Source organism: Chaetodon trifascialis, chromosome 14 (assembly GCF_039877785.1).
Source record: "Chaetodon trifascialis isolate fChaTrf1 chromosome 14, fChaTrf1.hap1, whole genome shotgun sequence".
NCBI lineage: Eukaryota > Metazoa > Chordata > Actinopteri > Chaetodontiformes > Chaetodontidae > Chaetodon > Chaetodon trifascialis.
Genome location: NC_092069.1, coordinates 10,009,100 through 10,081,188, shown reverse-complemented (window position 1 = coordinate 10,081,188; position 72,089 = coordinate 10,009,100). Strand labels below are relative to the sequence as shown.

General features: G+C 43.7%; 2 protein-coding genes across 2 annotated transcripts; both read left to right on the top strand.

Annotated features, from left to right (window-relative positions):
- The first annotated feature begins 8,144 nt into the window (after positions 1–8,144).
- olig4 (oligodendrocyte transcription factor 4) lies at positions 8,145–8,912 on the top strand. Its single transcript, XM_070979851.1, has one exon. It carries the CDS (start codon positions 8,145–8,147, stop codon positions 8,910–8,912), a length of 768 nt encoding a protein of 255 aa, XP_070835952.1.
- A 3,921-nt stretch (positions 8,913–12,833) lies between these two features.
- Positions 12,834–19,369, top strand: bsdc1 (BSD domain containing 1). Its single transcript, XM_070979439.1, has 11 exons — positions 12,834–13,062; positions 13,644–13,698; positions 14,610–14,726; positions 14,867–15,034; positions 15,248–15,302; positions 15,977–16,092; positions 16,310–16,378; positions 16,747–16,831; positions 16,916–17,401; positions 17,577–17,680; positions 17,771–19,369. Exons 1-11 carry the CDS (start codon positions 13,052–13,054, stop codon positions 17,798–17,800), a joined length of 1,296 nt encoding a protein of 431 aa, XP_070835540.1. The 5' UTR covers positions 12,834–13,051; the 3' UTR covers positions 17,801–19,369.
- The last annotated feature ends 52,720 nt before the right edge of the window (positions 19,370–72,089 follow it).

Below are 72,089 nucleotides of genomic sequence, written 5' to 3'. Positions count from 1 at the left end.
GCTTGTCCTCTGTATCGAGTATTTATGGGTCCTCGTAAACATGTATTGATATTTAATGCTGCACTCAGCAGGGCAGGGTCTCTCGGGCAAAACTTAGAGGCCTGTGCCTCTCAGAGACAGGAAAACTGAGACAAAGAATGATATCAATGACAAAGGTGCCGTAAACCTACAGTGGGCCCTCATGCCACTGAGAGGCCACACAGCCATAAGACAGCAGCCTGGTGTGGTACTTGACATACGGGATTATTGTTCTTTGCTCTGAGGGGAGATGTAGAGCACTTTCCCTTTCACTCGCTCTCTCTTTTTATGAAGAACTGGTTATATGTCTTTATATCATAATATGTTGATGAAGACCGCTGATCGGGTCCCTATCAGTCGTCAGAGCAGCACACCACCTCATTCAGACGTTGTGATGTACTGTATATACTTAAGGAGTGAAGTAAAACCATGATTATGTTTATTAGTTATGAAGAGAATAATCTAATATGTTGCTCTGATTAAGCATATAACTGCACTATAACTCTTTTTTTCTGTTAAAAAAAAAAGCTGTTTTAGTAGGTCATTTCATTTTAATACACTTTTTCATCTTATTCAAAGCACTTTGAATTACCTCTGTGTTTGAAGGGTGCTATGCAAATAAACTAGCATTAAGTTCCAGTCCTTAGTTCTAATTGGCTGAGGCATCTATAAGACAGATGTGCCTTAGGGAGATTAGACAAAAATAATAAAAGACTAATAATGACAATTATAGTACTAAACTCTATAACCACATAGCTGTTCTGAAATGATTCACAAAACGCTTTACAGAACATTAGCAAACAAATAAATAACAGCAAAAATAACAAGCAAGCAACAGTGTAATCAAAATGTGTGCAGTGATAAAGAAAAAAGTTAGTAGAACAAGGCGCATTAATTATGCATGACTCCAAGATTTACTGTGCATTAAGAAACCAATTTCTGGTGTGATTCCAATAGGAGACAAATCTCCAGTCCTGTTTCTGTCAACAAATGAATTTTAATGCTGAGCTGAAGCTGATACGAGACACCAACTGCAACTGCGCTGCAAACACAACAACTTTTGAGCATTGTTGGAACTTGGAAAAATGTGAACCTGCACTTTTAAGGGCAACTCCACTGACTTAACACATCTAAGCCTGTGCACACGAGTACTGCATCTGTGAGATGCTGTTTAAATCCAGTTTGTGTGCGAAGTCTGATGAATTGCCTCGTGTGATGTCATCGTTGGTTGGGTCTGAAGAAGAAGTTTTAAAATAAAAAAACATTTGGTGGTGTGGGGTTAGAAACACGTGAGCTTATTGGACGTCTGTCCCCCACCCCTCATATCTGCTTGAGGCTAACAAGATACATTAGCCGCTACTACAATGCTAAATCAGAGGAGCAATAGGTTGTCACTCATTAAGATACAGTGATTCTTCTTTCATGAATGCTTACATATCAACAATGGCTGCATTTGGCTTTACTTCTTCCAAGGTCTGGGTGTTGTGCATGCTAACTCAGTGGCATGAAGAGATATAGTGGCATAAATTTAATGGAAGTGATTGTTGCACTTATTAATCACGGCAGTGCTTTAACTGCCACGTTAAAATAACTGCCATTAATAACGTCTATAGCCTCTTTGCATGGCTTTGAAAGTGACCTTTAGCTTATTTAAAATCCCTGTTGAACAAAGCCTGGCATCTTATATCTTATATCAAGAATGCTGTCCCCCTTCTTCCCCCCACTGGTTAAACAACAGGAGGTCTATAAACTACAGGGTCATGGCCTGGTTTTTGTCAGCAAAGCAGAGAGGAACAACACGGCCACTTTGAGTTTGCGCTTCGTATTGTGCGCTCAGGAGTCACTGTGTGTTTGCTTTGCCTTCATACGTCACACCTATGGGACACAGTTACAGATCTGCAGCAGTATGTTTCAGCCATGTTGGACACTGGATGATAATGTGCCACAGGAGCAGATCCCCTCATCAGTATTCAGATCCAGCTATATGTGAATTAAGGTTTAATGTGCGTCCATAATTGCCCACCTGAGCCCTTTGTGTGATTTTGTGTGTGTGTGTGTGTGTGTGTGTGTGTGTGTGTGTGTGTGTGTGTGTGTGTGTGTGTGTGTGTGTGTGTGTGTGTGTGCCATGAAAAGAACAAGGAGTTAAGGGGTAAAAAAGACAGCAAAAGAGTGAGATAAGATGATGATGAGATGAAAGTGACTGACTGTGATATGGTAGGCTTTTAAGTGGATGATGAAATTCAGCTCTTGAGACACATGACGATGAAAGAAAACACAAGATACAGAGATGAGAGGGGAAAAAAAGGGACTATCAGAACAGTAAAGCTCCATAAACCCTACTTTCACTGTTTTCTAATGTCCAGACAAGGCGTGTGCCCATTGAGCTAAATTGCAGTTATTCATTTCACTGCATCAAGCTAAAAGCCAAAGAAGTCAATTGTGTGTCACTAACTAGTCTGATGCCTTCAAAAGACCGTTACTTAAAAAACAGACACGCTTGATTCAATGGGCCTGCAGAGGCTGCATAGAAACCAAACACATGTGGGCGCACACACACTCACGCTGACCGCTGATCAGCTCGTCAATCACGGGCCAATGAGGATAGCCAGTGGCCACCAACACTCAGGTTATTGTGTGCGGTGACCCCGGGGTCAGCGGTAAGTAGCTGAGGACTGAGCCCCACACAAAAGGACAGCATCATGTACTGTCCACATACAGTGGCGTTGCCGCTGGCACCCCTATGAATAGACACATGGCAGGCCTATCCACAGATGGGACAGGGACGAGGGAGGGTGTGTGTGTGTGTGTGTGTGTGTGTGTGTGTGTGTGTGTGTGTGTGTGTGCGTGCGTGCGTGTGTGTTGCCGTGGTGAAGGAGCACATGCGGAGGTAACAGACTGAAACAATGGTGCTGATGAAAGGCAGGAGTCGTGCCTGGGCTTCGGGGAGGGAGATTATTGGACGAGCAGGTCTCCTGTTTTATCAGACTGGATAACACAGAGATGAGGGGGATGGAGGAGACGGGGGGGGGGGACAGAGCGGCAGAAGTCTGCAGACCGCCGACACAAAGCCACCCCCATGCACCAGTGAGCGCCAACTGTTCAAAAGTGTGACCAGCACAATGCCGAACAGATACACTTTGTGTGTGTGTTGTGTATAAGTGTGTGCATCTGTATACGCTTGAAGGCATGTGTGTGATGTTTTGATTGATTGGGATTTGTAAAGTAACTGTTTTAATCCCATTCCTAATCTACCACAGCTGTACAGACTCATACAGTTAATCTCAGGCGCACATAGGTACCGTTCCTTGTAATTAATGAAATCCATATCATCGCACTCTTGATTTATTACAGAAGCTAGAGAGCAGCAGTTTAATGTGTATCAATATCAATTAAGCAGATGTGTTTGGTTTCAAAAGGTCCATTTTCACAAACCAAATTCCATTTACCTTCATTGAATTGGAGAGGGGGCAGAAATGTCAGACAGCTATCAAAACTATGTGCATGGATGGAAACGCTTCATTGTTGGATTTGCGCAAATCAGCCCTTTAGAGCAGCAGTTACTTGGATGCTGAATAAGGTTTTCAAATCATCATGAAGAGACCTTATATGTTCTTTAAGTCAAATGCACGAGTAGTTGATACTCCTGATATAACCACTTGCTCCTTAATATTTAGTAATTCTTTGTACTATTAATAAAACTCCACGTGTACCTGGCTGTGTTGGATTTCATTCACTTTTAACCATGTAGTAGAAGAAAAGAGCCATAAGGTCAGCAATCTGACTCAGTAATGTGTTTTACAACAATTTCTGCCTAAAGTTTGCTAATGTAAGCTAACATCAGCCACAAGAAGCTACTGCGACAAGGTGCTGTGAATCTTTCTCATTTAGTAGTGACAGTCTTCAGGAGGCCGCCATCATTCGGGTCCCAGCAACCTGAAGGCCAACATCTGGACCTGGGCCCTACACCTCCCTATGACGGTCTGCTTGGCAACCGGTTCTGCTCTTTCGCCTTTCACTCTCTCCCCCTCTGGCCTGTCTTTCCTCCCTCAGCGTCCCCCCAGGGTAATTGTGGGGTAATTTATGAAGTTTTAGCAGCATGGAGCAGGGCAGTGTATGGGACAGCCTGCTGACCGAGCCCCTTTCAGCTCCAGAGGAGAGGGCCTGGACTTCTTTTATCCCAACCATAATCAGCATCTCTCCCTGGACCTGGATCCCCCTCCTGACTGCCCTCGCCCTGCAGCCCTCCACAGCATGCAACCCTCCGTGGTCGCTTAAAGATGAAGGGGAAAGTTATTGGACTCTTTAGTGACTCATAAACATCCTGGGGGATTTTCATAGCACCTTTGTGCCTTTTTGTTGTGACTGAGATAATGCAATTGTTTCAGGCAGTGTAAATTAATAAATCACCAAGCAGTTTGTCCCAGCGGCGAGAGATAACAAAGGGCAGCACTCCCCGTTCTCAGAAACACTTGTCAGCCCAATCAGACACTTTGTGAAACAATTTTATATCTCTCTCCCCAGACATCGGTACTCAGAGGGAAACGTTTAGATCTGTAGATGAAGCAAACCAAACCATTTCCACATATCTGATCTGGATCTCAAAGCCTTGATATCCAGGCGACATTTAGAGAAATGATGGTAAACAAAGGCAGCTGTGCATCCTCTACAGGATCTACCTCTGACCACATGCAAGATTAAAGCCCAGTGTGTGTGTGTGTGTAGAAAATCTAGCCACCGGTCCAGCTAAACAATGACCAGCAGAGAGAGAAGGAAGCCTTATGGTACACAGCATAGGTTTGCTCTTCAGCTTAGCATTATATTGAGCCATGATAGGCTCTAATCTACCCTGATCCTCTGTTGCTACCAGCATATGCCTGTGATAATGCCCTCATTTTCTGGTCACCTGAGCACTTTCATCGGAGTGCACCCAGTGAGACAGCAGAAAGGGGGTCTGTAAAGCTCTCGAATTGGATGAAGGGTCCTGAAGGGTGGCATCCAGAGAAGAAAGTCAAACACTCTAATTCAGGGTTAAAATCTGAGGGATTATGTGGAAACATGGAGGGTGGCTACGCTTTCATTTGTAAAATACAAAGCTCGGAGATCCATGTGTCTCTCTGTGTGGCCCGTTGCCTCTGTAAACACATGAATAAGAATACGAATGAGCAGGAGAATGGGATTTATCAGGCTCATGCATATAATAATGGAGTAAGAGAAGGACTGATTACACTCCTCTTACTCTGCCAGCTTCCCTAACAATGATCTATATACATGCTCTCAGTGCCTGTGCTTTTAACTGCTGCTAGCTGTTTCTTATTGATGTGCTGGAACCTCTTTCAGTTAATATGAGTGACAATCTCCCTAATCTAACATCATGTACAGTTAATGAGCAGCCTTGGCACATTTTCCCTCAATTTATAGATAATTCATTAAGACCATTAAAGAATCATTGTTGATCATTTTCTTCTCTTTGGAGTGTGTAGAACACAATGAAAGCTGTGGCACAGAACCAGCCATTAAAAGGTCTGAAAGACTGGAAAAGAAAGAAACCCGGATCATCGTGTCCAACATAGTTAATTAGGACTTGGCCCAATTAGCAGAGGATAGTCCAGCAGCCATGTTGGCTCCAAGCCTAACGATGGGAAAATCCATATGCTCCAAATAAATGGCGCATGTTGGCTTTCAAGGTTCCCCCAATTACAATATCACTGAATGCTGGCTGAGCCAAAGCACCCTGCGGGGCCCCCTGATGGAGCTGTGGTAGGGGGTCCTGAGTGTCCTCTTGATTCCCACTCCTAACTTTGTGTGGGTCCATGTGTGTCAGTGTTTAAGAAGGCTTTCTTACGTTGAGAACAAGGTGTGGACCACTGTGAGTCTATCTAAAGCCATCAAAATCAAAAAACACTTCAATTATAAGTAAAGAGCTTGTGCACAATGTTGCAACACAACTAGACAAACTTGGCCACATACAGGCCAAAACTGCAAATGACAGGACTGATTTCATACAACACAAAGGGGGTCATTTGTTGATTTATTCATCTATTTACATGTCCACGTCGGGAAAGGATGCGTAAGAAAAAACATCAGGACAACAATCAATAAAAGTACCATAAGATGCAACACGCTTCATGGGATGAATCACCCATCCTCTCTGTACTTGTACAGGAATGAAGAAAGTTTTGTATGCTTGTCAAAGACAGACAGGGCAATTTAAGTTTTAGTTCATGAATGAATGATTTAAGTTTGAAATTAACTCTGATTATTCATAAATACCAAGTGATCTGACTGAACTGTGTTTTGAAAAATGAAAGAATTCACAATTTATTATCCTGTACTGAAAAGTGTGTATTTATGATCATGTAAATTCCTGTTGCAATTTTTTAATCAACTAAGAGTGAGAAATCTATTTTTTAAGTAGGGAATACTGATAATGTTGTTCTGTACACATGGTATCGATGATGATCATTCATGCATGATCAGTGAATGTTCACTAAGGAAACCAGAAACAGCCTCTGACGCCCACAACTGGAGGTCAGTGTCCAAATATCAACCTATTGTGCACCAAGAAGGGAAAAGCAAATGATTTCTTCCCTGAGCTGACACATGAGGGGAACATACACATTCCAGTCATGACAACATTTCTTCCATTTGAACTGGATGAAACCTTGTATAATCAATGTGCAATTCCAGCCCAGAATCAAAGATACATCCCAGCTCCAGTGTTTTTGCAGATCTCTTTTGCTACCCCAGATGGTGTAACACATGAGCAGAGTGTTATTATATTTTCTAAATACTGGCCCTGCCTCAGCGGAGGCTTTCCTTGGCAGAAAGTGGCAGGAAATTCCTGAGCTGAGCGCTGAAATCCAGCCTCTGAACACCACAGAGAGACATGTTGAAAAGTCAGCTTGATCCAGAGAGCAGATCAGATCAACAGATGCATGCTAGACATTAAGACCAGTAGGAAATTAGATGACATAAATGGAAACTTCTCTATCTGAGATAAGTACACAGTTCCCTTAAAGTTAGCCTCATGTTTCTGACAGCTGCCATGTCGTATGAAAAGAAAGAAAAATAATTACTTCAAGCAAGTGTGGAAAGAACCTGAGAAAGTGCTAGTAGCTTTACGGTTGAATTAGGGGAAGACAATGCTGTGCCCACTCTTTAGTATCATTTTAACTACCTCCTCCCAACCGAAGGACCCCCTTCCAGTGATAGTGATGTGATTTCACAGACTGTTTGGGGAGCCAAGTCAAATTTATCTGACCCCTTTTGTCTTGAGCTCCTGGTTGAATTGTACCTAGTCTGCCATTAACGCTGTTCTTTACATGTTTAAGCACCTCATATGGTGCTTCATACCTTTCTCCAAAGTGTCTCATAGATACCGTATGTAAATAAGGCCTGGAAGGCATCATATATCTGGTGTTATGAAACGGGGCAATAAAGATGTGGTCTGTTTTCCTCTTGAGCAGATCTGTGGTTCACACTCTCGCTTTTACCTCACTTTGAATGTCTGCATATGGTGATATATTCGTGCAACTTGAAGGATCAAAATCAAACATATCTGTTGATTTTATATCAGGATGACAGCATTAACTTTGTCTGCATTATCAATTATCAGTTTTTGTCCGTTTTGTCCAGTCTTTAATCTAACTTTCAGCATAGCCCTAGTTAACTCCTGGGTATGCAGCTTAACACAACATGCGAACATAACTGTTTTGGTTAATGTGTAGGGGGGTTCATCAGGGTTGGGGGAGTTAAATGTGGGTGTGGGAAGGTGAAGTGGGGGCTTCAGGAAGGAGGTGTGAGGTGGGGGTGAGAGTGTGTCCCTTCTGCAATTGGCTGTGGCTCTAAGTGGCTCATTATGCGGCTTTTTTGTTCTTTTGTTGAGGCGCCCGTATAAATACACCCCAGTGGGCTCAGAGGGTGACAGTTTAGACGGACCTGCTTGTGACTGATCATCAGTCTGAACGGCATAAACTCTGACAGAAGTGAGACTGTGGTGACACGACAGGGAACTGGAACAGCTAGGAAGCTTCTGTAGAATAAACTCAAGCTCCAAACATTGAGAATAGTATTTTTGGACCATTTTTTTCCCGACTTGTGTCCCACTTTCCTGTGTTTCAACCAAGATGGATTCTGACTCTGGCTCCACCGGCAGCCGCTCCTCATCCCCAGACCTGGTGGTAGACGACTCTGCTGGGAGCTTCTTCTCCAACAAGATGTTCCAGACGTACTGCCGAGAAAACGGAGCAGACAGCGAGGCCGGTAAGGGCAGGATGGAGCACTGCAGCGGGGGCGGTAAGACCAAGACCAGGTCTGAGCTCAGCAAGGACGAGGTGCAAGACCTGAGACTGAAAGTCAACAGCCGGGAGAGGAAAAGGATGCATGATCTGAACCAGGCGATGGACGGCCTGAGAGAGGTCATGCCCTACGCTCAGGGGCCTTCAGTCCGCAAGCTGTCGAAAATCTCCACCCTGCTGTTAGCTCGCAACTACATCCTCATGCTGTCCAGCTCCTTGGAGGAGATGAAGAAGTTAGTGGGGGACGTTTATGGAGGCAGTGCTGCCGTCCAGAACCGCACCGCTGCCCACCCCGCTATTGCCCCTGCAGCCCCCACAGCCCACCTCCCCCTGCATCCTCTGGCCCAGTCTTTGCACTCTCTGGTGGGCAGCACGCCTTCAGCTCTCCATCACACAACTTCTACAGCTACAACCCCACACTCCCCTCCATCCGCCAGCTTCCTGGGTTTTCATGCTCCAGTCCAGGGCCTTTTGAAGGATCCACTCCACCTGACCAGCACCTACAGGCACTTCCCCGGCATGCCCTGCCCCTGCTCACTCTGCCAGCCTTTGCCCACCACTACTTCCACATTGCACAGCCTGTCTATGAGCAAATGAGCAGGACTCTCTTATAACTGATCTCTTCTGTTTGGATCAATGCAATGAACCAAGCAGCTCACAGACGATTGTTAAATGAACTGTTGAAATGATGGCTGATGCCAGAACGTGTACATACTGTATATATCTTCTGCCATGCAAACTGCTGCTATTTTTTTTCTTTATCATTTGTCTCATCTGCATTGTTTATACAGAAATATTCTAAATGCACTAGGGATTTTATAAGAGTAGCAAAAACTGTAATTTATCTGATATCTGTGGAGATGACATTTTTTGTCAGAAATGGAACTGGTGTGTCCAATTGTGCAGGATTTCTATTTTCCTAAATTAAAATTTTGTTAAAATAACAACTCTTGGTCGTCTTCTTTTCATGAACTTTATCTTTCAATTTACTATTATTTGTCCCCTGACTGCAGTTACTATTGAGTTAGTTTTTCTATATTTTTGAAAAACAATGTCTGAGCAGCTGTAGCAAAAAAATATCTTCTTAAACTAAACAGAAAGGGTTGTATTGGTGCTTGGAAGTACAGGAGCAAGTGCAAAAATGGATATTTAGCAAAGGATGTCATTGGTTGCTAACCAGCTTTGGATAGATAAACCTCTAAAGAGCTAAAGAGGGACAGAAGGATGAAACAATACGCCAGCATTGTTGATACGCCAGCTGAATGTGGTGTTCATGAGCCAGGGGACCATCCATCTTCACCTCAACAGGGTGTAGGAGATGAAAGGATGACAGAGGCGCCAGGAGGACCCGTCACTTTTGTCTGACGCAGGCGCGGGACACAGCCCTGTCCTTAGCTTTAGGTCAACGATTTGTCTCTGTCTCATAAGAACATGGATATATGCACACGAAGGGTAAAATTAAAGCAGATGATGTGCTGTGGTCAGTCTAAAGTTTCTATAAAAGCAGACAGGGCTTTCTTCCTTAACTTGTAGATCTCTAGTAAGTATTTCCACAGATCTTCTTCACTCATTTGCAATCAAATTCTATTGCATTTGTGTTAAAAGTCAAGTGTTACAGTAGCTGATTTGTAACAATGATTAATCCACTAAACCGCAAACATTACTATTACACACACTGATTGCCATGAACATGATTTAGTCAAACAACCCTACAATGGCTGGCCTTCACTTAGCAACAAATCAAGCGTGTAAAATACATGCTTATCCTCCCACGGCTGACAGATGAGCTGGAGATCAGGGGAGAAATGAAGAGATGTAACTCATTCTCACCCACCTCCCCGCCTCCTCCTCCTGAGAGCCCTGAATAGGTTTGAACAATAGCCATGCGTGGGACACAAAGGCCGGGGGAGTCCAAGCTCTCGTGCCTGGGACACAGACCCCCTCCATTCAATCTACATTTCATCATGGTAACAAGCGCTGTCGGGCCAAAAGGCCTGACACCCTCTCTCGCCACAAAGGCGGTTAGCTCTAATATATGAGGCTATTGACACTGAAAAGAGCCCCTGTCAGTACTAGGGGATTGTCAGCTGTGGGATGTCTCAGTGGGGGGAGGCAGCTGCCAGCCAAACCAAGCAGTGGAGCTTCTGTCGTTGGGACCGGCGGTGCAGCGTCACCTGGTCCCCGGTCCCTTGACACAGAGACCCCGGGTCCTCCCACAAGGCCCCCCTTTATTTGGGCACAGGTGGGAATGGGAAGCAGAACACATTGTGGAGATTAGTGGGGATCGGCCTCCCTTTGCTCTAGGTAGATGATTAGAGACACTGACTTGTGCAAAGCTGGTGTTTCCTGATCGGCACCAGATGGTGTTAACCCACGGTGTGGCATCAGCAGTCTGGGGTGTGTGTGTGTGTGTGTGTGTGTGTGTGTGTGTGTGTGTGTGTGTGTGTGTGTGTGGGTGGGTGTGATGTGTAATGGATATGCTTCTTAAATCATACAATATGGGCAGGTCCTCTGTGAGCCATTATGGTCAGCCGCTACTGACACCATGGTGCTCTTTAGCATATGCTAACTGGCAGTGGCAGCTCTGGCTTTAGTCGAAATGTTGTGCAGGAGTAACTCTGAAAATTAAACACAGTGATAGAGAAAACGGTCATTTTAGCAGGGGTGGAGGAAGTTCAGATCCTTTATTTAAGTTAAAGTAGTAATACTACGTGTATGTATGTAAATGTAAAAATACTGCATTACGAGTAAAAGTCCTGTATTCCATGTGCAACTTAAGTAACAGAAATATTATCAGTAAAATTTTGCTAAATGGCCCTTTTCATTGTGTCATATATATCACAGGATTATCAGAATTTTTGTTGGAGTTGGTTTCGGTCGCGGTTTACTTAAATTGCTGTGCAGTTAAATCTGCAAAACCCTCAATGTTCTAAAGACATTTCCCATGATAATTAAAACTGAAGGTTTATTTTGCAGTGCAGTGACACTATTTCAACCCGTCTTTAATCAACTTATTTCAATTTTAAAATGCTCTACAAACCAGTGTCTGGATCTTGAAAGAAGAATAAGACAGGTTATTGTCACTAGAATTATAAAAAATGTTGAAAATTCTTGCACTGAAAAATGACTTGGATGAATGTGGATGGAACAAACGTCATATTAAGGAATCTGAAATTAGAGATAAAAGAGTACAAATGATTCTGCTTAACTGCTGATAAGCTGAGGTGATATACATGAATATGAATAGTGAAAATCGAGGACACAAAAGTCTTTCCCATTTTGTGCATTGAATGTCATGCACACACCATCACGCCGTGGCCATGTAGACAGATGGATAAGTTAACCACTTCAGATACTGATCAATAGAGGAGCACTTGTCCCGACTTGGCTAAGCACAACCTGCATTGACAGAGTTAATTAGGGGACTGAAAGACCCAATTAAGAGGATGGAGGGGCTGGACACATGAGACATATTGCAGGGACATAAGCACACATTGTGCAGCGTCTGGATAAAGGGGAACTTCAATTAAGGGAGAACACACTTCCAGAGGCTTGTTGCCTTGTTTTTTTCATTTTCTGCTACAGCCCCCTTTTCACCCAGAATACTGATGAGGGGAAAGCACAGCTGCTGGGGGTCAGCACGCATATGCAATATGGCGTGCGCATACGCTCACATGCACATCCACAGATGTACTGAGAGCAGGAGATTGATGAGGGGATTCAGGTTGGAATTGTTAAACACTGATTAGCCAATATAAAAGCTCAAGATGGAGACGTTTGTTTGGCCTCATATGCGGCTTATAGGCTGAAAGAGTTTCAATTAAAGCACTAGTTTCCACCATGGAAGCATTTTTCCACAGTTTTTCCTCTTTTGTTTTGATGCACTTCTACCAGCTGTGTGACACTAACTTCAATTGCATTTACTTAACTTCTGATGATTTCCTAGTTCTTCTCACACAACTATGACAGAAAGTAGAAAGTAATTCTCTGTAAGGTTTACAGAGAATTACACACAAATAACACAGTACCTACACTGGACTGCAGATTGCAAATGAGTCAGAAACCTATGTCCATACCATAGACGGTTCTTTTCAGAGTTAGATTTCAGAAATGCAACAAACTATAGTTCTTTTATACATAACTCTATATAAAACTGTATATGCTGTTTTATCTTCATTTTATGGGCTCCATATGCATTTAATTTTTTCAGAAAGGGACAAAAAAAAAAAAAGCCCCCTCGGGAATCAATGCAGTATTACTGATTCTGGCTCTTTTGATGTTGAAGTTTGCAGACCCCTGGTCTATGGGGACATCACTTCCATGCACTTTTTTCAATTTGTACTAGGAAACATTAACACTTTTGAATGCAGATCGCCTGTTGTCAAAACTGCCTTGCTGATAATAGTGAATCAAAACAACAGAGAATTAGAAGTTGTCTTCGCAGGTTCATGAATACCGCAGTATTTCCCACACTGCTGTAGCTTTTGCCATTCAGCCTTTAGCGTTGCCGTTAAATTTGATCCGCCGCAGCCACCATATGTAGCCCAAACACTAGAACACATTTGCTGGTTACACACTGTCAAATGACTAATTAAACAGTGAGCTTTCTGTATCTGTGTGAACGTCATTTAAAGTATTTCTCTGAGGGGCAGTCATGTGCGTCACGTGTGTATTTATTCACAGCCACGCCACCGGGGTTAGAGTTCAGTAAATACTGATGATGTCATCGTCTGAAGATGGCTGAAGGGTGAGAGTTAGCTCGCAAATTACTTTTTGGTGTTAAATAATACACAGCAGACAGTACCGACAACGTGCGCATAACTGTGTTGCTCATTGCCTTGTGTATCTAATGTGACTCGGTGTAATTACTTTGTTTAAACGCTTGACTTTACAGCTCACGGAATCTGTTCAGGAAGTGCATTTGTTTACCAAAACACAGCCCTGCTAGCGTTAGCATAGCCTGGTTAGCTGTACGGTAGAGCTGCTCAAATCACGCAGTACTAACTAGAGGGCTGCAATGTGCTTCATTTTTACATCCAGCGTGTGTGTTACGCCTTAACCATCGCACTCGTGGCTTGTTTCGGCCTGTTGGTTTGTTTGGACACTGATAGCTGGCGTTAGCTAGCTAACTCGTTTAGCTTGAGAGGCTCTGTGAGGAAGTTAGCTTGAGGTACCTTGAGGAAGTCATTGAGTCTGAAGTCGAAATTGACAAGATATTTTGAACGTGTGTGCGGTCGTGCAGTTGTTTTGTGATGGTTGGGAGAATCTTGACTCTGTTGGTTTTGGTCTTGAAATTGAGCTAACGTCTAAATGTCTGTGTGATTGCAGAGAAAACTGGTGGGGAGGCTGGCTTCAGCAGAGCTTCCAGGCCGTCAAAGACAAGGTAATCTACATTAAGAAATCATGACATCATGGAGATTAGTTCTTCTTTTCATGTTTATCGCTGCTGTGCACGCACACCCCTCTGTCCAAAGCTGTGTTCAACCAAAGCCAGAAAACAACTTGTTTTCACTGTTGTTACATATATTGTCTGCCCCTACTGCAACTCAACAAAAACATTGTCATGCTATAGATAGATAGATAGATAGATAGATAGATAGATAGATAGATAGATAGATAGATAACAACAGTCCACACAAACTCATTATGCAGGATAAGGATGGAAAGTTGAGCTGAATAAGGGGACACTTATATAAGCTACTGGAGTGCCACCAATAAGAAAAGGTATCACAGAGTGGACTATTTTTTTAACTCATGCCCTGGGTTTGCAGTGCCATGGACCTGTGCAGCAGATGGTGTGCAGATTAATGTCAGCAATGTTTTCCTGCTTGTCGAACTCTGTGTGTGGTAACCAGCGTCATTATGACATCATAATGTCACGTCAGCGTCATAATGTCCACATCTGATGTTGCCCTTTAAATGGTGGCGTGACCGCTGTCAAAAACTGGTTGCACAGCATTATTAAAGTTCAATGCTAGATCAAACTGCCCCATCTATTGTTAGCATGAGCCGACAAACAAGAAAGTTCAGTAATCCAGTTCTCAGGACTTCTCCTTTGTGAAGAAATGTGAGTTTTGATGTTCCAGGAAAACGGTTTAGAACAAATTAATTCATAGTGCCTGAAGGTTGTTGTTATTCAAAGACCTGAGGTAAATCGGGTCTCATTAATAAAAGTTCTTCTCACTGCTTTTCTAAAATTTTTTACATTTCTGTTACATCATGTTATGTGCTGCTGACATGAACTGCATTTGACTGTATTACAGGTGTAATTTGTATGTTTCTGTTTCTCTGCAGTCATCTGAGGCCTTAGAGTTCATAAAGCGAGACCTGACAGAGTTCTCCACTGTGGTGCAACATGACACAACCTGCTCAATTGTGGCTACAGCAACGGCTGTCAGAAACAAGCTTGCGGTAAGTTGCAGCCTTCACGCTCTTCATTGTTTTTGATCCTGGTATCTCCTGACGGCGTGTGTTCAGGTGACCCACGTCAGACGCATGTCTTCCGTATGAATGGGGTATAACTTGCTCAATATCAACCTTGTGTATTCCAGGTGGAAGGTTCCTCTGAGACCACAGAAAAGGTGAAGAAGAGCTTGTCTAGCTTCTTAGGGGTAATATCAGACACGCTTGCTCCACCCCCTGATAAAACCATTGACTGTGATGTCATCACGTTGGTGGCAACGCCAGCAGGAACTACAGAGGTGTACGACAGTTCTAAGGTGGGCTTGTACTTTTAGCTTTAAGATGGGATGTGCAGGGGTTCTTGGGAATAATCAGTTGAACTGAAAACATTGCTTTCTGGTTCATCTCTGTGAAAATACTGAACAAAGTGTTGATTCAGTGCATTTGGTTTTCTTTTGTTTTTGATGGTGAGCACATGATATGCACGTGGAAACAAAGTGAAGGCAGCTAAACATTTGTGTTTCCTGCAGGCACGGCTCTACAGTTTGCAAGCTGACCCCGCTACATACTGCAACGAGCCTGATGGTAAGGCTTACTTAAGTGAATGACAGTAAAATAATTAAGCAGCAAATGATTAGAAGTATTGATTGATCATAGTCAGTGAACAGTAGATGCACATCAGATTTAAAGAAGCAAATATCAAAGTTTCTACTGCAGCTTTGAACTACTGTGGTTGATATGAGCACAAAAAAGCCAAAGAATTAGAGAAAGGGCAGAAGTCCTGGAGGCTCAGTGGCCTTTAGTGTGACAATCCAAAGTGTTTCTCATCAGAGGACTTTTTATCAGCTTTTTTGGAAGTGGGGTTGTAGATATTCACAATGTGTGCAGTGTTCTAGTTTTAAGTATTACTTACTGTCTACTGTCATCTCTTTTTGTACTTCCTTTTGTGACTGTGACAAATACATTTTCCTGTCGGATTATAAATGTTATTTATACTAATGTTATTGTTATCCGCCTTTAAAAACTGCCCTCACAACTTGAGCTCCTGTGCACCGTTCTTAAAGCATTACCAGGATTTGAATGCTAATGAGCCGTGGGACTTTTAATCAGTGCTGAATTATTCGCTTGGTGGGTTTGTGTGGTGACTCGCTATTGAATTCAAAATGGGACAATTGTATGATGGATGGGATAATGCTTGCTCTCTAAATATTTGCTGGTATCTTTGAAGTATATTTTAATGGGAAGTTATTTTTGTCCAGGTCCCCCAGAGCAGTTTGACAACTGGCTGTCCAGCTTCAGTTTGGAAGACAAGAAGGGAGAAATCTCAGAGCTTTTGGTCAACAGCCCGTCTATACGAGCCCTTTACACCAAAATGGTATTTTATTTCTGCTTTTTTCAATACTTGTTCTTACAGAGCACAGCCTCCAGTTATGTTTTGAACAAATACACTTCATTACATTTCATTTGGCAGACACTTCTGTGCAAAGCAACCGACCATAAGTGCTTTCAAATACAAAAAGAACAACTAGATGTCATCAGAATTGCAAGTCAATAAATCACAAAAGGATATTTTAATTTTGTTTTACGCGCAGGTGCCAGCAGCTGTAGCCCATTCTGAATTCTGGCAGAGGTATTTCTACAAAGTCTTCCAGTTGGACCAGGTAATTATGCCACTCTTAGCCTCAGAAGCCTTTCTCATCAGCTCAAATCATTGGCTTGGGTGCCACCTGCTGGTCAATTTTGGAACTACCACGGATTGATGATTTCAGGACATAATCAAAATGCAGGGAACTGTAACCGACTGAATGGTGATTTGTTTAAGCAGGGCTGGTTATCTGTCACATGATCTTGAAACACTTCAATTGAGAAACGATTGTTTGGTCTTAAAGCACATTTTTATGTTTGTTTTTTGTTTTTTTTTACGTAACATTCATTAAGTTGTGATGGTTGCTAACAATTTGATGATACACTCACAGAAATTCTTTCCTCATTGAAAGGATTAACAATTCACTGTGACTGTGCTTTCTAGGAGGAGGCCAGGAGAGTGGCGCTGAAGCAGAGGGCGGAGCAGACCACACACACAGAGACCCTGGGCTGGGAGGAGGAAGAGGAGGGTATGCTATCGTCAGTTTTACATTAAGAAACCGGTTCATTTTCAAACCCGTCACTTACACTGGTTTTCCCGCTGTCACTGTCAGATGACTTCCTCGGCACCACTTCATCATCTCATCTCAACCTTACACCCCAGCCGGACAACAGCTTCACCCAGCTGCCTGCCAGTTTGACGGCAACAGGAATGACTCTGCTGAGCCCCGTGTCTCCCAGCGAAGAGCGTGACGCCACCCTCTCGGTTAGCAGCGACAGCGTCAGCCTGCCGACGCAGGTGGAAATGCAGCCAGAGCCCGTCCCCACAGAGATGACCAAGAAACTGAAAGAAGCTATCTTAGAAGGTGTTGCAGACAAGACGCAAGAAGCGCAGAGGCCTGGAAAGAGTGACTTACCTCCTGAGGCTCAAGGGGAAGCTGCAACCCAGCCAGAGGCGATTGTCGAGGAGGCATCAGTGCGGCCTTCTGCCCCCGCCTCCAAACCAGAAGCAGCAAAAGAGGAGGGGCCGCAGGACCTGAGAGTGTTTGAGCTTAATTCTGACAGCGGGAAATCCACGCCCTCTAACAATGGCAAGAAAGGTACGGTGACCGCTTTTCAGTCGGCAGTGAGATTCTTACTGTTCCGGTTTGGGAGTAGAAATCTAAACAGGATTAAGCTCAGTGATGTGGTTTTGAGTTTTCCACTAAATCGGCTTAGAGGAAGCAGCAGAGGCAAGGTCACAGAAAGTTCCATGTTTGTCTCTCCCCCCTCCAGGATCCAGCACCGATGTGAGCGAGGACTGGGAGAAAGACTTTGACCTGGACATGACAGAAGAAGAAGTCCAGATGGCACTCTCTAAAATCGAAGCTTCTGGAGAGGTTAGTGTTAAGCTACCCACAGTGACGTTTAGCAGAATCTTTGATCAAAAATCCCCCAAATTCCTAACCCCCTTTTGTTTTGTTGACCAGATGGACGAAGACTGGGAGAACTGGGACTGAGAGCCTCTGCAACACTAAGCTCTGTCCCGCCATTAAAGCTCGTTCTCAGCAGACGAACCATGCTTAACGTGTTTTAACTCTTTGTCCACACTGTCACCATGCCATGATTGTCAGTAGGGGATTGTCTGCCAGGTTTGGACCATATTGGTAAACCTGTTGAAAAGAGCAACAGGAAGACCGAGGCAATAAGAATTTGACCGCCCTGTCCGCTGTCAGTTTAGTGCAGATACGCCAATAGCGAGAGTAATGACTCAGGTCTTGGCTATTTCTTGGAGCATCTTCTGACACTAGTAATAGACCGAGGTTGTAATCCTTCTGACCCTCAAACTTAAGGACACACAGTGACGAGTCAGAAAGTGAAAGGTTTCACCGCAGCAGAGGAGCAGCTGTTTTCCCTTTTTCTTTACACTGTTAAATACATCACTTATGTTGCGAGTGTATTTCAAGTTGGGCAATGACTTAACTGCAGGCTGCAAAATAGCCATAAACTCTAATGCTGCTTGTCACCTTTCTAAGATGAAATACTCCACAAGTGATTTTTGGATGGTGGCGATCGATTGATATAATTCTCCCTGTGCCCCTTCCTCTCTCGTCTTTATTATGCAAGTGAATCTTCAGAATGAGGCAAATATTTTGGTCTTCATTCACAGAACACTTTCATTTTGGATTCACTCCCAACTCTAGATATATGGCCTTGTAAAGCACACAGTCGTGCGATAAGTTTTTTTTGTTACAAGTCAGTGATCTGAAACACAACCAGCTCATGCGTCATTATCAGTTTTCCCCCCTCTCGATCATATCATGCGATTCACTCGAATGCATGAGCTCGTTGCAGGCTACATGTTGCTGTTTGTCAGTTTTAAGCATTTCATTTCTTTGACTTGTCTCTCCATTTGTCTTACTCGGGTAGAGGGGATCCATTAAATATCACTCGTTAAAAAAGAAGTCATTTAACTCAATAAAGAGAATTCAAACTGGTCCTGGTGTCATGATACCGGATTCTTTGGCTTGAAGTTGAGGACAGCATCTCTTGTTATTTACTTCTATAGGACACTATGACAAATCTGTGACGTTTGAAGTTTCTCTGCTGGCCCATGTTGGAACAAAATAGCTCAGCAGGCAGTGTGCCAAGTAGACCAAGGAGCAACACGACACGCTCCATGCTTTCCTGATTTTCTTTTCCATCATCTGTAATGTAACTGAGAAAAAATAATCCTAGAGATGTAATATTTATACTAAAATAAATGCTTAATTATTGTATTACGTGCTTTGGATTGCATGTCTGTGCAATAACATGCAAAACATTGTGCAGATGGTTAATGTTGAGTTGTATGTTTTGTTTTGTTTTTGGGTAAAGACATTGGCTGTTCTTCGGTTTTTGTCTTCTGAAAAATGTGTTGCATGTCTACAGTTTCCAGCTGTGTATTCCCTTCAGATTTCCACTTTGAGCGAATCAAAGCTATTCTACACACATCTGTTTTCAAAGCTGTCTAGTTCATTTTTTTTAAGTCAAGTATTTCACTATATTTTTCAAATGATCAATGTCATTAAAGGATTCATGGCTGACGTGCTCAGTGTTGTGCATCATGAAATAATGAAGTGTGGCCACGTCTGCTGCTGAAGAAGAAAAGCCAGTTTAAACCAGACTAGGCTACAAAAACCTTTTAATTAGTGGCATTTCTTCAACCACACAGCTAGCAATGCCCATAAATCACCACTCATACCTAAACACTTTGCTCATATCAGCACCTAACCCAGCTGTTAAGTGACTGTACAAACAACAGGTACTTTTAATAATAAAAATGCTCTTAAAAGATTCAAATATAAATTTAGTCCAAACTTTAAGTGACTGCTGGAGTGGAACACCTGTTTAAGCACTTCCTCCTGGAACATGTCACTACAGAGGAGGTTTTATTGCTGCCTGTGCCCCCATACAGAATTATAGAGCTGTCTGTGGGTGGGGGTTTCACAGAGGAACTGTTTAGTATGAATTTGTCACAGTGTATGAGTGGTGAAACCGTGCGTCTTCTTGTTTGTCTGACTCTAAAACTTTGTCCCTCTTTATATCCAGTACACCACATTTACAGCACATATTGAATATCAGTCACAAATTCTGACCTTTCTAGTTTGCACATTGAGGAATGTGGATTGGCTGTTCAGTTGTAACGGCTGTTATAACAACGCTTCAGCATTGAAAAACATATTTCAAGGTTTAAGGTTGGAAAAATCCTCTTATTTCGCAGTGATATCATACATACAGTATTCTGTGTCGGCTCCTCCAGAGCGAAATGTTCAAAACAAAGATGATACTGTTGAATGGAAATATTAGATGCCTCGTGCATCATTCTATGCATACAGCAAAATTCAGCTTGTCATAGTATGCATCTTTGGAAACTTTGAGAACTCAAAAGTCTGTGGGTTTGAGTTCAGGTCAATAATGGTACATTTATGGAATGAGTGTCTGTGCATGCTAGGATTATGTTAAAAAAAGTTGCCTGCAGTATAAAAAAGATGTCGCCAGATGGCACTGTTGCTCCATTTCAGCAGCCTTACTCACGACCTGCCACTCCTTTTCTTTGAGCTGCAGCATCCTTCTCACAGACATGGATTGGCCACATGTTCTCACACACCATTGTTCATCATTAGTCACATTAATAATAATAATGATCTCAGTTCTGTAAATTTCTGTTTACATTTGTCATTTTTCCACTGACGCTTTCAATGTGAACTCAGTGGACAAGTGGAGAAGCAGCAGACAGTCAGTGAAGCGTTGGGTAGGTCTTTGCGGTGGCATCGGCCGGGCTAATGTAGGTCACCGTGGAGGGACACCTGTGCAGCGTGCCGGCTGTGCAACATGGATGCTGCCTGTAAAGATGGCTACTGTCTGTGTCTGTCTGGCTTTTCCTCTGTCCCTCCTGCTAGGTGTCCACACAATACCGAGTGTGCATGGGTGGGTGTGGTCGTAGGGGGGATTGGTGAGTGACTGGATGATGAAACAGGCAAGGGGATAGTCCACTGCACCAATGTCAAGACTAACACAGCATCAGGACAGAGGAAAATTAATATGATGCGTTGATCTCCTTTTCAAATTTGCACAATTTAAGGACAAATAAACAGAAGCTTGTACCTTGATCTCTTGCAAGTATGTTAATGAAATGAGTGTTAATATACTGATAAGAGACATGCATGGGCAGCGCAGGTGAATCACTCAACAATAAGGGCAATAAAGACTGACTCTTGAGGTGTGTTTTTGTGGCTGCAAGCACAGTACAGTAAGACCTTGCCTTAATTGTGTCCCTGCTGTTCAGTTGAATGATATTACTGCTCTTTTATTCTGAAACCAGCGCACACACACACCCATGTGGTAATGGCTTGCGCATATGCTGCTCTAACCGGACCCCAAATAACACAGACACCATATACATTACATTCTTTCTTACTCTGTTCTCACTTGGAGGCCTTACTCAGCAGAAAGGCTGTAAAGGAATTTCCTGTTGAAGCCCACCGCTCCCTGGGCCTGTGTGTTTTTGTGTGTGTGTAAATGTGCTTTACATTGCCACCAGTTCTCACCAATGTCGTCTACAGATCATTTCACCATAGACAGACAATGAGGGAGGTGGACACCAGTCAGACAGGGCAGAGAAATGCTTCCCCCCTGAGGATCTTTTCAGCAGCCCCCTTCCCCTCAACACTTCCTGCTTCTCTTTCCATCCTCTCTGACTTTCTCTCTCCGCTGTCCCGGTCCACGCATATGTGCTGTCACACTCACTTCTAGTGGCACACACATAGAAATGCATGCACACACATAGAGTCAGGATGAGGTCATTGTCTTGAGAGCGAGTATTATTCACAGCACCCTAAAGGGAGAAACCCTGTCACCCCACTGCCTTTCAATGAGCACAAAAGACTCCCTTTGAGGGAGGAGGCAGACTCCTATGGAATGTGTTACCAGGGTTTTCTATAACGACTCACACCCATTTTGCGTGTGTATGTGTGTGTGCGTGCATCTCGGCATCTTCGGGCTTTTGTGTGGGGTGTGAATTTTCTGTCTGAATTATTTGCATTTCATTCAGATTCTACATTAGCTGTACAGAAAACTGTGTGTGCCTGCAGGTCACTCGTGCTCACGGTTCAGTTCTATCTGATAGGAATTGACATCAAAGTGTGAACTACATGTCCAACATAGTTTCCTCCCTGCCACAAAGAGAGAAAATGCAGCCAGCAAGTGTTGATCCACAGCTGAACCTTGTGGGGGGGGGGAGACAACTTCTAAAGGGCTCTTGAGATGCCTCTGGATTTTTCCATGACAAACCATCGCCTTTCCCAATGTCGAGCGGTGGGAACGGGCCACTTTGTTTGTACGAAGCGGTGTCTGGGAGGAATGCGGGGTTTAGTTGGGGAGGGGATGGCAGGGGAAAGTATGATAACTCCCACTCCATTCAGATTTATGGTCAAGACAGAGGGGCTCCTCTGGATGCATGTCAGGGGACTAGTAGAACACCGCCCCTCTACTCTGGGCCTGCCAAAGCAAATGTTTAGTCGAACAGCCCCTCGCTATTCTTTACATCCTTCTCTGTCTTTCTTTTCTGTGTCTCTCTTATTGTGCTATCACATGGAAAAGTGGGCAGCAGTTCATCTGTGAAGCTTTTACACACAGCACATTGCGTGTTCATATTTCAATGTGTGTTTTGCATGAGCAGGAGCTGCAGACATAGGAGAGAAGTTTGGAGTTTTAAACCTCATTATAAAACAAGGCCAGGTCATGGTGACATGACTTTCAAGACTGTAGAGAGTCTGCACGCTTCCAATTAAACCGTGTCAGGTCAGTAGTGTGAGAGGGTTCTGAAAAGTCTTGCCTTTTGTGATGTACCTCCTAAGTTCCATTGATAGTTTGACATTTTGAGAAATGGACTCTTTGCAGAAGAATGAGACTACTTCTGTTCAGCAGCCAGTTAGCTAAGCTTAGCATAAAGACTGGAAACAGAAACAGCTGACCTGGCTCCATCCAGAGGTAACAAAATCCATCAACCGGCACCTTCCTGAAGTTTCTGCTGGTTGCTGCTGGTGAGACAACTTCAGGAAGTCTCTGCTCTGCAAGAAATAGTGCAGAAACACTGAAAACTAGGGAGCTTTAGAGACACTGGTAAGTGTATTTTGTAGGCTTTGGACAGAGCTAGCAGTTTCCCCTGTTTGTACTTTTCATGCTAAGCTAAGCTAATTGCCTGTTGGCTGTAGTTTCATAATTACTGTACAGATATGAAAGTGGTATTGGTTTCTCATTTGACTCTTGGCAAGAAACCAAATACATCAAAATGTCAAACTATTCCCTGAAGAACAGGGACAGATTTTAACAAAGGATGGTCAAAATCAAAGATGAGGGGGATATCCTGACTTTTGGCCCTTCCTATATTTCCCATACGTCCGCTGGATGCAGGGTTCTATTAGACCCACCCTGGTCAGTATATGTCAGTGTCTTCCCCTAATTTATAATGCAGGCTTTCTTTTATAAATTTAAAGCCCAAAATGAAATGATGGATGTCATCAGGGTTACTTTCTCAGACTTGACATTCCCTCCAGAGATGCAGAACAAAGTCGTTTTTCACAGGCTCAATTGTAATACCCAGAACGAATCTGGTCTTTATGGGTAATTGGTGATGTTAATTGGTGCAGTGTCCCTTTAATTGAGCGTCTGACCAGTCTGAACCATCACGATTATGCCAGTCAAATTGGATTCTTCACCTATAATCTGGACAAATTCGAATACGACCTGGATAAGTGATAAAAGTGTGTCCTTTCCATGTCCTCAGGTTTGTCCCATGCAGACAACAGCTGCTGACAAACCTATAACTTCACTCAATGGGGTAGACTTTAAAACTCCTCTAAAAGTTTTTAAAATTCATAAAAACGCATCTGTTCCGATGAAGCCGATGGGCACAATACAGCCATCAGCTGTGTTCATTTTATCCTCTTTTCCAATTCTTTTAACAGCTAGACCAACCACCCTGAATGTCCTCTTCCCTTCCGTCCCTTCACCCCTCCACCTCCTCCTCCTTTCATTACTGTCCCATTCATTCATTTATTCTCAGTCTTCTGCGGGACACGAATGGGCCCATTCATCTCTTTCCCTCTCTCCGTCTCTCTCTCTCCCCCTCTGGTCTAATCAGGGGACCACACACTCCCTCATCTCATCTGATGTCTGGTAATTGAAGGTGAGATTGTTTTGGTGGTGGAGGAGAGGCGAGGCCGAGGCGGGTTTGACTGTCTGCAGCCATGCAAATTAGGCCGTCGAAACGTCACTGTAGTCTCCATTATTCTATGAATAAAAGCCCACCCCAGCTAGCCTGTTACATAAATCTGCCTTGTAAATTGCAGCATCCAAGAGGGAAACCGCTGCAGAGTGCTCCCTGGAGATGAGGCAAAGGGTCTGATGAGGACGTCTGTTGGACTAAGTTAGGTACTCTCATACTGCTGCCAGTGATGTGTTTTTTCTCCCCATTTTCAACATTTTTAATGTTTTTCAAGGCATATTGTTGTCCTTCATTGGTTTTCAAATACTACTCTCTACTTTTTAGTTTGGGATCAGTAATTTCCTAGAGCGCCTGCTGGTTTATGTGCAACTGGTCCCAAACAAGAAATAGTCCCCCCCAAAAACAGAGGCTTGTGGTGGTTTGGAAAACTTTGGTTTTATTGTGTACTGTGTTGAGGTGTGGGGCTGTGTTTCCTGTGTGTCCTTTTGTGGCAGAGGCTGGGCGTGGTTCTCCAGGTGGCTGGGAGCAGACTCCAACACAGCTGTGACTCATCACAATCAAGCACAGTACAAAGACTGTGGACTGCTGAGGACTCAGTGGTAATGCTGGCTGTTTACCTGTGCTACCTACATCTCCTGTGTCTCTTTTTCTGAGTGCACTGATCTGCAGCTCAGTGTCTCTTGCATCCTCCTGCCTCAAGCCCTCAATCACCACCACCTTGCTTCACCTGTGCCTCCACCATCACGTGCCTTCAATGCAAGTAATCACACCACCTGAGCTCTGTGCGCTCCAGAGTACTGAACTACTCCCCTCCACAGTACCTTGTGCCTCACCTGCTGTTCTCAGGACTTCGCAGCTATGAGTTTCCTGTGTACCTGGAGTCTCCACCCATTGCTCATTCAATAAATTCCTATTTTACCCTTAATCCCGAAACATAACAGACTTGTCATTTTTACTTTTAAGTTCTTGTAAAAAATGAAGCAAAAGAGAACTTGTTAAGGATTTAGATTTAGAGGTGCTGGTGGGTGGAGTCTGTTATCTTCGCAAAGAATCAGGGCTCCAGTCTTTCTCAGTGCTAAGGTATGTTAGCCAACTGCTAGAAGTAGCTTCTCAAGAAGCATACAGAAAGGAAGGTAGTATCAATCTTTCATCTAACTCTCTCAGCAAAAAAAGTGAACAAGCATGTTTCCAAGTATGTTGAACTTTTCCTGTAAAAACTAATGGAAGACTTACAATGAAGTTTGGCAGTCATTGTCCCCTTGGGATGAATTCAAATCACTCTGGCGATCCTTTAAGTTTTCATCTGGTGCCATCATTAGATGAAACTTTCAAGGACGCTATCCATTACCTACAAAACTAATTACATTTCAGCTTCAGCTGTACTTTGTGTTCAGTGCTAATTATCAAATGTTAACATGTTAAACATGCCAAACCAAGGTAGAGAACGTGGTCAGCATTGTACCTGCAAATGTTGGGTGACCCTATTTTCAAACCCCCGAACTTGGAACCTTAAGTGTCCTGCACCTTCATGCACATGCTCATGCACGCACTGATGCACGCACCATATGCATTTTATCAGGACGCAGCATTTTCATTGCCAAACACTTTACGAAAGAAGGAATAAGCCTCCCAGAGCTCTTTAAAAAAAGACCAACTTTTTCTTTTCAAAACAAAATTATACAGTTGTTTATATGGTTGAAATATTTCAGGTCTGAAGTGAGGAAGATCTGTCACTTAAAATAAAAAGGAATAAACAGGTGATTTACCTAATCAGTAGCTAATAACCTCTTGACAGTGGTGGGGAGTGATGAGTTACATGCAATGGCATTACATAATTAAATGGCAATTACTGAGAAAAATTATTCAATTAAATTACAGTTACTAATCAAAATGTTTGTCATTTCAAAGGATCATACATCTGACTATGTCATTTTAGGTAAAAAGCTTGTAAGTAGAATATAACATTCATTCTATAGCAATGTCTTCTTTTGCCATATTTCAAGACAACGCAGGTCAGCAAAAGCGTTGGGACAAATCTGAGTGCAGCACCACCAAGGCTAGCATGGCTGACACAGAGCTGTCTCGTTGAGACAGGCTCCATTCATTGAGCAGAACTGGTTGGTTCTCTTGTGATTTTGCACCACCTATCGTCTGCCAATCATATCCACATTGTTTGGTGAATTGTTTATTTTTTTAATATGTGATTATGTAATAATGAGTAGGAAAGAACATGATAAATGCCAACTTTAGCGCTGAAAATTAGTATAATATTACAATTATTATTTTAATTGTAGTGAAAACTGGGACAATTTTGAAGTGAATGTTGAAAACGGGGACACTTTAGTGTTTTACACATATTTGTCGTGACTCTGGACATCCAGCTTGAAACTGGGGCAATCCTGGACGTCTGGTCACGGTATGGTAATCAGCATCTTAGCATTGATCACGATCGTGTCAGCATGCTGACATTAGCATGTAGCTAAGTACACAGAGCTTCTAGCATTGCTGCAGTTTTAACTAAAAGCATCTTTGTTGCTCTAATTACCTCCCTGCCGCCGTTCTTGTAACAAGTGCTACTTAGTTGTCATCACCTGGACCACATGTCCTCCGCTGTCTGGAGTAAAAACCGCATCAATCATCAAAACATCAGTGTAAATGTGTTTAAGAGATAGGGAGAATCTACGAGGTATGTGTTTGTGGAAGAGGGAGGAAGAGGGAACAAGACTGGGCTTTATAGGCTAATCTTAATCCTAGCCTTCAATTGTGTCCAGTGTTAACTCCTGCACTGAAAGTCATTTCTAGGTCTGGGCTTAGCCTGGAAAGAAGGTGGAGGGACTGTCTGCATCCACGCTGCTGATGCTGCCGCTGGTCAGCCGAACCTGCTGACCCCGGCACAGCGGCGGACCCTGGAGAACTCTCCTCCTCCACCGTCCCAATCCAGGGGATCCGATTGACACTGCGAGTGTGCCATCTGCCCCTCGACAAGATTACACAGTGCACTGGGCCAAGAAATCCTCCAGCACAGCAGATTAAATATGAAATATAGGGCAGGAATAGTTGTGCCGCAGCATGTCTAGATTTAGTTGTGCCATGTCTCGCCTCCATATTGGTGCCACTAAGAGCTTTGTTTCCAGGTGTGTGTCTGGAGCTGGAGTTTTCTCTCTTTGTTTGAGTCAGCCATTCGGTGGTTTTTATGCATCTACACTTCTTGGTTCTGCGAGTGTGTTTGTGTGAGTCCTTCAGTACAACACACCTGATCCTCCTCTCGTCTCTTCCCTTTAAATTTTAATGAATGCAGTCCAATTCCCTCCCTTTCGCTGCTTCTTTACTAATCTCGTCGGTGGTTGATTTACCCCCCAAAAAAAGGAAATGGAGAAAAAGAGAGCAAATCAACAGAAAACTCGAGCGAGCGAAGACAACCACTTAGTCTGAAAATGGTTACTATGGAAACTGTGCCTCTCTTTCCTCTACTCTGGTCCTTTTGGAGTCACACATTTTTGTCTAACAGTGGGTACAAATTAACACCCCCCAACCCCCCTGTATTCTTCCACACCGGCCTGGAGCCATCACTCAGAAATCATGGAATCCTGTCCATGCCGCCTTAAAGTCACTATATGGGTTCAGCCAATGTCAGGACTCCCTCCCTTCACACGTCTCTCTTTGGCCGAGTTTCTAAACCAACAACACTGAACCAATTGAGGACCATTTCAAGCAGCCGAGAGTCATCAACACCAACCTTTTCCACGGGATTCCACAGCCCATTTTTGTATTTCCTGTCACTGTTGTATGAATGAGAGTCCTCGTCAGACTGAATGTGCCTGGAGAAGAACCATGAAGGGAGGGCGGGTGTCGTCTCTTGGCTGCCTCAGAAAGGGTTTTCTTCACTTAGCTTGAAACAATCCAGATCCACACAGCCGTAACCCTCGCAGTTAGAGCTTTACAGTTGTACATACGGCTGCGGTCGACGTGTGCATGCTTTTTGTCAGTTAACATCTCATGCCTGGTCAATGTGTCTCATCGCTCAGATTTTCAGTGCCAATCTGTTGCATCACACCCTTTAAAACACTTGCAAAGTTTCATCACGCAAGTTTTTTATTTGGTTCTTTGTCTTGTTTCGTCCGCTGACCGCTGATGTGGTTTCTTCCTCAGGCCGCATTGATGTGAATCATCTGTTTTATACTTCTTCATTCTTTTCTTCACTCACAGCCTGTGCTGCATCACATTTTCACTCTCTCAGCTCTTCCCCTCGTCCCTCTTTCGCCCCGTCTCTGTCCTCCCCTCCTCCTCAGTACCTCTGCCTCATTAGTCCTGGATGCCAAGCTGTTTTTCGCTGAGTGCCCATTTGTGGATTACTCACCAAGAAATCATGTGGCACAATTGAAATACCAGTGGTTACAGAGGCTTCACTTACTGCTGAGGCATCTGGAGGATGCTCTTGTTAACCAGCCAATCGCAACCAGAGCGTCCATGATCCCAGCACACAAAGAAACCCTTCTCCTTTACCCTTGTTGCCCCCGAGCCCCTGCTGCAAACGCTGGCTTTCTGTCTGTTCCTGGTGATGTTCTTCCCAGACAGAAGAATCTAATACGCTTCAGAGAGCTCTGCAGAGAGCCCAGACAATATGTTATGGCTACTATTATTTTTTACGATAATACATTCTTAGTTTTACGCATTCTGGGATGAATCTCAGGTGTGCTTTATAAGTTTTCCCCATCCCTCTGTTTTCTCTGTCTTTTCCTTTTTTCTCCTCTACAGTTCAGGATGACGTGACTGCTGACTGGCCTCTGAGCAGATGTTCAGTCTAAAGGAATTCTACATAAAGATATCGCATGCAGCTTTGTGTACTGTGTATGTAAAAACTCAGCATTGTTCTCACATGACATGGCTCTTTTATGTCCAGGTGGTTGTATATCATTCAGAAGATTCACTGCGCTCATCGCCAGACCTTTGCTGTGAGTTTACTCATCATCAAACCAAGCAGGGGGCTGTTATCTTATTCTCAGACAGCATCCTGTTAAGTTTTTACTCAACCTTGGCAAACTATGCAGTGTTTTAAAGCTCAAGCCTCACAACTCTGCAGTATCTGTGTCAACCTGGCTGAGGAGTGGATAAAAAACACAACAGTGACATTAAGGCAGATACATAAAAGATGAGAGAATACTTTTTAAGCCATTTTACCACGTCTTTGCCTCGGTAAATTTAGTTAATGAGTGTAATTAACAGAAATTCAACTGAGAAACTGAGAGAATTGAAAGAGAGAGACCTTAGCAGGGTCCTCAGACTTTTTATTACCTGGTCATTTCCCTTTTCAAAATGGCAAATTTATATTCATAGCGCTGCTACTAAAATAAATACCAAGTCCTTTAAAGGTTAATGAAAAAGCTCTGGCACTCTCACGCTACCATCACCGGCACCCGGCCTACTGCTGGCTGCCATGGCAACACACCCACCATTGATTTATGCCGCAGATAATTAGGAGCAAAGATGACAGAGCCCACAGGTGTGAACACAAACACACAAACACATACTGTACATTCACACACACACACACACACACACACACACACACACACACCCACACGCATTCAGACATACACACACACGTGCCTTAATACATGCACGCTCTCACAGACGCAGTGCCACAGAAACTCATTATCAAGTGGTTTTGCTTCCTAGATTTAATATCCCCTCCAATTTGGCAAGTCCAATCATCGTCCTTCATTCTCATTCAGACTGGCAACTTGGCTGGCTCTCCACGCAGCTTCACTTTCTCTCGTTAACACACACACATACAAACACGCACGTGCGCATGCACGTCGTCAGCCTGCCAAGCATGAAGCCCCGCCTCCGTTAGTCTGCAGAAACAAGTAGCGTCCCTTTGTTTTGGAGAGAGGTGGAGCCAGTACACAGAGGTTCTTCTTCCTCTTCATCGCCCCGGCTGTGTGCAGCCCACTACAACTCACTAATCCTGATTGGAGGCTCCCTTCACCTCGGGGTCCCATTGAGAGTGTGAAACTAATCCAGCCAAATGGCTTTCATCAAGTGAAATGGAAAGGTAATGATACCTCAGGCACTTTGGGCCCCTAAATGTCCCCTCCACTCTTTTTCTTCTTTCCCTCTTCTTTCTCCCTGCCATGAGGTTTCAGGTTTCCGCTGAACATCGGTGGAATCTCTCTTTGATAAACGCGTTGTTCTGCAATACAATGTGAACGTGTGAGCGAGCACACACACATAAATGAGAACGGGCAGATGAGAAGCATCATCCTTCCACCTGACAACCCATATCCACCCTCCTTACTTCCCAAAGGCCTTACTGCAGGGTCACCTAATAGACTGAAATTCCACACACCGGCAGACATATGCAGGCGCACACACACACACACTCTCACCAACACACATACTCACAGGTGACATCACCAGATGGATGATGGGGGCCACTGCAAGGCCGAGGGCTCCTCTTTCATCAGACCAGTTTATCTTAAAAGTGCACACTCCCCCAGTGCGCACTGTGACACACACTCCCCTGGCACCTCTCCCGCCCCTTCACCACCCACTCCACACTACTGAATGTGCAAAACCCAAAGTCGGCAACCCCGACAGTAGACATGATGGATGGCGGCGTGAAATGCGACCTTTCCTTTTACTTTTTCCTGTCACTCTCTTTCTCCTCCCCCTTGCAGCCCTCCTGCATGTCTGATTTGGATTCATTTGGTGGAAATGCTCCACCAAGTAGCGAAAAGGCTAGACTGGAGGAAAGTGAATGTCTGTTGTGAGTGCGCTCCAGCATGCATGTACCGTTTGCATGTTCATATACGGGCATAGGGTGGAGACAACAGAAGGAGAAGGGGCACTTTGAAATTAGTTAAATTAGTTGGGAGGGAACTGGTGGCTTACATGCCCACAGCCCTGTCAGCTGTACCAGTGCACCTGGTTGGGAACCACTGGTGCATTGCTGCATTAGAGGGTTGGGTGCAGGTGGATTGAACACACCCCTGTCCCATCTGTACACATGATCTATAATTTCTTTTGGTTACATTTCACGGACGAAGCAAGAATTTCTCTGTGTTCCCCTCAAAGTGGAGAGATTTCATGGGGCCACATAAAGTCAAGGAGAAAATCGATGAGTGATGGGAGTCAGAGCCATGTGAGCTCTCCTCCATACATAAACCTCACATACCAAACGCACATACACACACACACACACACACACACACGCACACACACACACGCACACACACACACACACACACACACACACACACACACACACACACAGGACAGACACATTATCAGTCTCACTTGGACACATGCTCAAACACATGTTCACTCAAACAGACTGAGCATTCTGACTTCCCCCCTCTTCCCTTTTAGAATTAAGCAGATGGTAACTTCACCAGGTCCAACTCAGACTCTCCCTCTTATTGTGAATGTAATCTTGATAAGCCGCATCAGAGAGCCCAAAGGTTTTACTCAAGACCACTGCCTACACCTGCATCCTTCCCTCCACAGCTTCATGTCCACCAAAAGGTGTCAATTCACTTAAAAAACAAACAAAGAAAACATTAAAGCACCACTGCCCACTCCCATTCCACATTTTATAATGGAGGAAGGTCTCAGGAACCAGAGGATTCCTTTGTGAAACCCTTGTAGGCCTTTAATTGCCAGGGCCTCACGTCCCTGACCACTTGACACTCCAGAGTAAAGAGGGAGCGCTGAAGCTCCAGAGTAGAATATCACAAACTTCTCCACCCAGAACTTTGGTCCCTGGCCAAGCCTCAGACTTTTGTCGACAATACAATTTTCATTCCAGCGCTCCCCCCTTTTACTGCACCCCTCTCCTCACTTACAAACTATCCAAGCCTGCATGCGTAATGAAGACTTGGATTATGAATCATCACAGATGTTTTGTTGGACGTCCATGCTTTAGAGAATTGTGGTTGCTTATAAGGTCCACTCCTTAACATGCTCTGCGCACATATGGAAGTTTTTACATCCAGCAAGAAAAAAAAAAAAAAGTTTGAGGGTCTGAGCCACTCGAGGCCACAGGATCGAATGTGGGACGCTGGAAAAAGCTGCATTTTTTTGCACTCACACCAAAAATGATGGAATGATGTGCTCGTAAAGACCGCATCCCACCACTTGCATGTGTTCTGCATTACAGCCCCCCTTAATTTCTGTCCTCCCCTGCTTTTTCACTTGCACTGCTCGCCACCTGGTATGCGCTCACCCATGGCCACCGTGATGACAAACCTGAGAAATGTATCTGCATTTGCCTTTTCCATCACTGTTTTTCATCCCTTTTATATCCCTCCTCCTCATCATCCTTTGTCTCTCCATCATTCCCCCCTCACGTAGTTTACACAAATGGATGACAAGAAGAACACTCTTATCTCCTATCCTGCTCTGTCTCTGAATGAAAGGAGCTGTCCTCATTGTGTTTTATGTGGGCAGCAAACCTGGACTTATCTGGACCCCCCCCCCAGCCTCAAGATGGTTCAAGAGTCCAGGCAGTCACATCGGCTGCACTTACATTAGCCAGCTGTCCAGATGTTTCTAGTTGAACCTGTGTTTCTCCGCCTGCAGAGCACATTCGGCCACGGCAGCCTTGACTGAGCATGGCTTTCTTCATCGGGAATCTCCATGATCTCATAGAGCTGAGCTGAGGTGGCTGGAGTGATGCAACTGATTAGCTCCAGTGACCTTTAGATTGTTTGTGCGTGTGCTGTCCTCTGGTCATATTCAAGGCTCCAAAACACGATTTCTCCATACAAACCGGTTGATCAGTGTGACCTCGCATGTCCACCCACACGAGGCAAAGTATGTTTATTTAACATGATTTTACTTTGGGCTGTTTCGATGAAACAGAGAGAATAATAATGTGTCAGCGAGATTTGAGCCAAACTGTCTCATATTGTTAGCGTTATTGTATTCTCAAAAGGCTCACCACACCCCAGTCCTTTCTTGGCTCGAGGGCCGATGTGCTCAGCTCAGATGAGCGGGTGGGACAGTCCACGGAGAGTGCAGGCTGGCTTGGGTGGCTTTATCAAATGTGAGTAATGAGTCTTCCCCAAAGTGCACAGGAAGACTCCCTCACAGCAGATCAGCCCCACCTTCACTCTCTCCATCCTCCACTCCAACTCCCTCAGTCCCTGATCTCTAAACACCAGCCCCTCACCAACTCTTCCCCTAAACCTCATAAGATCTGATCGCAGCAACGCGCCTCACCCATGAATCTATCTATCTATCTATCTATCTATCTATCTATCTATCTATCTATCTATCTATCTATCTATCTATCTATCTATCTATCTATCTATCTATCTATCTATCTATCTATCTATCTATCTATCTATCTATCCTGCCACAGCTGTCTTGGCCCCGGCTCTCTTTGGGGAGGAGGGGAATAATTACACGATGCAATGAAAAACAAATAACACTTGGTTATAGCTGTCTACTGGGTTGGATTACACTGATTGGCTGGTGGGCGTGCTCCAGGCCAACATTTTGAGGATTTGTTATTAAATTTCTGGCCTGCTCTGTCAGCCAGAGGAGAAGAAATACCATCTGCACCTTCTGCAGAGCTCCCTCTGTGATCTGGCTCCGATGTGGGCCAAAAGCTGCAAATCATCATCTGGGCGGGAAACGATGGACTCACATGAGCCATGTTATGTTTTGAAGACCCAACGATCTGTAAGGTCGTGCCTTTTTTACTGCAATCAAATTACACAGTCTGGAGCTATTTGCAAAACTCTGCTGTTTTTTAACATGAATATCATGACAGAAATATTATACTGAGACAGGCCCATATATCCAACTTCTGTTATACTGGATGAATGCAGGTCGAGTTGGTGGATGGTCGGTGTAGCATGTCAGACTTTCCAACCGTATGGCCAGACAGGAACATTGACACTGGATGACACTGCAGAACCCCGAATTACATTCAAGTGTTTTTGCATCTACTGCCAACGTTTTTATATTTTCTCCTTTTTGCAATATGTGCACATGGCAAGCATGGTGTGGATATGGTCAGGAGAAACTCTGACTCAGCCATCTGTTGACGTGCTTCACAGCGCGACCTCGGACAACTATTCTGGATCGATAACCAAAGATTTTACCACATTTCCCTCATGATCGTCAACTTTTGTTGACACATAGGCCACACTACCTCCTGACTTTGAATGTTGGCATTGGATGTAAATCATGAAGTTGTAAAACTGTCCAAAATACATGTAATCTCTAGGATACTGGGCTGGACTGAGACAGAGATTGCAATCCACTGCACACCTGTAAGTGTTGTAGCTGCTTAGCCCTGACTATTCTTTAAATATCTGCCACAATCTTTCTCTACCCTTAACCGTATCATCAATCAGAAGGTGATTGTCTAATCTATACACAATGGTAACACCTTTGAACACTACATTTACATAAAAGCCACATTTCAGATGTTTGTTACTGTACATCTGTGCCACAGGTGAATATTACATAAAACAAACATGCACTGAATGTGTTGTTATTTACATCTAAAGAAGACTGACACCAGACAGACAGGAGCCTGCGGGACTTAGAGAGTCATTAAAATATTACCACTGAGGCCTCCACGAGTGATTGATGAGTCTGCAATCAGGCCACTTATTGGTTCCTCCTGTCCATACTCCCTTTTGTGTTTACAGACACCTCTGGTTTCACTCTCAATGTGTATGCTGCCTGAGGATAAAGTTGTTCAGATGACGGAGGTCACGTAACCTCCAGGGAGCACTAACAGGTTTTTGTTGTGTCTCCTCCAGGAGATGTCAGACATGCAGGCCTCTCTTGTTTTGCATGTTAATGCTTGGAGGTACTTTCTTTGAACATCAAAAAACATTGATGATCATCAATCAGCCTGACACAACAGAAACTATAACCTCATTAGTTGTTGTTTGGATCTAATTGTATTTTATGCTGAACAGGGGCCGCACAAATGTCCAAGCTCAACAATGTTATGCTGCTGCAGTGTTTTGGCACACTTTCACATTTGAGCTGGAACACATTTTTTAGCAACTGCTTTGCATTGAGACATGTTGTGTCTTCAAAGTGTCTGCATGCATGTAGAGCAGAGACATCGGTCTGCGCCTGGGAAACTGCAAACAACACATTTTTCACTAGCTTCAGTGTGAAAGAGGCCAGGGCAATTTAATCCTTCAGTGCGTAGAATTAATTTAAGTTCCTTGACTCCCTGGCTCTGAGCAAAGTGCCAAATGGCACAGCTGGCCCGCTGTGGGCCCTGGAAGACTCAGCTTCAAGCCAGAGGTGAAGCAGGGAGGAGATCAGATCGGTGAAGTGGCCCTGCAACAATATGAATTACTGAAAAATATTAGCCTGAAAAGCAGGAGTGACACTCTGCATGTCTCTGAGGAACGTCCTGCCCACTTCTCCTGCCATGCTGTGACATTTGTGATTGACACTTATCAATGCTGCCACTTCCCTTGCATCCAACGTATTGTAGTTGTCACCCTTCTCATACCACAGAAATCACTGGCCATCTAGAGATTTGAGGCTTGTTGATGTGTCATCCGTAGTTGCAGTTGTTTGTGCGGGTGCCCTGCTATGACAAGTCCTGCCCCTATTTAACACACTGTGACTCACACGTAAAGAATAGACATTTGACACCTGACCCCAGGGCTGGAGGGAAATGGTAGTGACATGCTGGTGTCTCTGCAGCTCCACTGTGGGCATTACACCGCGCCTTTGCCTGGCACTGCAGAAAACCCAGCTGTCAAAGCATTTCAAGTGGCACTATTGGACTTCACTGTTGGACTTCAGCAGCAATCAGTGCAAATAAGCTGTTTTTGGATTCTATCAACCCAATGTTCTTGTTTTTTTTTTCCACTGTGAAGATTCACTAAGTGCTTGTTGATTTTATCATTACTCTCCAATGCACCAAAGCTGACTGATGAGCCTTCTTGTCGGAGTAAGTGTTATAAATATAGACACATTTCAGTCTGGGATAACAAGTTGAGGTGCTACAGAGACACATCAGAGCATCACTACCGTCCTCCTGCGGTTGCTCCTAGCAACATCATTTTCCTGAATGTCAGGAGAGTGAGAGATGGTGCCGGGTGTCTGATTATGACGGAGTGGAGGGACTACATGCCTAGAAACAATGCAATTATCTCCTGCGTCATATCGCTCGGAGAGGAGGCGTGAGGATGGAAAACGAAGTGTGTTAGTTGCATGTTGTGTGTCATTCATCAATCAGGTTGATAATGGAGGCTTTTTTCGAGAGGCTGTCAGGCTTGCAGATGAATAGGAAGCTGAAATGTGATACGTCATTGCATTTATCAATCTCTGGCTTTCTTTTTCTCCTCATGAATCTCTCTTGGGTCATTTAATAATTTGGTGCATTTTCCTCCGCTGACTTGAGGATCAATGAAGTCTTTTTTTGTTCTCCTGCACAACATAAATCATCTCATTAAGACATCATCTGTTGCAAATGGCATCTCCTCCCTCTATCTGAACCTCATTCTCTCAATTTCTGTCTCCTTATCCCATTCTCCTCTGCAAGCAATCTAAAGCACTCCTCTGGGATGCTGGGTTTGCTGTAATTCAAGAGAAGATTAAGAGAAGATATGGTATCTGAGGACAGCAGACCAGAGAGAGACAGCACTTGAGAAAAGACAAAGAGAGGAGGAGAATGAGAGAGAAAGAAAGAAAAAAGACGGAAACAGAGACAGGCAGAGATGGATTGCTGCAGAACTCCTGGTGTAGTGAGCAAAAGTGGATCAGATACAGACAAAAGAGGGACACAAAGAGAAAGAGACAGACGTCGATACATTCAGACAGACAGTCTTTGTTATTGGTCCACAGGGACAAAGTAAGACCAGAGCCAATCAGTTCCTCTTGGTCTTAAATTCTCTCTGTTAATCAGACATCATACAGTTTGTCCTGGAGGGGCTTCCAGGCACTTGGCCCAAAGCTGCACATCACAAGCTCCACATTGTCACACTGCATATCAGGATGATGACCATAAAAACACCAAACATCATATGATAATGAAATCACAGATAAGACACGGGGGTGTAGGGGGTGCCTTTAGAAAGCTAAATGTCCTGATAGAAACTTCCCAGGCAGTCACAGCTACAGTCAAAGAACTGAGATAGCAGCAGGGTCAAAAAAGCACTGCAGCGGCATCTGACTTTTAGGTTATAATCTAAAACACCCAAAAGTTTTGAACCAATTTTTGTCCACTTTGCTGAAAGATGGACAGCTAGACTGACTGTTCTGTGCTGCTATCAGCTGCTCCAAGTTCAACTTTGGAAAAGACAAAATCAATAAGCCTCTGCTCCATGGAATTAATTTTGTTTTGATTGGTTTCCATTAAATCCTCCCTATTTCAGTCCGAGGTCGGTCTGTTGTTGGTATGCCGACAACAGACCTGGAGTTGAGGTTTTGTTTTGCAGACTAGTGTGCCAGCTGATCTATGTATTATGTATTTATGACAACAGGCTGACCTGGGACAGCCTGTGATGTGCTGCTGGCCTGGCTACAGCTCTGCATCTTGGCATAATTTCACATTTAGAATTTCATGTGCGTCACACTTTTTCACAAATCATGTATTTCATTTGATCACAGTGTGATAAATCATGGATTGCTAGCTTGTAGATTTATAATTAGCTAGAGAGTAAAACTGGCTAAGGTTAGCACAGCACTTTCCAGACTGTTGCTAGATGGAATGACAGCCGTGCTGCACACAGGCCTTGTTCAGACCGCCAGCCCAGATTAGTTTCACATCATATCCAGATTGTATCCAGATTGATTTCAGAAAGCCTGGATAACAAATCAGTCTCTGGAATTCCAGTCATGTTTCTACAGATGCATCTCAGTCTGGAAACTCTGGCGGGATCGGAGACACATAATGATGATGTCAAATCTCGAGTGATGGAAGTGCATCAGAGCGGCTGACGAGTTCTGCGCCGAGGCTTGACACGATGGTTTGGAGGGCAGATAATGGATTTTTCATGCGTTGGAACGTCCACGTCACCAGAGGACGTATATACTGACGCCAACTTTGTTACCACGGCAACCCATGCAGATAGGTTGGTGGTGTCCGGACACACAAATCTGATCTGATCACTTGCAAAAAACATTGCAGAAGGCGTGTCTTAAAGATCTGATTTGAGAAACAAATCTGATTTGCCTGCAGCCTGAGCCTGCACTGATCTGTGAAAGGGTGACAGCAGATCAATCCAAACAATCTGCTTTCGCAAGTGTAGTACATTCAATACACAGCAAATTACATAAATCATCTAGCAGATTAGCCTGCAAAACCTCAACAGAAATCAGCGAATTTCTTTAACTTGCTGCTGATTGGTTATGATGACGTGTCAGACTGGATCATGAAGTGAAACAAATAGAAATTCAGTCTAAATGTCAGGCCACAGTAATGACTGGGATTACCGTGAAATCAGTGAATGCACTCACTGGGTTTGTTCAGGTGCATTCGTTTTGTCAGCAGGCTCCCTCTTCTTGTGCAGCCTCACCAGACCACCATAATCTGTCACCCTGCACAGCTTGTAGTGGCTTGGTCTGGTTATCGTCCCGCTGGCCCATGAAGCACGGTGTCCTACTGAGCGCGCCCGTCGCTCTGTCATAGCTCTGTGTGACTCTGACAGCTGGGACACAGGAACAGTTGGAGAACGGGTCTTCTGGCCACATCCCGTTGCACTGCAGCGCAGCTTGGCTCCGAGATCATCGTCATCTCGAGGCGAAGAGAACAAGCTGACGGATGGTTCAACTGTAGAGCACCAGAAACACCAGTGGGGTGGCTGCTGTGGTCATGGTGACCTTTAACACGTGAGGCTGCAGCACACACGCAAAGAACATGACTTATTATTAGCATTATTGCTGAAATCATGTATGTGAATCTTTGTCCAAGCACCTTTGATACAATGCAGTAAATCCATCTTGTATTGATATGCACAACACATCTGTCAGTGCCACAGTCGGCCAGTATCTGATCTGGATCAATACTGCATGCTGGGGAACACAAAACAAGAAAATGAACTGAAATTCTCTCTGATCTCAGAAATACACAGATGCTCTTTCACCGTGAAATTGTCAGAATTCATGATGAAGTCTGGTAATGTGATTTAGGTCCATGCACCCTAATACTGTGCACCACACTGTCCGAACATCACCATGACACAACAGCACAGTCTGCCCCGGCAGGCAGCACCCTCTCTCCTCCACTCGCTCTCTCTGGTCCTGTTCTTCATGGAGGGGGGGCTCCCACACCCCGGTAACAGGTCTGATTGGAAAGCATCTCACCCCTGGCAACCAATCCCCCGGCAGCACCGCACACACACATACGTGCACACGCAAACACTCACACAGGGTTTCCGTGGCAACTGCGGTGCAGGGGGCAGACAGAATGATTTGGTCTGCGGAGCGAGCCAGACTGTGGCGATGAGGGGACGAGGCCTCCACCAGAGAGTGAGAGGGTGGGGGTGCGGGGGGTCCACTGCTGGTCCATGGTGGAGAGAAAACAGAAGATAGATGGAGAAGTTAGGCTCCATAAGAACGATCTGTAAACAGTTTGGATGTAAGAGTGCATCACAACACCTGCTGAATTCAGTGTTCTTTGGTTTACAAGGTGCAAAATGAGCAATGCAGCTATGCTCGGCACTTTAATACTGATTAAAGGACAAGTGAATAAATAACCCACAAAGCAAATGTATCTGCAAAGTTTTGAACCTCTCCTCTCCCCTTTTGATTCAAGACTCTGTCAGCTGTCGCCTCTTTGTTGCCATTTGTTGAAAACATCGCTCTTCCTCCTCATTTTGAACAGTCGGTTTTAAAAACGGGGCTGTAATGGCCGACGATCTGGCTGTCTGGCTCGCTCTACTTGGAGCCGGATGTCACACGCAGCTTCCAAAAACTGGGCTTTTTGGAGATTACCGACTGTGAACCAGTTCTCTCTGGTTACTGGAACAGGATTAACTGCTGCTGCTGCTGCTGCTGCTGCTGCTGCTCTGTGTGTGTGTGTGTGTGTGTGTGTGTGTGTGTGTGTGTGTGTGTGTGTGTGTGTGTGTGTGTGTGTGTGTGTGTGTCTGTCTGTCTGTCTGTCTGTCTGTCTTTGGTGAGCATGTTTATGTATCCATGCACATATGTTCATAGGTGAGAAAGTAGGAGAGCGAGTTCAAGAGAGAGAGAGAAGTAATGTGTCTGTCTGTGCTTTCCCAGCATCCTTTGTTAAATGTGGCTTAGCCCACAATCGTCTGTTTAATCTTGCCGCCATTTTGTTGTCTAGTGTCCACGGCTCTTCTCTGTCTCTCTCATGGCAGTCAGAGCGGCTTAACGTCCCAGAATGGTTACCATAGCAACACCGGCAGAGGTTTACCAGTGGCCATGGCGACGGCTGATGCACTGAGATGTGGCTTGCCATGGTTTTGGGATACAGGGGAGATGGGGGAGTTGGGGGGGGGGGGGGGGGGGGGTGCAGGGAGGGAGGGCCGGTGATGTCAGCCACACCTCGATGAGGAAGACGTTTGAATGGAGCGTGAGCAGAGATCCAAGTTGTACATTTAAAACTTTCTTTTCGTCATTTATTTCTAATTCACCAGCAAATCTGGTCTGCTTGTGGCTCATTCCCAAACAGCAGCGGGGACATGCATGCATGAGTGGAGGTGAATTTCTGTCTTTCACTGGCTGTGAGTCAGACAAGCTCATTTCTGTGCGAGTGTGTGTGTGTGTGTGTGTGTGTGTGTGTGTGTGTGAGAGAGAGAGAGAGAGAGAGAGAGAGAGCACCAATCGGCACTGTCTGGTCTTAAGAGACTCCAATCTTGCCTCTCCACTGAGGTGAGAATTCTCAAATCAATTTCTCTGCCATTTTCCCTCCACCTCGAATGGATTGGATTTTTTTTCCCCTCTCCTCCACTGCAGCTGAATTGTAATTTAAAAAGCGTTTGGTGTAAATACTGCTATTGTTGGAGGCGTAATCAAACATTCATGAGGGAGAGGGATCTAGGGAGAAGCCGAGAATCTAGGTCACGGACGCGCTGGCAAGTCTCTGAGACTGCTGCTTCACTGAGTGCGCCGCTCTCTCTTTCTAAACCTCCGCTTTGTCTTGTCTCCCTCCTTTCCCTCTCTCCTCCACTCCCACGTCCCTTCGTTCTCTCATCTCATTCTCATCACCTCCCCTTCTCTCATGTCTTCTCTCTGTCCTCCTCACCCCCCTCTTCCTCTCCTCTCATTTGTATTCCTCTACTCCCTCTCTCCTCATCTTCTGCCCTCCATAGCTCCACCCTATTCTATGCCTTATGCTTTCATTTCTTTAAACATTTTTTTCTTATTTCGGTGTGCAGTTTCAATTAAATATAAAAAGACCTGTTTTTGAATCACTCAGGAAATCTCTAAATGCGTATAACCACAGTGTAACCCTGCAGAGAGCAGAGCCTAATGGTAATGACCCTCTTGACCATCATCAGTCAAAGAGAAGGTCATGTTGTCAGTGCTTTTACAACCGTCTCCAAGCTGTGGTGTACTGAGCAACACATTAGCAGAGGCTGACCTTGTGAGTGTGTCCACAGAGTCAGCGAGGACGAGACAGACATCAGGAGACAGAGGAGGAGGAGGAGAGAGGAGGAAGCTGATTCTTTATTTGTCTGCCTTAAAGGATAATTACAGTTTGTTACTATACTATAACATCTTATTTTTGCTATCATTGCCCTCCACTATAACAACACTTTACTCGCCAAAGTAGCCGCCGGGAACACGGTGACATTTCAAGTCTAAAAAAGCTGAAGCTGGATAACTAAAAATCCAGCTTTGGAACATCACTTTGCTCAGTATGTCATGCAGTCCATTAAATTTGTCTAGACAGGAATGATTTTTTTTGGGAAAAAATGATGTAATATTGTAGTTTATTTAGTATATCTATTTTTAACAAACACCCTCACTTAAGCCTCAGACCAGCATCACCAGTTCGTCTTGACAGGATGAGGAAAAAGCATGGGTGAGATGAGCTGCTGCAGACATGAACAGCAGGACAGAGAGGGTGAAACACTGGAGGTACTTCAGAGACAGCAGAGATTACCATTTCCTCGTTGAAATGTTAGAAAAAAGACATTGGAAGGTGGAAATCAGAGACAAGGATTCAAGTGCACGCTGATGCATTTTCATGGCTGATGAAGTAAAAGTGCTTCATTTTGTTAAAATCACACATGCTGCAACTCCAGACAACACGTGCTGGAGAAAAGAAGCACTTGTGAGGTAATGAGGCAATACTTATTCACTTCATTCACTGACAGTCCCGCACCCAGCGGATGATGAGCTTAGCTTTTTTACACTTGTTTATTGTAGAAAGTAATCAAACAAGATGTAAGATGTAAATTAATGAGCTTTAGTTGTGCTGGTAGGCAGTTGTTCCCCTTGAACCCCTATTTTCAGTCTATATGCTAAGCTAAGATGACTGGCCTGATATTTAACAGATGAACACGTAAGAGGTCTCAATCTTCTCACCTAACTCTCATCAAGAAAGCAAACTCTTCCTTTAATGAGACAGCTCGTGGAACAGCGGCTAGACAGGAAGTGGCATCAGGTGGCAATCTCCCCGAGCTGTAATAAGCCAGCATCCTACATCCTCTTCAAGCTTAAGGACGTGTGAGTTTTAAGCCTGTGAGAGTTCGATCACCACTAGCCAGTATATATCATATATTAGCCAGCAGGTTCAGTATGTGTGTTCATATGAATCTTTTCCCCTATGTGCCTCTGTGTGTGCATGTTTTCCTCTGAGCGCTGGTTGATTTTAATACTGGTCCCGCAAGACCCTAAATCCCTCGATCTGTCCATCATCCTCCCCTCCCCCCTATCTCCCCACTCTGCAGTATTAGAGGGTCCGAATCTACTGGCCACTCCAAACCCAACAGACCCACTGGCATTGAACTCCCTCCAGCTAATCCATTTGTATGTTTTCAATTACATACGGGGAGCAAGTGGTCAGTAAGCTCCAGCCTCTGCCTGGAAAACGCTGTCCCCTCGTGACCTAAATATCAAGCTAAAGAAGAGGGGCAGAGGGAGGAGGGAGGGATGTATGTGGGGGGTAAAACAAAACAAAACAGACCAAAAAAAAAAAAAATAGGTCACATATTTCCCAATTCCACGCCACAGGATTGGATTGTTCTGAGGAGAAATAATCACGGCCATGTTTGAATCTGACAGGCAGATTGCCGGACTGCCGTTCCTCTCGGTCATCCAGGACGAGCCAACTGGCTGAAGGGATGACTCAGTTTTCTGTGGCGAGCATCGGTGGAGTCACACACTCCATCCTGGCTTGAATGCAACCCCAGACAGCAGAAAATCAAAGGGATAAAGCCCAGCGGTCTTCAACTGTGCAATGAGTTTGCACATAAAAATAAATGGCATGTATAGGGAAAAAAATCCATAACACATTACACAGTTTAGATGGCCGGGGCATGAAGCCACATTAAAGAATATGACCAGTAGCTGCCGCCTCAGTTTTTATCTCATTTTTAAAATCCCTCAACACGATTATTATTTTCTCATTTTAATCTCTCTCCTCCTCTCCCTCCATCTTTTAGTCTGGCTTCCACTCCTCCGTCTCTGCTCATTATTCACCACCGTTGGGGAAGGCGGCTTTAGGCTCAGCAGACCTCGAGCCGAACCCGTCCTCTCACCTCACCCCTCCCTCTTTCATACTGTTCTCCCCCTGATCCTCCACCCTCTTGCATCCCACAACCTGATGAAGAGTGGCCTTGACAGGCTCATCAATAACGCAAGGAGGCTTAAACACACCTCCAGCTTCAGCCCAGAGCTTTTTATATTTAAGAATTAGATGCTGATGTCTTGTTTTCCTCTTCTTCCACATTATTTCAGTCTTATTGGCTTAAAGCACCGCTCTTCCTCCTCTTATCTGACACCAGTGCTGCTCCTTTTTCCTTCCTCATCCTCTTCCTCACCTTTCTGTGGAAACACAAGAAACAACTCCCTTCTTACCTGCTTCTCTTCCTCCTCTTCCTCTCCCTGCTTCATCTCCCCATCTTTCCTTCCATCAACCAGTCCTGAAGGCTGGACTTTAATAAATGTCACATCACATCAAGCGGAGCAGCATCTGTGGAGCAGACAGACGCGAAAGAAAAGGGAGAAAGAGAGAGCAGAGGGGGGCCGGCAGAGTGTCCCCTGCCTCGATACAAAGCAACATGAGAGGGGTGGAAATCAGCGGAGAGCAGGATGACAGTGCAATTAAGTTGTTTTCATCTTTGGCTTTTCTCATGTTTGCCTCCTTCTGTCTCCAGTGACCTTTTAACCTCTGCGCCTAATTCAAAAGTTTAGTCTCCCTCCTGTGTTTTCCTTCTCTCTAGAAGAGGCGAGTGATGATGCAAAGCAAAGGACTGCGGAGGAGGTGAGACTCTGAATGTCCCCAAGAAGTCACAGAGTGAGACTTTCTTTTTCCAGTGTGTGATTGTAAGAGGGTGATGAATGAGGGAGGATAAGAGGAAGAGTAAAAACAAGGAGACGATATATGCAGGTCTTGAGGGAGTGTGTGTTTGTGTACATTAAGCTCACACATGAATGCTTCATGTGCATCAGCATAATAAGTCTGTTTTCATGTTTGCATTCCTTCCAGCACTGGAATGCATGTTTGACTGCAGGCGTTTAAGCGCATGTTGCAGCGTTTACACAAAGCTGACTCGGTGCCAGAGCCAACCCCGACTTCCTGTGTCTCATCCAGCCAACCCAAAAACAGAGACAAGTTTACCCCCACATGCATCAGTGCCTCTGTATCGAGTGCGCTCCACCGGGCAGGGGAAAGTTTTTCATGTTTGGCATTATTTCAAAGTGCTCCTCTAGAAATGACTCATGCATCAGTAATCGTCAGTCCTCGGAGTGCAGCTCTACGGCAGGAGCTAGGTTGACCGTCCGTGCCCCATATAATGTAGAGTCTGCCGTCAGGGAACCAAAGCTAGACGAGGTTCAGGCTTTTAAAAAACAATGCTGTGATGCAAAATAGAGTCGAGTCTGCTGCGCCGCTGCTGTGTCTGACTTCGTGTTCAGAGGGGGACTCGTCTGCACTGCTCTTCACCTCACATGACTGCATCAAAGTTTTACACCAAAGTTTAGTCTGCATTAAAACAATAGATACGACTTTCTCAAGGCGTGCCTCATGAGATCGAACTCATAGCTTCATTATTGGTTAACTGATCATTTACAGTGCTTTAGTGAGAAGACATTTCTTTTTGGTAGGTCATGTTTGGGTTGCCAGGTTGGGACCTGTCTTCAGAGGACAATTTTGAATAGTTGGCAAAACAATCTCACCATTTGGAGCTGCTCTGGAGCCTCTGATCCTACTATATGATCTTCATTAGAAGATGACCCTCGATCTCAACTTCAGTCACTATTGTGATCACAGGAGAAGAATTAATACTACAATAAATTAAATTTCTGTTTGATTGAAGATTATTAAATCTTAGATGTGAATTCTTTGGGGGGAGTCTAAGGATGGAGGATGTCATATGCTGTAAAGATTATGAAGGCCCTTGAGGTAAATTTGTGATTTGTGATACTGACTTTATAAGTAAATAAAACTGACTTGATTGATTATCACTGTGGATGTATCAATTATTACTCATTTACTATCATTTAAACTGTATGTGTGGTGGCTTATGAACTGAGAAAATGACCATTTAGAGGCTGTTCTTGCTTTCTTTATAGATTAATCTGCCTTTTTATTTTCTCAATTGATCAATTAATTCTTTAAGGTGAAAGGTGAAAAAAGCAGTCTAACAACCAAAGATATTCAGTTTACAATGACAGAAAACAGATTAAAGCAGCAAATCCAGTGAACAAAGCAGTGAATTATTGGCATTTTTACTTGGAAAAACTGAAATGATTAAGTGATTGCAGATTAATGTTCCCTTCTCTAAAGTTTCAGCTCTAGTCCTGCAATTAATCACATACACTTTATAATAATCTGCATTTAGAATGAAGCTATATAAACAACAGAACAAGTTATGCAACCGTCATACAAAAGTTCTTCTTATTAATGATTTATTACTCTTTTATAAAGCATTAAAATCATTTATAAACATTATTAAATGATTAAATATAGCTGATAAAGCATTTATAAGGCATGATTTATTAAAAAGGGGTATCAAATATGTCAGAACTGCATCAGTAAGAATCCATGAATCAGATCTGGATCATGCTGAATATCAATAAGAGAGACAGAAGATCCTTTAAGAGCTGTTCACCCTCCATGAGGCATCCACAGGGAACAGGTGGGTCTGAGCTCTGCCTCTCAGGTGGTGTCAGGGGGGTCAGGCGCTGGACTGCTGCTTCTAATTAGGCTGTCTCAGTGACAAGTGTATCCAACAGGCTTCCCATGCCACGCCACACCACGCGGTGCCGGGCTTAACTGAGCGAGTAATGGGCGCCCAGAGAGAGCAGCGTGACCTCACAGCCCCTCCCCTCCAGTTACGCAGCCAATTAGATGAACACTGGGTAATAGCAGCGGTGCCTTTGTTTATCTCTGTGTGTAACAGATAAGAGCGTGTATGTTCATAGGCATGTGTGTGTGTGTGTGTGGTTATGTGTGTGTATATGTTCACCCTGATGGAGGCCAAGCCCTTGCCACCTGCTCAGGAAGCATTTTTAGGGCAGCATGTGTCAAATGATGACATTAGCACTTCTAATAGACCACTGGCACTCTATGGCTGATAACACAGGCGCAGCCTTAGGTCTACCGTCGGAGTGTGTGAGCCAGCTTTGTCAGCGAAATCAAATTTGTCACGCTCCATGGATCCTCTATTAGAACAGACTATTTCAATAAAACCTGATTATCTCCAGCCCTGTCCATTTTGGAAATGCCAATGCTTGAATTTACTGCAAATGTGTCACATATACCCACAGCCCCCTCGTGGGTGGGACACCAGTGAAACATATACACATTCACATACACATGCACTCACAAAGGCACCCCTCGGCAGCTAAGTAGCTAAGCAGGGTGCTTAGCAGAACCAACAGCAGGGGAAGGGAAAACAAACACAGGGGCCACCAGTAAATCACCTCCATCCGCAGCAGCTCACTGGGGATTGCATGGCACCGGGAGGCCCTGTGAGAGTGATTGATGCTGTTGGGAGATCAGGATGACGCAGAAGGCAGAAAGCGGATCCTCACGCTACCTGAAGCCTTCACCTTGATGAATTTTTCCAAGTAGGAGAAAGAAGATGGAGGAGGGCAGGATGGGTGGAGGAGAGTGAAAGGCAGCTGTGCCAAACATCTAAATATCGTCCCTCCCTTTCATGCCCCGGCAACTCCCCTTCCCCTTCACGCTCCTCCAGTCCCATCATCCCAAATGGCAGGAAGCAGAACGTTTGCCCTTTGACCTGTCAGGAATGTTTTCCTCCTCTGTCCCAGCAGCAGCGGCGGCGACGGCAACAGAGCGCCCATCACAAGCTGATAGAGTGGAGCCTGTGAAACAACACTGTGAGCTCCTGCACTGCACGTCTATCCACATGTGCAGGGTATATACAGAAAGTCTCATTTTTATCCCCATTGTTCTGAAGTGACAATATAATCACATAACTCACCGTCTGAGCCACTCCACAAAGTATGAATGAATGTCAGAAACGATGACGCCTCTGATACGATGTGACAGGCAGCCTGGCAGGCTACAATAGGGCCTATCTGTCCCGGTGGCACACTGCCAGCCACCGAGTGAGGTATTGCACCACGGTCCTGGGTGAGCCGCCTTTGGTAATGACTGTGAATGGGCTGTTTCTATGGGTCATTACTCTATGGACTCAGCTGAGGCAGCAGGGTAATGCTGACTAATGGAGATGAACTTTTCGACTGATGAATAGTACTGTATATCCCGCTGATAAGGCTATGCGATGGCCACAGTCACCGTTTCCTGATGTTTATTTGTTCATTTCCAAAGCAAGTGACCATTAAAGGGGAAAATTGGTTGGCACAGGACTGTAGATAACTTGTGGTTGAATGGAAGAGGACAGTGTTTGTTCTCGCTGGCTATTAAAGTGGGAATCTATTGTATAAAGCAGACAGCAAATTCATTTGAGGATGTATTCACTCTATTGTAACAGTGATACTGTGTTTCCTGCCGTAATGAGATGAGCTGAGGGAAATGCTGAACATACAAAGAGATGTATAAGCTGACAATACAGTTGATTACCAATATTTGCAAAGCTTCAGACTGTGATGCTCAAGGAGAATTCCCTATTGTTTAATATGTCACACAGTAACGTATCAGACATACGTCACTGTTATGAAAGTGACCTCGTGCCCTCCTTCACTGACCATTTCTGGCATTGGACCATCAGGCGCTTTTCAGGATGGCTCGGTTTCCTCTCATCACCTATTAGATCCAGATGAGACCCAAGCCTCCCCTGACCACGGCCCTGTCTCAACTCTTCTCAATTCAAAGCAGATGGCGGCGAACGCAAGCCAAAGCTGCCTGCTGGAGCTGCTGCGGTGTGCGTCTGCCAGGACAAGACGGGGCCGTGTTAGCTAACTCACAAATTCTCTTCTATTAAAGGGAGTGTGATTGAATGTCAGCGCCTGTTAAGCTGAGCTGAAGCTCATATACTGGAATAATACTTTGACTTAAAAACACGGATCTCAAATGCTGTTTTCCTTTCAGCCCAATGAAAACTGTCAGTCACAATGGCTGAGGCATGATCTCATAAAGGTCTGAGGGTAATATGAAACAGGGGATTGAGGTGACCCCTCCCTAACACACACACATCATTACATACACACACAAGAGCCAGGCAGATAGGGAACATCATGTCGGGTGTGAGACTCACACACTCATAAAAAGCCCATTTGTATTGTTTGTATTGCGAGTGCGCTCTAGAAAGCTGCCCTGAAGCCTTGCCTTCATCAACTCTGCTGACACACCTATATCACTCAACAATAAACGTACACATGATTGAAGTGGATTCATTCCTCACAGGGTGGAGAAAGCTCCGTGTTAAGGGCCATCACGAGGCACTAAACTGTTGACTGAGAGCCATCCCAATAAAATGATTAGGTTTGGGTGAATGCAGGTTTCACTCCAAGTTTTACAGACTTAAAAAGCCTGAAGCTGGTGTGGAACAGTTTTCATTCTGGCTTCAATTTAATTCTAGTCTTTTGTTAGATATATTCGCCAATTTCAGTAAATGGGTTATTGTTGGTTTGGTCTCATTTTACTCTGCAAACATTAAACGCATCAGATCTATGGACCATTTTAATGTCTGTTGGGTCATTGTTTTGCTTTTCTGCTGTATTCCCTTTTTGCTTCATTCTCTGTCTAATTTTAATAGCATTTAGTAAATTCACTTAGTCCATAAATCAAGTCACAGTCAAACATTTTTCCTTAAAAGAACCAGTAGTGTCAGCCAGTTGTTACTGATTACTATGCTTCAGAGGCATCGACTGTGTGCACACAAGGCAAAACATCATCTGAGTTCTCGCCTATTAAGTCTCAAATTGCTGACTGCAAATGTATAAAAGTCATAAGATTTCGGAGACTTTGATGCTTCTATTTTCATCCTCATTATTATCAGGTGGGTTTTTGTTTTTATGTTCATTCTGTCTTTTTTTATGTAAAGCACATCAAGCTGTAATTCTAGTATGAAAGGTGTGATACAAATAAAATGTATTATTATTATGAGTCTACTCTTACTATTGTTATTGCTAACTCTTGTTGGCAGAGACATAACTTTACTGAAATGCAAGATGCTTCTTCTCATGCTAAATTAACTTCTGAAGAAGACATACAATCAGTCCAAACCAAACTAAACCAAATGCTGACATTTCAGGCCTCTATGCGCGTCAAGGTGTCTGTGGTTGGTGCTGATATGCCGGGGGGTCCCTCACCTCTCTAATCTCTGTTTACATTGCTGTCTGTCCTGAGCATTCAGCACATCATATCGTGGAACAGGGCTTCCTCTCTGACCTTTATTGGCTGGATGACCTCTGACCTTGTCCCTCTATGCATTCACACACGTACACTATCAGGCCTCTGTGTAAAAAATGAGCTACGCAGTCCAGGACACAGCTGCACTCCCACAGCAGAGGGAACTGGAGTATGAGTGATTTGCTGCTTGTCTGTTTTTTTTTTTTTTAAAGAGATTTTGATATATCATGTTGTCATCTCTTTGTCTGTCTGCCTGTCTCTTCTCTCTCCTTCCTCCACTTCTCTTCTTCTATTTCTCTCATCCCTCAGTGTCCCCTATAGCAGTTTCCAATTAAGGGTAGGCTCCAAAATGGAGGACAGCCAAAGCTTTTGCTCTGGTAGGGGGTAATAATTATCTTTAGATAAGCAGCCTCATGTTAATGGCTATGACTTTTTGTTCATGTGTGTGCATGTTTGTGTTTTACATTGACATATGTAGGCTTTTTTCCTACAAATACATATTTGTCAGGGATTTCAGGAAAGATATTTATTTGGCGGAGACTTAGATTAGGTGAGTTGAGACGAGATGATGATTCTCTGTTTTACAAGGGGTTGCGTGCAGGAATCCAGGAGTATCTGCTGGTTGACCAGCAACTACTTAGTGCCAAGGCTAACAACAATAACCCCCATAAAAAAAGGCTAATTCTTTATATTGAATGGAGAGATATGGCATGCCTGATGATGAGCCAGTTAACAGAATCACATGGGCTGGGCGTGGTCTCCTCCACTCTCTGCTGCCTCCTGCCTAATCACCTGCACACCTGCTTCACATCTGGCTCATCAGACCAGCAGTATGTAAGCCTGGCTTTCTTCACTTCTGGTTGCCAGTTCACCCTGACTTCCTCCTATGTCAAGTGTATCCCCTTTGTCTGCCAGCCATGTCCAGCCTAAGTTATCCCGGTCTGTCTCTAGTTCCAGTTTTTCTCCGGCTCACCAGGAACTATTTTCTTTTTTCTCACTTTGTCTGCCGGTCAGCATTTTTGAGTCTAGTCAAATTTTCTAAGCAAAAGATTAACAGGTACTTCCTGCTGCTGACTCTGTGAGTTAAAGTGCAGTTCAAAAATGTGGTCCTCAGTATCATATTCAGTGCTGAATTTGACCTGACCAAATGAGCCCCGAAAGTTTTAATACAGTCAGTATCTAATCATTTAGAAAACTGGAGGGGCAGCTTTTTAAATATGGATGGTCAATACTTTACTTTCCCTTCAGTTCACACATGCATATTCATAAGAACACTTTTAATGCACTACTTTTTCTTTCTTGAAATGTCATTAATCTTAGTCCATTCTGATGCCACCGAACTTCAGCCTTGAAATATGCTTTTGCTTCTGCCCCCAGACATTTTGGCTTGAGTTAGTGAACATAGCTGCCTCTTCTCTGCTATGAATTGGAAAAGATTTTAGTCCTGTGACAGCCACAGATTCATTTTCAGGGAATGATAACAGATGCTTTAAACCAAATGAATGTACAAAATATCAGCTCCATTAGTCTTTATTGCCTTGGAGCATATTTTGCACAATCCATAACTTAATTGTCTGAAACCTTAACAAATTCCGATTTCTACTTTTTTTCCTCTTCCTCCACAAGAAATAAATCATTTTTGTGCTTTTATCTCATCAGAGTACTCAACACGGTATCCTATAGTACATTTAATGGGGGGAAAGTACACAGTCACTCCTGTTAGTAAATCTTTGAAAACACATTGGTGTATGTTCACAGGCTCAGATTCTTAAGGAAAGTGTTATGTTGACAAATGCATACAATGCTGACTGTGCAGCCCCAGTCTAGAGAAACAACATCTGCACACTGAGAGCAGCATGGTATTTCACTTTAATGCGTGTTACACCACAGTGTCTCTGTGTTTTCTTGCTGTTCTTAAACCAAAAGAATCATCTCAGGCATTTATTCATCACAGTGGACTCCCTCAGTCTGCCTATAAAGAGACAGCAGTATTCGCTGGAGCGCCGACAGACCTATTCATTCCATTACACACAGACAGAGCTTAGTCAGTATCTGCTGTGTGATGGACAAAGCAGAAGCTTTAGGAGCTCCAGAAAGAGATCAGACATACTCTATCTTTGCTGCTCATTTGCATACATGAACGTTTGATGCATGTGTGTTTTATTAGGTTGCAGTGAGATCATAATTTGGTGGTCTGAGTGTGTTTGCTTCTGTGTGCATGCACCGATGTGTGTGCGCGCGTGTGTGTACAGTCCATTGATTGTGCTCTAAGCCCGGCAGCCGGCAGTGAGGTAATGGATGAAGCTGCTGAGCGCTATCTGAACCCCCTGACCTCTACCGGCTTGACTGACAGAACAGAGAGGGGATCAGAAAGCAGATAGAGAGGGTTAGCTACATACCATACATCCCAAAGACAGCAAACAGTGTCTCAGAGCTTAGAGACAAGGGCCACCAATTTAATTCAATTGTTCTCCAAAGGGTCGAAAGGATGATTGATTGAAATTATAGGATGAAGAAGATAAAAGATGGTCTGATGACAGGATGGTGGGATTTGCTTTGTGGGTCAAAATCTGTCACTGGTTGAGTGATCTTTCAAATATGGATTTCGTTCATTTGCCCCCCTGCAGGAATAGCCTGAGCTATGCAATGAAATATGCTTTTCATAGTACAGCATGCTGCTTATGTTGAAACCCGTCAAAGCACTGTTTGTCCATTTGGATCAGAAGCTGGAGGCAGAGCAGCCACCCTTGAAGATGTGTTGATGTAGCCAGCTCATGTTTCCCAGTGTCGTTCCCACTGCGGCAGACCGCAGAGACAGTCCCATGGTGGCCTCCATCCCAACCATCGCCATCTTACATTCCACAACAAAGCATAATGGCGACAAACCTGCACCAAGGACTCACAATCACAACACAAGGGTGCTGCAACGCCCTCCCACCGCCCCCTGTGAGAAATTTTCCCATGAAATCAAAGCCAAAGAAACATTGTACATGGTAAAACCGCTGAAAAACGTTGATTAAGTGTACAACTACATCTGCTGTAAATCTAAATAAATTCTCTCAGTGGTTGTTCAGCTTTTTTGTCCTGCATACATAGAATGTTTCCCCTCCTCTGGGGACTATTACAATACAGATTTTCAAACCACCAAGGCAAACATTCGCTATTCCAATCCCATTCCACCAGTGCAGCCAGTGTTGAAGGAAATGAGAGCACCACATTTAGTTTTTGCTGAGCTCAAGATTTTCCTATATTTCTAAAGAAAGAAACAGCATCTCAAGACAAGGGGGAAGTGATGACAGTGAACTTGCTCCAGAAAAAACTTTCCTTACTTAAGTCAGCTCTTACAGTCTCTTTTGAGTGGATTTTCACTTGTGTCGTCCATTCAGACTGTCCACAGTTGGCATTAGTTGCCTGTAGTGATTGGTGTGAAGTGAGGGGGTTCATACAGTAGCAGCATACTTGTGGGCTATTGATCCAGAGATCATGTAGGGTTGCTCTATTCAGTACAGCACAGAGATGTATTTGGGACTCCACAAGCTGAAATTTAATATTTTAAAATCAAACTGAACTTTAATTCTCAAACATAAGCTGTTATGATGGTGTGGCTAATGTGCATAATTTGCTAAAGAGAACATAGCCACTTTTTGACAGATTTGTGGAAACAGCATGTAAGCTTAAAGCCTCTTGGGGGGTGTTTCCTTTCATAACGACTGATCAACATTTGACAGCCAGAGTTGCTAAAAGATGGCTGCCAACTTCTATGGTGTGCTGTGGTCCACACAGCTTTATTTACAACATGACGTGGGTGTGCTGGATTTCAGAAAGTCACAGGATTGGTTGGATACAACCTCGCCCAATCCCGAGGAGAGGTGTGGAGGGAGTGGTCTTCCAGTGGATCATGCTAACAGCTTAAGATTCAAGCCACTGGGTGGCATTTACCATGGAAGTGCTTGACTGACCTTTCAGAGCTGACATCACCAGGGGATGCACTGTCAACTACTGCGTTACACTACTGACCAGCATTTCATACTGTAAAGCCTAAAATTTGTTAACAAACCCCATGTCTTTTACAAAATCATGCAAGGACCCATTGTTATCATCAACTACTGAATCAGTGACTATAAGTGTCACTTGTGTTTTATTAGGTTTCCATGTGCATCGTAGATACAAAAAAATCTGACTAAGACAAAACGGCACTGACGTCATAAAAATACCAACTGTGACTACATCAATCAGCAATATTTTTGATGAAAAGAGACAAGTTAATAAAAACACATACTGACCGATCTGGCTTCCAGGTGGTAGACACCAGGATAAATACACTGATTTCTTTGTAAATAGGATTTGTCATTTCACTTCGACTTTAAGAAAAATCAGAGCCATTGTGGCTCTTGTCGTCAAGTTAAGTTCATTGTTTGATAACATCATGAAGACCACTTGCAATAACCACACTTTTTGGCAATAGCCACCGTATTGTTTGTTTTTGTTATCAAAGTCATTAAAGTTTCATATCTATGAGAAGCAAAGGGCTGGACATTGGTATGTCAACACTTATCAACAATATCATTTCAACTATTTCCTGCCGTTTATTTACACTCAGTCTGGCAGCGAAATGGAACAAAGGTTAGAAGTTTGTCAGAGCTGTGATGCAGGCTTAAAACTGTTTGTGCACTCAGAGTCCCTCCATGTATTTTTGGTAGAATCACTAATCTCATTACTTTCTGTCATTAAAGCACTAATTAGGGAATGAAACAAGCTAAGGATGTGACAAAACAATAACTTGCAGCAGGGGCTATTTTCTGTTCGCATTCAGCTATAAATAAATTGTTTACAGTCAGGTTTAATAACAGCTGGGGGCTAATTGTCCTCTGTGTGTGTGTGTGTGTGTGTGTGCGTGCGTGCGTGCGTGCGTGTGTGCGTGCGTGCGTGTGTGTGTGTGCCTGCCTGTGAATGGACGTGTATTACTTATGTTGTGGGGACAGAACTCTGTTTACACAGTCATACCATGGGGACTCTTCTTCCTTTTGGGGACGTTAAGCAAGTCTTCATAACATAATTCATTACATTTAGGGGTGAGGCTGTGGAGGTTGAAGGTTGGGGTAAGGTTAGGTTTGGGTGAAAGCAAAGGGTTGGGGTTAGTTGTTAGGGTGTTTTTCCTTTTTTATTTGCACTGGCCTACTGATCTGATCATTTCTTAGCCTCGGTCCCTTCATTCCTGTCTGTATGCGGTGTGACTTGACCACTGTGCATAAGGAGCAGTGGGCAGTGATATTATTGTCCACACTCCCTGGCTATCCTGGGCCTCTAAGATGATCAGTTGGAGACGGTTACTGTGGGGAATTATAGATTGGAACCTTGTAGTTGGAATCGTTGACTTTTATTGACTTAATACTAAACTATGATTGTATACAATTAATGATGATAATAGTGTTAATAATCATAATGATACTGTTGATAATAATAAGAATAATAATCATAATAGTAATAATAATAATAACAATATTAATAATAATGACAAGTGCTGGGCATAAAATGCTACGATAAGTGCTGGATAAAATAAGTGCTAGATCATATCAAACCATGCAATTCAAACAATAAATGAATTCATAGATATAATTAATAAGTGCCAGATAAAGTAAGTGCTCAGACATATCACATCATGCAATATATTACTAAATATAGTAAATGAATAAAGCACACCATGTTTAGTAAAATAATAAAATGAATAATGTTTTATTGATTTTTTTTTTATTGAGAGTTAATTTTTGTCCCGTGTCAACATATAAAAAAAACTCAAAAATTGTCTTACTATATAAGTCCTGCATAAGGGTACTGTCACACCACAGAGAGAATTCTTTTCGATCTTTGCGGGGGGAAGTAAGAGGGCCCAGGGTCGCCAGTGATTATTTTCAGTTGTCATTAAGTCCTCTTGGTATTGCAGTTCCCAATTTGTTAATATAGATTTTTTCGGCTCTCTTCCTCTGTCCACAGGTCCAGCGGTCGTTGTTTTCCACTCCTGTGATAGTGAGTTGGGCAGCCGGGTGCTGTTGAAAGTCCGTCACCCGTGGAGTCTGTAGCTTGCCTTGTCCAATATTACAGAGATGTTGTTTGAGACGGGTTTGGATTGTATGTTTCGTTTCTCCGATGTAGAGTTTCTTGCAGACGTTGCATGTGATAAGGTACTGGTGTTGAGGGAAATTGCGCTGAGGGTAGGGTTGGCTGCTCCACTGTCCAGGTTGTGAATGAATTCTGTGTTCCTATGTTTGGTGAGTTGTGTGTGTGTTTGGGGTCTGTGGTTGGAAAATTTGGATTTCGTGAGCATGTTCAGTAAACTATGGTTTTTCCTATATGCTGAGATGATTCAGTGGCTCTGGAAGGCTGGGTGTTGCTGTTGTAAGCTGAGAAAATTATGCTTAATGGCCTGGTTGAAGTTGATTATTCTGTCTGAAAATGCACAGGCGAAGGGTATGAGGTGCGCCAGATCCATGGGACTCGGATGTAGTTGGGGTGTGTGGTGTGGTGTGTTGTGTGGGATGACCGAGCCGTCCCCAGCCCGTCAGGGTCCTGGTTGGGCTCAGGGCTATCAGGGGTGGCCCGGGAGCCCAATCCCATTTACTATGGGGGTTGAGGTTAGGTTAGGGACAATGAATCACTCCCACTAGGGGTGTGAGTCAGCACTGGCACAGGTCATGTTTTTTAATTTTATTCTGACAGGCAAAGTATCCTATGGAAAAGCAATGTCCCTATAAATTTTAAAAGCCCAAACAAATATAACATAAAGGTGATTTCAAAAGATTTTAAGGAAAAGAAAGAATGAACCTTACTAATCAAAAAGAAAGGGGAGAAGAAATAATCACACCAGAAAGGAGAAAAAAACGTAGAAAAGAAAGAGGGAGGGAAAGGGGGGGGGGGGTAAACAATAAAAAGTGATAAATAAGGATTGAGATAAAAGAAAAGTGAGGAAAAAAAGGGGTTGAGGATAATCAAGAATGATTGGAGGGGTTATGGTAAGAAAAAGGACAGGGTGGGGGATAGATTTTATTTTATTTTATTTATTTATTTATTTATTTATTTATTTATTTATTTATTTATTTATTTATTTATTTTCCAAAAGTAATTTCAGGGTTCTAATCAGGGAAGAAAATAAAATTATTAGGAACAAAATCCATAATTAAAAGTTAAAGTTTTAAGTTTTAAGGGTTGGGGTTAGGAAAATAATAAAGGGGAAGGGTTATGGTAAGGAAAACAACAAAGGGAAAGGGGATGGGGTTCAGTTTTTTTAAGGTAGGGGTTAGGGAAGGGGAAGAAAACAAATGAATAAAAAGGTTGGGATTAGGAAAAAAATAAGAGAAAGGAGCTATGGTAAAGAAACACAGTGAAGATTGGGATTGGGTTTTAAAGGTTGAGGTTAGGGAAAGGGTAAGAAAAACCAATATAAAGGTGACAAAAATTAACAGTAAATCAAATAACCCTAATGTATTTTCTTTTACAGATGAAACCTGGACAGTGAGAGGACTGCGAAAGGGCAACAGGCCAGGAACCCATGGATCAGCCCAATTCATCCTGGTACTTATGGAGACCTGGGAGAAGAGTGTATTAAAATATGAAGAGGGGAGAGAGAGTGTTTTGGCTGTAGACACTTACTAAGGCTGGAGGAGAGGCCCCAAGGAACAGGAGGGGGAGTCAGGAAAGGAGAACCACCTTAGAATAAAATGATTCATTAGTTTATATGCATAGAATAGAATCAAACAAATACAAAACATGCTTTTAGTTCTATTCATGCTTTAACCTTAAATTCAGCAAATAGCTTATATAAGTTAATATTAATTTCTATAATTCAATTGTGAGTTCTCAATCAAATGCCTGTTTCGCCGATGTATATTTTCCCACAGGTTTTACACCGGATAGCATAAATGAGGTTGCCACAATCTTCGTCATAGGTTCCCCAAATTGGACGACCCCTGTTCTCTAAATAAGACACCTGTTTAAAGTTTGGGTAGGATGGTTTTCTTGGCTGTTTTGTTCATAGCTGTACGGACCAGAATATCTTTTAGGTTCCTATTCCGTCTATATGCTGTTATCATCTTATATTTCTGCAGCCCCAGGAGATCCTCCTGCACTTGTTGGAAGTGACGTTTGAAAGAAGAGTTCAAGCCTGAAAGCTGATTGGAGAATGTTACAACGAATGGAACAATTGAGGTTTTTTTACATTGGTTGGATTGATATGTATTATTTATGATGAATAAATTCTTTACCTCCCTTTTAATCTTCCTGAGGAAGCTCGTAGAATAGCCCCTGGGTTTCAAAGCTGCGAAAAGAGTGCGGGTTGCTGTTTCGACATCCTTATACTGTGAACAAATTCTGTGAAATCTGATAAGTTGTGATTTAATAATACCTTTAAACATATGCTGAGGATGATAGCTGGTTTTAAAAAGTAGAGAATGTCTGTCTGTTGGTTTAAAATGTACTCTGGTATTTAGAGATTTATGGGTATGAGTATCTAGAAATTAAATTTGAAATTTTTGTATATTATATGTCAGGGTTATTTTAGGATGATGGTTATTTAGGATGTCCATAAACGATTTGAAGTCGGCCAAGGAATAATGCCATAGCCCGAATATATCGTCAAGGTAATGGAAGTAGCATAAGGGGAGTTTGTCGCACTTTTTAAAGGCTGTGGCTTCCCAGTTCGCCATGAAAATGTCGGCGTACGCTGGAGAATATTTCTGTCCCATCGCGCAGCACGAAACCTGGAGGTAGAATTTACCGTTAAATTCAAAGTCATTACATTTCAAAGTCAATTCCAACAGATCTAGGATAAATTTATCAGGTCTGGAGGAGTCTGGATTTGCAGCCAAAGATTCTTTCACAGCTTGTAAACCAAGGTCTGAATCAATGTTTGTATACAATGACTCGACATCCACCGAAAAAATAAAAGTATTAAGAGGGGCTTTAATGGTCTTGATTCTATTGACAAAGTCGTACATATCTTTAATATAGCTTGGGTGTAATTGTGATAATGGATTCAAGAAGAAGTCTATATATTGCGTAATATTATACGTCTCTCGAACCGCAGTCGCTCACTATCGGACGGCCACTAGGAATCAAATGTTGAATCGGCCAGGTCCTCGGATCCTTATGGATCGTCGAAAGTAGATAAAACAGTCTCAGGCGTGGGGAGTCTGGGCCTAGAAGAAAGTTTTTCTGTTTCTTGTTAATAAAACCATTATCAAATAACTCTCCAACATGAGTCCTCACAATCCTCTGTGTTTCTCCCTGGATCAATTCTTGTAATGGTTTGTAATATGTAGTATTTTTTAATTGTCTCTTCGCTTCCCATATGTAATTGTTAAGATCTTGTATACAGATTTGACCTCCTTTGTCGGCACTTTTAATGATTATATCCAGGTTATGCTTTAATTTTGAAAGAGCTTGGAATTCTTCCAGGTTGATATTAAGACTAGTATAATGTTTGCGTTTCAGGTTACGGAAAGCCACCAGGTCGTTCTGGACAAGGCGCTGGATTGGTAGAGATATTGTATTGTTTTGCGGCTCCCAAGTTGAAGGAATTATGAATGGAATCTGTTCCTGTGAATCCTCAAAGCCGAAATAGTCCAGCAATTTCAAGCGGCGATGATACATGTGGATATCTCTGCGTAACTCGTCGTGGCACAGCATCTGTGGAGTTGGAATGAAAGTTAAGCCTTTTTCTAGCAAATTGTTTTCCACTCTATCTAATTGAAAATTGGTTGATAAATTTAACACATTTGAGAGAGGGGGAGGTGTAAGCAGACCGTAGTCCCCCTTTATATATTTAATTGATTTAGCCAATGTTTCAATATTCTGTCAGCTGTTTCTTTCGTCCAGTAGATCGGGTCACGTGGGTTTGTATGAAACTGTTGGCTGTCTATTCTGGTGAGATATTCAAATTTATTGGCAATTTTAACATTTAACTCTCTAATTATTGATTGCTGGTTCTGTGTCAAATGTGGCGAGAAATGAATAAGTGGTACGTGAATAGATGCCAAAGGAAATGCTGTTCTCGCTGTAGCCACTAGTTGTTGTAAATGTCTGAAAGTTAAAGTAGCCGATTGTCCACTGAGACAATTATTTAATCCTACAGATAAGACCACCTTTTTCACCTGAGGTTGGATGCTGATTTTCTTCAGAAGAGCGGAAAGATGATGGCAGCATGCCCCCCGAAAACTATCAACCTGTAAGTTTGAATCCATGAAGATTGGAATTCGCAACAGATTTGAATCGCCCATAATAACATTACATTTATCAATTTGTATTTTCCAGTCTTGTAGTTTACGCTGTGTTCGTGGGTGACATTTTGGTTCTGAACGCTGTTTCTTCACCTGGGTCTGTGGAGGGAGAGAAGAAGGAAGAACCGACACAGAGGTTGTTTCAGATAATGGGGGATTTGTGTCAATTTGACTTTCAAACCGAGCCCTTTTCTTCATATCAACCTCCGTGTGGCTTTCCAACAGGTCCAACTCCACTTCCACTGGACCCGATATTATTGTTGTAGACGCTCTGTCATCAATAACAGGTATTGGTTAAGTTTTAGATTTTAAGTCTATTTTAAGGGTGAGTGGGATTGGGGTTGGGGTCTTGGTCCTGTTTTGGGACAGGGTTGGGGTTAGGGTGGGTGAGGCTGGGGTGGGACACAGACCTTGGTTCGGGTATGAGTCAAGGTGGGTGGGGGTGGGATACAAACCCTGGTTAGGGTAGGGGTTGGGGTGGGATACAGACCCTGATTCGGGTAGGGGTTGGGGTGAGTGGGGGTGGGATACAGACCCTGGTTAGGGTAGGGGTTGGGGTGGGGGGGGTGGGATGCAGGCCCTGATTTGGGTAGGGATTGGGGTGAGTAGGGGTGGGATACAAACCCTGGTTAGGGTAGGGGTTCGGGTTCAGATGTGTGCCAGTGGGGCTGGGATTCCGATCCTGGTCTGTGTCTGGGGAAGACCCGTGACAGAACCCGGGAGGCGTTGGAACCGGAGGGGGCTCGGTGTTGGGGACCCGGGCGGAGACCCACACTGGGTTAAGCGGGTGGGATCGAGAGAGGCCAGAGTGTTATACTTTATCGTCCGGAGGAAGCATTTGGCATATCCTCTGGTTCTGAGACTCTTAAAGAGAATATGTGTCGCTTCATCAAAATCTGAGTGTTTTGAGCAGATGCGATGGAAGTGGATAAGCTGAGATTTGATTTGTCCTTCAAATGTGTGCTTTGGGTGGTAGCTGGATTTATGGAGTAGTGCACGTGTGTCCGTAGCTTTAAAATAAACCTTGGTGTGAAGTTTCTTGTGGGTTGTATTTATGGGTTGAAAAAAGACGGTGGTGTCTAAAAAATGGACCTGTTGTGGATCCAAGGTGTGTTTGAGGCATATTGAAAGGTGGTGGCTGCTGAGTGTTTTTATGAATTCTGGAAAAAGTGCCGTGTCATGTTGCCAAATGCCAAATATGTCATCTATGAACCGGAGATACACCAAGGGTTTGCGTGTACACAAACTTCTCGCTCCCACTCGCTCATGTAGAGATTGGCATACGATGGTGCAAACCTCTGGCCCATGGCTGTCCCATGGGTCTGGAGAAAGTGTTTGTTATTGAAACAGAAGTCATTATTGTTAAGACAAATTTCTAATAATTGTAGTAGTTCTTGATCCGGTCTGGTTTTATCTGGATATCTGTTAAATACAGATGCTGTGACTTTTAGGCCCAGTTCTGTATTGATGTTGCTATAAAGACTGTCTATGTCGATTGTGAAGAGATGGGATTTGCTGGGGACAGCCATGGACCTGATGGTCTCCAGGAAATGATATGTGTCCTTTATGTAGCTGGGGTGTTTGGTGGAGAGGGGTCCTAGAAAGTGGTCAATGTATTGTACTATGTTGTAGGAAGTGCTGTTGCAGTCTGAGACGATTGGTCTGCCAGGAGGAACCTCAAAGGGGTTTGTCCAGGTATGGGTTTCTTTGTGGATTTTTGGCAGTAAGTAAAAATGTCGGGTGCGTGGGTTGTCCGGTCTGAATAAGTAGTTTTTTTTTCCTTTGCCGTGATGAATTTCTTGTCATATAAAGTCTGTATAATTTTTCTAAGTTTGGTCTGGGTCTGTAGTTGCATTGTGTCTTCTATAGGTCGGTAGTATCTAGTATTGTCTAATTGTCTGTTTGCCTCAAGCATGTATTGTTGTCTGTCCATAATAACTATTTTGGATCCTTTGTCAGCTGCTTTGATGATGATGTTTGGATTATGGGTGAGTTGTTTCAAGGCCCTGCGTTTGGCCCCCGACAGAGTGTCTGGGACAACTGGCGGAGGTTGATATTTGCACGGGGTCTGTCTGTCCGCTAGTATAAATCGTTGGGTTCTGGTGTCAAGTTGGATATCTTATGGGGGGAGGAGGAGGAGCAGAAGGAGGAGGAGGAGGAGGAGCAGAAGGAGGAGGAGGAGGAGAAGGAGGAGGAGGAGGAGGGCTCAGATTGGGTTCTGTTTAAGGTATTAGTAACCTTTTGTGACCCGCTCATCATTTTTGCCTCTCCTGGAGTTGGGTTTCTGGGTTCGGGTGGGGTCTGTCGCTCTGTTGGGCCAGCCCGGGCACTGGTAGTCGCTGTGTGAGGTGAGCTGGAAAGGCAATTGTGTTGTTAATATTTACTGCAACAGTAGAGTTTCTATTGTAGATGATGGTGTGGGTCTCTAAGTTTCCCTGTGCTTGGTTGTGAGGGGTGTGGATCTGTGCCTCAATACGGATGTGTTTTCTGGGGCTGACGTCTTCTAAGGGGTCCTCTTGACTGGTGCTCAGGTGGTTGGGTGGTTGTTGCAGGATAGGGGAGTCCAAGTTGTCTTCCTGGGTGGTCCGTTTGGATGTTCTGATGTTTGTTCTCGTCCTTTGGGGTAGTGGGGAAGTGCTGGTGTCATCTGTCACTGGTCCGGGTGTGGGGGGGTTTTAGTGGAGATTTCCTGGGGCTGCGTGGATGTAGGTCAGGGGATCTTGCTACATTGCAGTGAGGAGGATTCTGGTCGTATGGTTTCTAGTGGTGGGCTTCCTGAGCTCAGGGATCTCGGTGCCAATTGGTTGGTTGATGTCAAGGCTAATGTGGGAAGTGGAGGTTGGGGTTCCTGGTCGGATGATGGTGGTGGCCAGTTAATTTCTCTTGTTGGGGGGTACGGGGTTTGCCAAAGTGGGTGAGGGTGTGTGGGGATTGTGGTTTGGCTAGACTTGGGAAGGTGTCCTCAACCATTTCTGGGACTGTGGGTAGTTGATTTATTTTGTGGCTTCTACTCCAGGGATTCAATGGGGGTGAAGTGGTGACCGTAGACGTCTTCATGTTGATGTTCATGACATGTTCAGCTGTATGTATTGTTTCTGGTCTATGTCTCGGGCCATAGCGCTTCATGGCCCAGCCTATGGCTATTTGTAATGTCAGTGGGTTGTGGGGGGTTATTGCCAGAGAAGCTATGGTGGATTGGTAATGCTCCTGGAGGATGTTCATATTAGTCTGCATCCATGTCATGGTGTTGGACTGTAGGTGTAGAAGGTTTTATAATGTCAGTCAAACGGTGAACCTGTCTCATCATGCCTGGTGGGAATGAACCTGTGGTGACTTCTCTGTGTATAATATATTTATGGTTAATAGCTTGCAGTAATTTGAAGTATTGCTTGCTGGTACGTCTTGTTGCTGGATCTGGTGCCTGAGTTAGCATCTGTAGGTTTGGTGCTAGTGGGGTTGTGTGTGAGTTTCTGACTGGCTGGTGTGTGTCTACTGTCATGAGTGGCTGTGGTGTGTGGCTGTGAAATGGTGGACCATTCTGGGGTCTGCTCCTGTGCACAGTCCTAGTCTGAGATATAAACATTTTGTGTGGTGGTGGAGGTGCCCTTACCTTTTCCCCAAGGCTGTCTGGACGGCTCTGATGTTGCAAAGTCTGGCTGGTGTTTTTGCTGTCCATTGGCCTGGAGGTGGTCTGGTTCTCAGTCCTGTAAGGGACTCAGACAATGTCCTCACAGCAAGAATGGTTTTTTTTTTGGTTTTTTTTTCCAAGATAAAGCCTTTCTTTTTCGGGCTGGCAGAGCCCTCTACCATTTTTTTTTTTTTTGGGGGGGGGGGGGGGTTAAAACCAAGTCCAAATGAAATACAGTTGTTACAAGCACACAAGGCAAGTGGTGTTTATGGTGTCCAGGGAATGAAAGCAAGCCCCCTACCGGGGAGGACACACCAAACCGAAAGGGGGGCGGGGCAGGGTCCAAAACAAAGCAAACCTCACACCACACCTGAGGTAAAAAAAATCAAGAAAAACACAGCACACAAAAGGATGAGTGAAGGGACACCACCATCAGGAGGTCCGCCTACCACCGGCTCGCACCCCACCGCTCCTGCCCAGAAAGAGACACAGTTCATACAAAAGAAAATATACAAAATACGAAACGATAAGAATAAGAAAAACAAAATCAGAACTAAATTCATCAAATAAAGTAAAATAATGAGAAAACAAACTATCAACAAAAGACTGCAAAGGAAACACTTTAATTAATTTTATAAACCAGCAAAATATTACAATGAACAGTGCACGATTTTCACATGAGTAAATATCAATTATAGTCAGCTTGATTGATAAAATCAGACACTAGGCTCCAGGCATCCCAATGCTACAGAAACGGACCAGTCTTGTTCCGGCCACATTGTCTGGAGCGGTCACCGAAAGTTTGGCCAAACATCCTATGAAGTAAAATATTTAAAAAATATATTATTTACAATTTGGGGAAAAGTACGGGAAAAAAATGCGGTATCACCGCAGGTATTCGTACCACAAAGCGAGCACGGATTCCACCCAGCATGGATGAGAAGAGGGAAGACCCATGGCCGCTGCACACGTTGCCAGCTCAATGCAGGGTTTTTGTGAAGCGCAGGCTTGGAGTGAGCACAGCCACCATATGGCTCAGCATTCAAAGCTGCCGGAGAAAGTCAGCACTACAGAGCGAGGAAACCAGCAGGTAAAGCAACAATAACGCATAACATGAAGCACCAAGAAAGAGCACCAGTGCCCACCTTGTGCTACAAGGAGATCAGCGCACACGTCACACGCCAAACTGCCGCGAACTAAATACCATGACACCAGGCTCTGGAGGAGGTCAAGGAGAGTGAGCAGAGCAGCAGCACTCCACCTGAATATAAGAGCGACGGTGCTGCCCCGCAATCAAAGCATAGTGGGATAATTGAACACAGCCTGCGGACAATTAAGCAGGCTGGAAGAGGGGAGAGTAAAACTCAACCTGCCACACATTACTAGGTGAATGTAGCGTTGCTGGGACGCTGGGTTTGGCCTGCTCATGCCCTTCCTCTTTCTGTGTGACACTAAGCAGTCACTGCTGAGCAGCTCATAGGCAGCAGAGGTGTCACTGCCTGCCAAAGATCAAAACACACATGCAAATAACCACTTACACACACAGAGTGACGGCAAGGCCGAAGTTAAGACCTGCTTTGCGCGGAAATGCAATTTGACAGTGCTTACTTACAAATGGCAAATTGTTGACCTGACATTTGGAGAAATGTACTCACACATTTGTGGATATGAATGAAAGTAAAGACGACACATGCACGCATTTCCGATATACAGAAGCGCTGGTTAAGACACACACACACACACACACACACACACACACCATATATAGACCCAACATTCACACTTTCACACTAAGTTCTTGTGAGATTCACACATGATTAAGCTTTGTGAACAGAAAACCAGCCAGCTCTCATAATGTTCTTACAATAAATATGAGGCGAATTACTGCTGGATATGAAACTTTGCACAGCTGCTGCATAGTTACAAGATGTTTAGTACATAATAGCACTACCAAATAACAAATGAAACAGTCAGTCAGTACGTGACACGCTGGCACACATTTGGTTACAAGCAAACACAGAATCAGGGTGCTTTTTTCAGCATAAGGATAAATGATGTCGCCTGCATATAACACAGGCACGTACTGTAATTTGCTGACATCAACGATTGCCAGGACACTTTCGAGTTGACCACAGCTCGTGATTAGTAACAGATTAATACAATCATATTGTGAGCTAAGTATGATAATTTGGAACATCTATGGTGGCCAATGAATTGAAATGACGTCACTGTTTTCCTTCACTTTTCCTCTAGTGCCGTTACTCATTGTGTTTTAATATGTCCAGTTCTTTGATTCATGGCCCAATACTTGAAAAACAAAGAACATAAATATCCTTAGTTGTGTTTGATTTAATGCAAGTTAGCAAATATAAGCATGCTAACATGTTAAACTAAGATGGTGTACACAGTAAACATTCTAAATGCCAAACAACAGCATGTCTGCATAGTCATTTTGAGCAAATGAAAAACACACTGACAGACTAAACTATGCTATGTTTTTACCCTTGATTCACTTTTCATAGAAAGTCAAAAAAGTTTTACTAACTTTTCGTAAGAAAGATATCTACACAGTATCTCCTTCTATTGACCTACTTAAGGAGCAAAGACAGGAAGAGGAAGAAGCCTCAGAATTTGATGTCTCTTGGTTTTTATCCAGACTGACTCAGCATCAAACAGAAGCATCAGTCTTGGATGAAGTTAGAAGTGCTGACTTCAATCTAAGACTTCAGTGGACATTTCTTCAGTGTGCATGTATAATGTCCTCTGAATGGGTCATTGATGAGCAACCAATGCGCTTTTTACGCAATCATGCATTTTATCCAAAGCCCAATTCCAGTGCCAGCTTACACCACTATTGAGAATGCCATAGCATCTATCATACATTTATCACTTGTGGTGGAGGCTCCTGAAATAGACATTTGGACAAGAGGACAGTTTGTAACTCAGCTCTTTCCCTCGCTGACCTTCTGATGAGCCTAGCGATAAAAAAGATGATCATAAAGCATTTTACGTAAGAAGGAGATTGTGCTGGATTATGATGGTGGCGAATGCACACAGCCTTGCCCGTAAACACACCGTTAGCGGTGGAGGACAACAATGCAGCAAGGCCACACACACACACACACACACACACACACACACACACACACACACACACACACACACACACACACACAGATGCGATTTGGGTCAACCAGTAGTGGACCAAGGTTTTAATTCTGCTAATGACTAAAACCTGTCTCTTCTGTGGCCGGTCACCATAGCTCTGTCCTGCCAAAGGTCACAATCTGAGGACACGGTCATCAGTAGGTTGCAAGTTTCTGCTGTTGTTTTGGCTATGATGAAAAGAGAGATGAAAGGGAGGAGGGAAGAGAGACAGAGTGCCTTGTTTCCTCTCCACCAGTAGAGGAAATACTGCTTGAGCAGGGGTGTGGGAACGCCAAAGCCAACAGCTAGGGGCTCAGCGGGGCGCCGAAGGCCTCCTTGGCAGGATGCAAGCAAAGGGGATTGTGGGAAATTACACGGGATTAGAGCAAGCGTCTAATGCCCTCATCCAGCGGGACATTTTCATCAAGAAACAGGGCTGTTGGACAGGCACAAAGAGAGAGAGTGAGAGAGAGAAACCTCAGCCGACCCTTTTTTCCCGCTCCCCAGGATTAGACCTTGCAGAAACCTTCTTTCTTCTCCTTTGTGTTGCTTTTCAAGCTGGCACCTCTCTGAATAATTGTCTGTGCACACGGAAAGTGAGGGGGAGACAATAAAAAGGAAAAGGAGAGCAGGGAGGATGCTGAGGGTGGAAGTCCCGCTGTTTAAGTTGCGATCGGGTTTGTGGACCTCCACTACAACTACACCACCCTCTTCCCTCCTCTCTCCATCCTTCCACATGGGGTTTGTAACATGGTAGCTTTTTTGAGTCCCTGCACAGATCCTGCTGAATAATGAAACTTTAATTTCAGACTCCAAACTCATGGGGCAAGTGTTTTTCTATTGGTTTTATTGGCTTTATAAAGAGGTATAAAGAGAACATTCCCAACATGGAACCAAAAACACTTGGTTCAATAAGTATTTTACATACTTCTGTGGACCAATCAGGACTCAGCAACATTTGAAACAGAATCTGATGACACTTGTCGGGCTGTTTTGTCACTGTGAATCAAATCTGATCTAACCACACCAACACAGTCAAGTGTGCAGACCTGAGACTTGGGCAGTGCTTGAACTTCTCTTTCAAACTTTCTTTGTCTTCACACAACTACATCATTCACATTATGTGTACAAAAAGGACTGCAACACCAGATTTGCCTTTGAGGAGACATTGTCTAGAACTGTGTATTATGCCCATTTAAACACAGAGCATCTCAAGGCTACACTTTTGCCTTCAGATGTGTTTGGATGAGATACAATATAGTTTGTTTAAAGTAAGGCTGAGCTTTAATGATCTTAGGTTTTCCAAACATTTTGCAGGTTTGTGGTTGAGGTAGTTAAAATGTGTAGACTCTGGGTGGCATTTGCTGTCGCAATTTAGTGGTATATAAAACCCCTAAAAACTTATCTCTGTTCATCAAAATGACATATTTTGAATTTCTTTCCCATGAAAAAAAATCCCTTCATGCCTTACATTGGCTTAGATGTAAGTCTACACCTTTGCCTTCATTTAGTATGCATGGATTAGCATTAGTATTAGTGGATTAGGTTAGTGTGTGGATGTGTGGTCCCCACCTCTATCTCCACCCACCCCTCCACCCCTCACCCTCAGTTTCGACTCTGCTCATTAAAGACACAGACTTCATCAGCAGCTCAGCTATCTGACGAATTGTTTGAGTAATGTTTGCCATAACTTCCTTCATCAACACCCCAGAGCCAAATAGATCCATGGACCATCATGTAGCTTAGCTTGCTAACTTTGGCTCACATTATGGAGCACACAACAGATTCGTTTGGACACAGTAAACAAATAAAAGATGAGAAATAACACTTGACCAACATATTGGCTCATACTCGCTGTGCTCTGGAATAAGGCAACTGCAGGCTACAGTTTGGCTCTGGGATTTTCAGGTTCTTTGGAAAGACATGAAGGTTTGCCATTTCTCGTTTTGCAACCGACAGAGAGCAGAACACATTTCTGCCATCCTTTTGAAAATAGTGGAACTTACTGTGCAAAATACTGATACATAGCTACACCTGGCTTCTCCTCTAACATCCTTTGCTTCATCATGGCCCCCCCTGCAAGTTGAAGGCATTGGTTCCTTGGGTGACATATGAAAGCCTGGCTGACGAATCCATGTTTGTGAGTCATTGGTCCACTACAGTTCAAAGGCAGAAATGCTCACCCATAACATTATATATTTAAAATAAACACCATGGATACATTAACTAGTTGAAAAACTGGATTTTCACTGGAGGGGTTTGTTAAAAGACTAAAAGACTTCAGGATGTGTTCTTTAGTGGCAGATGGGTAGAGTATCTGGCCATGGCTGTTCCCTGTTCTGCCTGGTCTATGAGGTAAGGGAGTCCATAAAAGTGACAAAAAAAGCTCTATCCCTGCTGTTTTTAAAGACAGGCTGTAAAAGCAGATGCCTTCAGTGGCACTTTACTCATCCTAATGATTCAGGACATTTTAACACAGAGGCGAGAAAAATAAAAGCGTTCACTTCCTATGGTTGGCAAGGGTGAAAAAACAGGAAGCCACTGTCTTTATAAGGCAAAATAAAACCTTAATGGCCTTTTTAATATTTGGGTTGCCAGGTGCTGCCTACTCTGGCATGTATTCCCCTTGGCTTGCCTGAGACTGTTCTCTATTGGCCTCTGATGAATGCTCTGGGAGAAGCCACTGAGAAGCCATTCACTGGCCTTCTAATGGTTTACATGCCCATTAAATCAGGCTTTAACAGTGCCTATATAGACATGACTGCTTTGTTTAATTAGCCGTGGAGGGATAATTGCAAGGTCACTGAGTGTTATTGTGTACAATCTGATTAAAATCCTTCAGTTTTGGCCAGCTTCTGACTAATAAGATGTTGGACCTTGAGATATAATGGATTAATAAGGCTTTACAGAGACAGTTCACAAAGCATTACATCTTAACCTTTCACACAGTTTTAAAAAAGCTTAAGGTTATTCATCATTCTATATTTAAATCTGATTTAGCCTACATCATAAGATCAGATCGTGTCCTTTGATAATGTTTTTTTTGGATGTGTTCGCTATGAATGCCACATTTCATAAACACACAGAGGATATGTTTGTGATCCGCAGCAGAACAAATTGGTAAATCTTACCCATTGAGATCTGACACACAGGGATTTTCCTTTTGACTGATGCATTACAATTATGCTTTAGGCCTCCTCTTTTTCATTTTTCTTTTTTAGTCCCTTAGTCGCTTAAAATAAATCTTAAAAACATCAAGAGTCACAAAATCGCCCTTTCTACACCACTGCCCTTAATGTCAAACAGCAAAACAATTGCCAACTAGTAAAAGATGCCAGCCATTACTCAAACAAACATGAACTGAAATTTTGCCACGAACTAACCTATAATGAAACAAAAGTTATTTTTAATTCCAGCTTGTGAAATATGAATGTAGCACCAGTCCCGTTTATTGTAATCCACGTCTTTTTACAAGCATGTACTTCAGTACAGCACAGCCTATAAAGCTGTACTTTTAACACCACAGATAGCATGCTGCAACTGCCAACCAACACAAACTCAAGGTCACATGATTCTGGTTTACTAATCCTTCCAAGAATCAAAAACTGCAGGCGGCAGGACTTTCCAAAGCAGAACACCACAAATGTGGAATAGCCACAAATAAGGAGACAGGGTACAGACAGCCTCAGTGTTTAAACCCAAAGGCTGTGGTTCTCCTCTGTCTCCACGGGGCTCAGAGCCCCAGCGTCCAGGAGCACCAGGGTCCAACTGCTCAACCCCACCCTGCTGGTCCCCCGTCTCCAGGAAGCTGCAAATCCTCTCTGCAGTTAGAGCAAGCAGTGTGCAAACAGTGATGAATAGCTTGTATTTCATGATGCATAACAAGAGTGATTAGTCAGAGAGCTAATTATTCCTTTTGAGAAGTGTGGGGAGAGACCGCAGGCTTTGTCAAGAAGCATTTTTTATTTGTTGTTTGAACTTAATCTCAAGTAACCAGAGGAGAAATAAAGAGTAGTGGTTTTTGTGTGTAGCTTTTTGTACTTGCCACAAATAGCACACACTTCTTTTACTTTGTTTAGGTATTTCCCTAAGGCTTTCTCAGTTTTCTGATTACATCGGTGACTTGGTTTCCACCTCAAAACCAGTTTGTTTAGCCATAAACCACACAGGGTGTCATGTGTGAAGCAGCCATGAAATAAACAGTGTAACGTGGGAAGCATTATGCCCTGCCAGGTTTACGAGCGACACGTTATTGGCAGTTTTAATCTTGAACATACTTCAGTTCTAACACCTTTCATCAACACCCCTTCTGACATTAGAGGAGTTTCACACATTCATCTCCAGACTATCACTACATGCTGCTTTGCATTGTTGCTGAGCAAGTGAGTCATATTTGTGCAACATTCTCGAGACAGGAAGTGGCACACTTCGGGGGTGACTTATAGGGGAATAAAGTTCATTGGTATTGTCACCATGGAGATTTGTATCAGTTGTTATTGCTTCAACTGGACATGTTGAAACAGGGTATAAAAAAAGTCAAGAAAAAGTCATTTCAATGAGCAAAAAAGTGAGATTAAATTCAATGCAGGAGAATTTGAAAGGGTTGTAGTAGTAGTAACCATAACAAACACTGGCGCAGTAACTTCACACACAGCCACCAGTGAGTGCACTAAACACACTGCCTGTCCAGTGCAAAATCAACAGTGTCACAGCTGGCAGGCTGTTTGTACTTCCCCGACAACGGTCAAGCTCTCTAAACAATGTGGCAGTGCAGACACACACACTCACCCTGACACCTCCCCACATGCACACACACCCCACCAGTTCACTTGTTTGCATTCGCTGCTGCATGACATCATCACCCAGGGTCAAAATCCAGCGAGTTGATTGGTTGGCTGTGGCGGAATTGCTGATCAGGTCCAAAGATCACAAAGTCGTGCCAAGAGGTGACATCAGCGTGTGGAGCTTAGCCAATGGCCGAGAGATGCCTGGATGACTCTAAAGCAACATCCTATTTACACACACACACACACACACACACACACACACTCACACAAAGCAAAGCAGCTTTCAGCAAATGCGA

Coding starts and splice junctions, on each gene's coding strand:
- olig4 (XM_070979851.1), top strand. CDS start 8,145: ATGGATTCTGACTCTGGCTCCACCGGCAGCCGCTCCTCATCCCCAGAC.
- bsdc1 (XM_070979439.1), top strand. Junction 16,832..16,915: donor CTGGGAGGAGGAAGAGGAGG/GTATGCTATCGT, acceptor TGTCACTGTCAG/ATGACTTCCTCGGCACCACT. Junction 17,681..17,770: donor AAATCGAAGCTTCTGGAGAG/GTTAGTGTTAAG, acceptor TTTGTTGACCAG/ATGGACGAAGACTGGGAGAA.